The sequence below is a fragment of the Macaca fascicularis genome, chromosome X (assembly GCF_037993035.2).
Source record: "Macaca fascicularis isolate 582-1 chromosome X, T2T-MFA8v1.1".
Taxonomy (NCBI): Eukaryota; Metazoa; Chordata; class Mammalia; order Primates; family Cercopithecidae; genus Macaca; species Macaca fascicularis.
In genome coordinates this window covers 35,794,517-35,866,605 of record NC_088395.1, presented here as the reverse complement: position 1 = coordinate 35,866,605, position 72,089 = coordinate 35,794,517, and the positions used below count along the sequence as shown (strand labels likewise).

Here is a 72,089-nt window from a genome sequence, read left to right as displayed (position 1 = left end):
CATTCAAGGGAATCACATTCCAGAGGAGGAAGCAAGATTGCATAGGGCTGGCCCAGCTCACACAGAGATGGTGAATTTGAAGTAGGTGCTCCCTTCATGTGGATAAGAAAACCTTACTGAGCATATGTGACAATGGTAAAAATTATAATAATGTATTCCTTCCTTCAGTGGATGCAATCTTGTGGTGGAACAACCTTGCCCTCAATGATATGACACTTTGCAAAGCATAATCTTTCCTTATGCACACAGTGTTCTGAAATCTGTCCGCTAATTTCTGTAACACAGATAGACCGTGACAATTTCTAGAACAGAGGGAAAAAATGCATTTCTATGTGGTAGCAGAGAGAGAGAGATAATTGATTAATAGAGGAAGTTAGTCAAGAAGGATGAGTAGAAATTTGCCAATAAAAGAAAGAGGTTAGGGAAGGGAGAGGTAAGGTGGGGAAATGATTTCAAGAACATAAGGAAAGCAGCTAAGCACAAAAATTCACAGACTTTTGAATGGCTGAATCTGAGAATGGTTTGTGGAAAGTGACAGAGGGATGGATGTATAAGTCAGATTGATTTTGGGGAGGAATAAATTTCAAGTTGTATAATATAGTTTTATTATTACTATTACTATTAAACACAGAAACACAATGGAAGGTATGGATCATAGACATTCTCTGATACCATCTTTGTTTCAGAAAGTAATTCTGAAGCCAAAGTAGAGAATAGTTTAGGGGTCGGAGACAGAAATTGGAGGCAGAGAGACAGACCAGTAAGGTCTCACGTTCTATTACATAATGATACGCAACACCATTCTATTCTACCTGTGATTTTCTTTCTGTAGTTCTGGTAAGGAATGACAAGGGCCACTATTTAATTCCCAACAGTAGAAATAGCAAGAAAGATGTGAGTCAATGGCAAAAAAATGAGGTGATGATTTTGGATATGGAGGAAAGAAGATAAAGAAGAAGGAAGGTAGAAGAGAAAATTGTGAAGATGAAACTGTTTGCAAAGATCAATATTATTAATAATGACAGTTTAGGTGATATTTACACTTGAAGGGAAGCAAATTTTCATTTACTTGCAGAGTAAATTGGTAACAATTTTTTAAATAAAAGCTTTCTCTTGAGACATATGATAATGGTTATATACCCAATAATGGGATTGCCAGTCCAATGGTAGTTCTGTTTTAAATTCTTTGAGAAATCTCCAAACTACTGAAAAGACACATGCAATCATATGTTAATGGCACCACTATTCACAATAGCAGATATATAGAATCAACTTAGATGCCCATCAAAGGCAGATTGAATAAAGCAAATGTGGTACATATACATCACAGAATACTATGTAGTCATAAAAAATAGTGAAATCATGTCTTTTGCAGCAACATGGATGCTGCTAGAGTGAACTAACGCAGAAACAGAAAAACAAATGCCCACACGTTCTCACTTGTAAGTGGAAGCTAAACATTGAGTACACATGTACATAAAGATGGGTACAATAGACACTGGTGACTTCTAGAGGCAGGAGGAGGGTAAGGGTTGAAAAACTCTTATGTAGTATGCTCAATACTTGTGTAATGAGATAATTCATACACAAAAGCTCAATTAAATGCAATTTACCCACATAGCAAACCAGCATATGTACCCCTGAGCCTAAAATAAAAGTTGAAAAAAAATATAGTAACGAAGTTAACATGGCGAAGGTAATATGTTGAAGATAATGTTAATTTCATTGCCAGAATAACTTCTCAAGTTTAGGCATAGCTTCTGAGACAGAGTAGGGGTGGAACTCCTCCCTCCCCATCCCCCGACTAATACATTTTCTTTCTTTTTCTTTCTTACCCACTAACCACAAGACCTTGAAGAAACTATGAATCTTACTCAAGTTGCCATACCCACTGATTACGGGACCTTGAAAAAACTAAGATAAGCAGCATTCAACTTATAATAAACCTTACTCAAGGAAGTTAATTTTATTGCATGTATGCGCACAAGACTTAGAAGAATGATGGATCTTTACTCCTTGCTTCATTGTAATACTAAACTTCCCATCCAGGGAGGGGCTTATCTGCCATTTTCTGATCATGTGATGTGTGTGTTAGCATGATTCCTTGTTACACCTGTGCACCCTGCACGCCACCTCACACATGTAGTGACTCTCACCTACATCGTGATTTATACATGTCATTCTCAAGACACCACAATGCACTCCTGTCAGGAAGCCAGCAGAAAAACCTTCCCTCTAGTGCTGTTTCCCTTGTGTTCAAACATAAACCTCTAGCAAAGTCTTGCATGGGAAACAATAGCAAATACATGACTTGGCTTCATGTCAATTTCTATTGCATGGGAACCTAAGAACCTGTGGACAGTAACACTTCCTGATATATAACAAGAAGATGTCACACAGCATACCATATATGTTTATTAAGTAATCCATTTATATTTCATGCTGTAGTATATATTGCTCTCTCAAATTGTATCTGGAATAACCTCTCAAGCACAAGCTTAAGAATGTTAAGAATGTGTTAAGAATGTGTTAAAGATGGTTGAACTTTTCAGTGTAGCCATAAAAATCTTTTATCTTTTTATGAGCCTCCTTCTCACCCTCACTGAATCTTTGAGCTCATCTCTCTGACTTAATTATTACAAATTATTCCATGCAAAATCGTATTTAAAAAGAAAAGCGATTATTCTTATTGATTAGGTTCACATTATTATGGTAAAGTCAAATATTAATCTACAATGATTAATGATCTCTCTAGTCCATGAAATTTAACATTTTATAATTTCACTTTAGCTCAAATGTGCCTGTTTAGCCATCAGAATCATTGATAATGGTTTTTCTCTGTGTCCCCACGCAAATCTCATCTTGAATTGTACTACTATAATTTCCACGTGTTATGGGAGGGAACCGGTGGGAGTTAATTTGAATCATGGGCGTGGTTCCCCCATTGTTTTCTCGTGGCAGTGAGTAAGTCTCACGAGATCTGACAGTTTTATCAGGGTTTTCCACTTTTGCATCTCCCTCATTTTGTCTTGCTGCCACTGTGTAAGAAGTGCCTTTCACCTCCCACCTTGATTCTGAGGCCTCCCAGCCATGTGAAAGTGTAAGTACAATTAAACCTCTTTTTCTTTCCAATCTCAAGTATGTCTTTATCAGCAGCATGAAAATGAACTAATACAATCATATAATATTGTCCAGTCAATTCAAACAAATAAATTACAAAACCTGGCAAGACATAGGCTCAAGATAGGAAAATAAATAGAAATTGTGATCTATGAAGATTATCTGTATAGGTCAATGGCATGTTTTATGATTCAAGATATATGTATCTAGAAGGCATTCCTGACTTGTTCCAGGTTACCCAACAAATTACTGGCTGAGCTGAGATTTGTTTTTTTCTCCCAATATTATGTTTACTTCTCTTTTTTTCTGGGTCATTAACAGCAAATCTTCTAGTGTTAAATGCAACTCTCTAATTGGGGATTGCATTTGACTAGACATACAATGAACAAAATATTTTCTTGGAGGGTTTCTTGGAATTTACAACATCTTTGTCATTTTTCTTTTTTTTTTTTTTTTTTTTTTTTTGAGACGGAGTCTCGCTCTGTAGCCCAGGCTGGAGTGCAGTGGCCGGATCTCAGCTCACTGCAAGCTCCGCCTCCCGGGTTCACGCCGTTCTCCGGCCTCAGCCTCCCGAGTAGCTGGGACTACAGGCACCCGCCACCTCGCCCGGCTAGTTTTTTTTTTTTTTGTATTTCTTAGTAGAGACAGGGTTTCACCGTGTTATCCAGGATGGTCTCGATCTCCTGACCTCGTGATCCACCCGTCTCGGCCTCCCAAAGTGCTGGGATTACAGGCTTGAGCCACCGCGCCCGGCCTCTTTGTCATTTTTCTAAAAAATATAATTCCATTTAAGCATTCTCACTGGAAAATGTAAAACCAGAAGCAGAAAGAAACTCATTGAATTGATTATTAGAATACTTCACAATGGTAAGTGTCAGTCATGGGTCAGAAAATTTTATTTACCTGGTCACAATCTTTAGATTTGGTGTGGAAAGGGGCTTCACTACTATATAGAGGTCATTTCCTGAATTACCATTCCTTACTAGATCAGAATTTATTCCAAGAAAAAATATGATCTCCTGACTAATTTTTTTACATAAGCAAAATAGGCATAATTTTCAAATATATTAAGTATATATGTGTACATATACTGAAAATGAAAGTTGAATATATTTTTAAAAAATGAGGCTGGGCACAGCGGATCATACCTGTAATCATAGCACTTTGGGAGGCTGATTTGAGAAGACCATTTGAGCCCTGGAGTTCAAGAACAGCTTGGGCAACATAGTGAAACCCCATCTCTACAATAAGTATGAAATTAGGTGGGTGTTGTGGCAGGTGCCTGTAATCAGTTACTAGGGAGATTGAGGTGGAAAGATCACCTGAGCCCAGGAGGTCAAGGTTGTAGTGAGCCATAATCACACCACTGCACTCCAGCCTGGGACACTGCCGAGTCTATCCCACAGACTCTGGCTGAGAGATGGATGAAAGAAGTACGCTGACACAGGTATTTTGCCTGAAAGCATGGCTAGGGGACCCCATGGCTCAGCACACTGCTGAGAGTGCTGTAGCCACAGCCACCGAGAGAGTGCAGCCCCCATAAGCTGGCCCTGCTCACATTTAGTACAGATTTAATGACAAAGGCTTGGAGTATACACAATTTGTGGGTAATAAACATGTCGGACAGCAGAGTAGAGAGCAGTCCTGCATGCAAATGATCAAAGGTTGGTTTCTGAAGACAGGAGTAAACAAATTTATCTAGATAAGCTCCTTTACGTTCCCTTGTTATATACCCTTTGCTCTCTGGGGGCCTTCAGCCAAATCCTCTTTCAAAGCTTTTGCAAAACCTCCCAGCCTTCCAAGAAGGTTTGCCTCTTTTCCTATAACTTTTACCCACTACCCTGACTGACCTCCTACAGGCAACAAAGTAAGAGCCTGTCTCTTTAAAAAAAAAAAAAAAGAAAAAGAAAAGTGATAATTGCAGAAAAGTTTAAATTTTCCTCTGAAGGTTCAACAATTCAGTCTGCTGAAATAAACTGACAGATTAATGGAAGAAAAGGCATATACATTTATCAACATGCAAGTGCACAGAAGTCATACAAAATATGAAAAAGAAGGGCCATATGGTTGAACTTTAAATACCTGCGTCATAGGGAAGAGGGAAGTTGGAGATGTAGGCAATTTTAGAGAAAGAATAAATGATTTTTGGGAGAGATAAATGGGCTGGAAAAAGAAGCAATAGTCTAAGACAAAGTTCTCTGGGTTCTGGATGTGGTGTCCACTCTAAATATTCTTTCATGTGAGTTAATCATCTCTGTGTGATGAGATTATTGGGAGAGGGCCCAAGACAATTGCAATCTGTATTAGTCTGCTTTCATACTGCTATAAAGAACTGCCCAAGACTGGGTAATTTTTAAAGGAAAAAAAGTTTAACTGACTCACAGTTCCACATGGCGGTGGAGGCCTCATGAAATTTACAATCATGGAGGAAGTTGAAGGGAAAGCAAGGCACCTTCTTCACAAGCTGGCAGGAAAGAGAAGTGCCCAGCAAAGGTAGAAGAGCCCCTTATAAAACCAGAAGATCTTGTGAGAACTCATTCACTCTCACAAGAACAGCATGGGGGAAATTGCCCTCATGATTTAATTACCTCCACCTGGTCTCTCCCTTGACATGTGGGCATTATGGGGATTATGGTGATTATAATTCAAGATGAGATTTGGGTGTTGACACAAAGCCTAACTATATCACAATCCTTCTGGAGGAATTTACCTGAGTCTGATAAAGAAACTTCAGAGAAAGGCCCTGCCTGTGCTTCTGGAGAGGAAGAGAGGCAAGAGATGGGAGGGAAGGAGATCAGAAAGACTGATTCTAAGGCTGCTTCTTCAGTTCAAAGTACTCAGCCTGTTGTTTTTCTGAGTCCAAAAGAATAAGCTATCTGTGTGAAAATATGAAATGAAATGGAATTGAATGTGGTGTTACTGATATTTTAACAAAAATGCACTAATCAATGGCTGGGAGGTTGTTTACAATTTACATCAGAGGACAATATTCTACCAAACAGCAGTTTACTACTTTAAACTGACTCACATGTGGTTGTATTCATTTGCATTGAGTTGGCAAGCTGTATTTCAGGTTTCATTCAGGCACCACACAGAAGATAAAAATAATAATCTTATACTCACCACACCCAAATCCTTATAAATACTACATTTGGAGGAAGCAACTCAATTTTAAACAAATATATGGATGCCAAGAAATTTAAATGAAACAAAAAAATTGTATCTTGTTTTGTTCAGTCTCTGGTTTGTTAAACTGATGTATTTGACCTCTAATTATCTTTGAAAATAATTCATCTTTTTATTGGTTTCTACAATGTACGTCTAGTAAAATGACAAAAACCAATTAAAATTGCTTGCTTCAAATTTTTTTCAGAGTACATAGCTGTTTAGAAACAAGTACTATATGACAATCTTATGCTCTATACTATTTCTAGGAGTATATGGCTTTTAATTAAAACCAATTTAAAATATTCAAACTTTTTCATGTTTAATTTTTCCGCATGAACAGAAGATAACAGAGGATCTTAATTAATATCATAGGAAGTTTATCCTAGAAAAAAACACCAAATGAATTGTATAATAAACAGATTTTAATTTTTTGAAAGTGGTGATAAAGCTAGAAATAAATTGACCTCATAATAGGAAATAATTAATTGTCTGTTTCATTATTAAAGTTTTAATTTCTGTCATTTCAGTTATATAAGCTATTTCTAATATTTTAAAATATAAAGTAGCATATTTACTTATCTACTATGTAAATATATATCAGGTGCTCAAAGGTATCTGTGGAGTAATTTCTCAATCATGCATTTAATATTGTTTTAATATTGTGAGACTTGTCAAACTAGCTACTATTCCAAATTCAAAGCTGGATTTGATCCCCTTTGGTTTTCTGATAGTTATTTGTATTCCTATCAAAATCTAATTCAGTTGTGAGATTCTCCATTATGTCCTGCATTAGCTAGATTAAAAAAAAAAAAGGTATGTAACTAACTATGTAACTAACCCCCAAGTTTTTAGCCCTCAGTTTTGTTGGTCTTTTCAAGTCTGGGTTCCATCCTAGAACTTGTACACCAAAAAATTGCTGAGGTAGGTCTCAATCAATTAGAGATTTATTTAGCCAAGGTTGAGGATGCACCCAGGGAAAAGAAACAGAAGTCACGGAAGGATCTGTGACCTGTGGTTTTACTAAAGAGCATTTTTCAAACTCCAATATTTAAAAGGGAAAGAGCAAGCAGAAGGGGAAGAAAAAAGGGGTAGGAGGCTAGGTCGAAGCAAGTGTTTACATTTAAGCCTTGAGGCTCTGATTAGCGCTCAGTGAATCCACATTTTACATGTGAAAAGAGGGAGTAGAGAAAAAGTCAATTATTCATTTGTCTCGGGGTAGAGAGGGGGATGATTTCTGGCCTTATCCTTGTCCCATACCTGTGAAGATTAGCTGGTAATTAACATTGTCAGGATGAGATTGAACAGAACTCAGTTTTCCTGAAATATTTAGGGGTCAACAAGTAATTTTCTCTTGAGAATTTTGTGAGGGAAGCCTTCTGGGGAGATAAGTGGCCTTCTTTTTTTGAGGGCAACTGGTTTAGGTATGAGCCTATGACACAGGCTTGTGAAATTACAGCTGTTTGGGAACAAAAGGAAGGCAGTTTGTTGTGTGATTCACTTCTCAAGCTTAACTTTCCCTTAGGCATAGTGAGTTTGAGGTCCTCAGAATCTATTTCCTTTCATAAACTCTTGAGTAAAAATCTGCATTTTCACAAGATCTCCAGGTGATTTGTATGCACATGAAACTTTGGGACCAGAATCAACTGCTCTCAACGAATGTTCTCTCTCCATTAAAATGGATCTTTTAAGTGCCTGATAAGTGCTAGGCAAAGGATTAGGTTCCTAATGTATGTTATCTCATGTAGTCCTCACTACATCATTTCTAATCATCCCCATTATTAAGATATAGATTTGACCTTTAATAAATTCAGTATTACCTGATAAGAGTGTGACCAAGTGTTCACAATTGCCCATTACTTATCCTCTGCCTTCGCTTGACCAACCTTTAGTCAAATTTCTCTCCTTAACACAGGCTTCTGAACTCTGGCTTGCCTCCAAATCTGAGCAAATGTTAACATTGCAGAACACTGCCTCTTAAAACCTCATCCTGAGAAATGGCTCACCACAGTGAGAAACAGACAGCCCTGATCCTGCTGTCTGCTTACTTCTACTCATTCACTCAGTTTCCCTTCTTAAATTCCTGCTACCTCTGCTTACTCCTTCCCATAAAAGAAAAAAGCATTTTTCAGTCTGATATTTAGATGCATGCAGATTTTAACATCAGACCATTCTCCTTATTTTAATACTTTTCTTGAATAAATTTTCTCTTTACCTAAGTCTACATTTGTTTTTGCTTGACAGTTGTTAGCATCCCTGACTTGGTGGGGTAGTTTTCTTTACTTTTGAGTGATTTTAATACTTTTTTAAAATACTTTTTTGTCCCAATTTTTGTTTTTACTCACTGCTTATCAAAATAAAAGGATGATTCTTTTGTTTTAGAGACAGTAAACTATGAATAAAACCATATGATGATTGGGATTCATATCAAAATAATGCTGATATTTGATTATTTTAGCCCTGTACCATTGAAGGTAGGTGAAGGGCATGGAGAGAAAGATGCTTGAATAAATTTTCTCTTTACCTAAGTGCACATTTGTCTTTGCTTGACCGTTGTTAGCATCCCTGACTTGGTGGCATAGTTTTCTTTACTTTTGAGTGACTTAAACAACAGAAATGTATTTTCTCACAATTCTAGAGGCTAGAAATTCAAACCCACTCAAAGTGTTGGCAGGTTTGATTTTTTCTCAGGCCTCTTTCCCTGGCTTGAAGATGGCTACCTTCAGGCTGTGTCCTGGCAGTCTTCCCTTTGTGAGCTCTAATCTCCTTTTTTTTTTTTTTTTTTTTTTAATAAGGACACCATTTACATTGGTTTAGGGTTCACTCATATGACCTCATTTTACCTTAGTTACCTCCTTAAAGGCGCTATTGCCAAATTTTTTACAGTCAAAATTTACAGTCAGATTTTGAAGCAGTGGAGGTTAGAAGTTCAACATATGTATTTTCGGGGGGACATAATTCAGTCTGTAACAAGGACCATCAAGGATTAAGAAATATTTTACATGGCTATATAGATTTTTAAAAACTTTTCATTAGGAAGATATAAAAGTATATACACTCATAGAGAGAAAATTATAGTATCTTTCTCTCTATGCCCTTCACCTACCTTCAATGGTACAGGGCTAAAATAATCAAATATCAGGATTATTTCGATATGAATCCCAATCATCATATGGTTTTATTCATAGTTTACTGTCTCTAAAACAAAAGAAGCATCCTTTTATTTTGACAAGGCCATGATACCATCAAAATTAAAGATATTATATAATTATTCCTTAGTATCATCAAATATTCAGGCGGTGTTCATATTTCTCTGATTTTCTGTTAGTGTGTGTGTGTGTGTGTGTGTGTGTGTGTGTTTGCTGTGTCTAAGCATCTTTGTTTGGATAAGGATCTAAATAAGATTGATAGGTTTTGACTATTTGACATGTCTTTTAAGTCTTTCTCCTTTTCCCTTTCTCTCTCAAATTTCATTTAATCTCTAGGTCTCTCCAAATGAAGAAATTGTTAATGTCATTTTACATAGAAACTGGATCTTGGAGATTTAGTAAACTTGCTTAAGGCTAAGTAGGAAATAGTTGGCAGTGCCAGAATTGAAACCAAGTGTGTCCACTTCTGTTGATTCTTCCCAATATCTTGTGACTACCCTTGCATTGTCCCAATTTTTATTTTTTTTACTTACTGCTTAGCCCGATTGCCTTCTTATTGATTTTAAAAAGATAATCAGACCCTCACATGTCCTTTCTTGGAACCCCACATTTTAAAATACAGACTATAGATTATAAACACCCCTCTCCTCTCCAACACCCAAGTGATGTTTGTTTTAAGCTAGCAGTCTCACAGCAGTATTTGTAGCTATAAATGTCAGCTGTTCTCAGCACTATCTTGGGAACCTATTGAATCCACTCCCATGCCAAGTTGCATACAGTTTTCCCCACGTTATGATAGGGATACATTCAAACTTTACCTTTACCCATTCATAGCCTTTGTTGCTAAGAAATGCACAATGCATAGATGTCTTTGTATTATACCAAGTCATTCGTGGCAAACATTTAGTTTTGCCTTAATATTAAAGTATAGATTTATTTTACAATTATTCAATGCCTATTATGAACACAAAATGTTTGATCTTATTGTGTGATTTTACTTTAGAATGAAGAATTAATATACATTATGCAATAAGCAACCCTAAAAACCTTATTTTTGAATGGAGGAAAATACCATAGCACGATAAATTTCATAACAATAAAAATGTATTCTATAAAATGAAATCCACATATTGAAGCTGAATTTTAGTGTGGCACTGATGTTCAATGTTTCCTATATTTCTCTATTTGGACAAAATTGAATACAGGAAAATATACTGAAAATATACTCGTGAATGTTGCTTAAAGGTAAATTGTTTAATTGCAGTTATGTGCAAAAAATGGTATACCTATCTCCCAATAGGTATAACAGTTGCTTGACAAAAGTAGATAAAGTAATAATTTTAAAATTAACAGGTAATTAATCTTGACCTTATAAAAGAACAAAATAACCTATTTCAAATATAGTTGAACCTAATGTCTGAAACATAATCAGGTAGAAATATTAGTAATGCAATTGTTCTGATTTTAACTTTGGATCATATTTATAATGTAATGAGAGAGCAAACAGGAATATTAACTTCATAAAAACTAACAGCAGGAAGTTTCCTTTTGCTTCTCAGAGTGTAAACTATAGCATAAATAAGCAAAGATTCAAACCCTAGCACCAATGCTCCTCAGCCTCCTGACATAGGATGAGGTATTTAATTACTCTAGACGTCGATTTCTTTATTTTGACACAGGAATTGTTCAGTGAAGACTGTGTGATATATTTAACACCTTTAAGCCAGTTTCCAGCATATGATAAATTATTATTAAATTTGTTATTGTTGTTGCTGTTATTATTAATTCATCAGTAAAAATAAATGGCCTAAGCATACAAGAAATAATACTACGCTGTACTCGATTTAACGTGAAGATTTTAAAGCACTAACTCTGGGAAGTTAAACGATTTGAAACAATATACTTACTGTCTCTTTAGTCTTAGTTTTACAGAGTGGTTTTCCCCCAAGTATCAATGGTTGAGCTGACTCAGAGTATTCCAATAATAGCTGCAAATTTTTATCTTAAAGTTTAATAAAGAAATACAACAAATGTTTTTCAGGAATGCTCATGCTCCAGTACCTAAATGGAAATTGACAGTGGCAATATTGACTAAGTTTCTTCGTTCCAGCCATTATCTTTACAGCTGCTTTTAAGTAGATAGCTGTTTATATGGTGTTACATCGGTGGTGCAGCTACTTATATGGTGTTACATCGGTGTTGCCGAAATGTCTTTCTAGAAGCCTATCTCCATCTGGCTTCGATAGATCTTAAAATGCCTGTCTTTTATTTGGATTAACGCATTGATGGCATTCAGAAAGGTTAGTGGGTTAACTACTTTGAGTATTGAAATAAATAATTGAATATATAATCTAGAAAAAGCCTTAGGAATTGAGACCAAAGTCTGGTAACCGTTAATAGTCAAAAAAGCTCAGAGCACGAGACATTATCCATGAGCATAGGTAGAGTCATCATGAAGATAGCGAAGGTGTAAGTAGAGGTAGCTAAAGCAAGAGGTAAGGCTCCTAACGAAGATTATATAATTTTTTAAAATTCAAATACATTTAATAACTTTTTTTTTTTTTTTTGAGACGGAGTCTTGCTCTGTCACCCAGGCTGGAGTGCAGTGGCGCGATCTCAGCTCACTGCAAGCTCTGCCTCCCGGGTTCACACCATTCTCCTGCCTCAGCCTCCTGAGTAGCTGGGACTACAGGCACCCACTACCACGCCCAGCTAATTTTTTGTATTTTTAGTAGAGATGGGGTTTCACCATCAGGTCCGGATGGTCTCAATCTCCTGACCTCGTGATCTGCCCGCTTCGGCCTCCCAAAGTGCTGGCATTACAGGAGTGAGCTACCACGCCCAGCCAATATTTTTACTAATTTACTTATTTTAATTGTCAAATACAAATGTTATATATTTATCATGTACAACATGTTTTGAAGAATGTATTCACTGTGGAATGGCTAAATCACGCTAATTAATATATAACTTTATATATGAAATTATCATTTTTTGTGGTAAGAACACTTAAAATCGATACTTCTAGCAATTTTTCAGAATATAAGGAAACAGCAGAATTTAAACAAACTGTTAACAGTTTTTGAAAATCGTCTTAACATTTTGAAAATTGTTTAAAATTGTGTAATTATGTGAGACTCTATATCATGTATTAGTTTTATGACTATTATGTGTAAAAGTTATTTTTCCTCATTAATTGAATGCAGTAGTAAACTTAGGAAATCTGTTCAATTTATTGAATGCTTCCTCTGTACTAGGAAACCTGAGCTATTCTTATAAGTTACCTGATATAGGAAATTGGAGTATGAAGTCATGTATAGGACAGTATCCCAAGCAAATTAAAGTCTAACTGAAAAAAAAAAGTCAAAATGTAACACATACATTAAAATATCCAGAAACATAATGCTCAGTGTAGAAATTGTCAACTAGTCTGAAATAATAAGGAAAACTAGACTACAAAATTTTCACTCATATATAATTCCCTATTTGTTCTGGTCAAAGATGTGTATCCATATTTCCACATTTGTGTATGTTTATGTGTATGTGTCTGTGGTATTGCAGAAAAAGGTGTTAATTCTAAATTATATTCTTATATATGCAACAATTATTTACTGAAAGCCTATAATTAGGAAAACTTTGAAAAACATGGTAGTTATTAATAAGGCTGGCATTCAAACGTTTATGCTCTGCTTGTTAAAATATTGTAATAGTTGTTTTTACTATTATGTAACTTTTGGCAGTCTAACCACTACAACCCTTCCCCAAGGACTCCATGGGCCTCCAAACCAGCAGCACCTAAAGGGTTAATATATTTATCAGGAGGCCTCGGGACCTCAATCTTTCCGATTAGTGAGAGCTCTAATCTATGCTTGTTAATTATTTGTTACCTCTGGATACAAAGATGGATATGATATGGCTCCGTCCTTCTAGGAGTTTGCATCTGGTTGTGGAAATAGATATTCATAAATTATCTCAATACAGGGTACACTCTGATATAATAAAAATGTGAACACAGTGCTGGGTAGCATGAGGAGGAGATTAATGCCAACAGTGGGGGGACTGAGAGGGATTCCTAAGAGAGATTTGGTTTTATTTGGACCTTGAAGGATGAGCTGGGATTTCTAAGTTACTACAGTTGGAGAGGACATTTTGGCAGAAAACAACCTTATTGAAAACAGAGAAGACAGTTTCTGTAAATAACGAATAGATGGGTGTGTTTGGAGTTTGTGTATATGGTGGGGAATGCAGAGTGACATACAGTTAGAAATACAGGCAGAAGTTGCAGGGCAGAATTTTGTTTTACTTTTTATTGTAGTGGGAGTCATTGACTATTTCTGAGGAAGCAAGAGGCATAGATTAAAAGAGTTTTAGGGAAAAAATCTGGAGGTAATATATAAAACAGATGGGTGGGGAGAGACAAGACATCTAAATCTGGGAAATTATTTAGGGGCTTTTGGTAATAATTTAGATTAGGTAACAACAATTTTTTGGTAAAGGTCCAGATGGTAAATATTTTATGCTTGTGAGCCATACGGTCTGTTACAACTACTGAACTGTGATTTCATAGCATGAAAGCAGCCATAGACAGTACGTAAATGAACATGAGTGGCCCTGTTTCAATAAAACTTGATTCACAAAAAAAAAAAAGTGGGAGGCCAGACATGACATGCAGGCCTGTTGACCCCTGTTCTAGATCATCAGTTATCAATGTAAGCACCTTAATTTGGGTTCCCCATAAAGTACACTCTGACACAAGAATTTTAGTGCAAATAGTTTATTTGGAAAGTTATCTTAGGACACACTTTATTATATCTTCCGCATATTTCTGGTATCAACAGGCTAAGTATGCTGCCATGACAAAAAAAAAAAAAACAACAAAAAATAGCTTCAGGCAGAGAGATACAAGAAGACATTTGTAAGCACGGAAATGATCTAATCTAATCATCTATGCAGGAGATATAGGCTGTGAACAGCATATGCTTTAGTAGTTATCATGGTATTTGGGTAGGTGGGGGAAATTTTAAAAGGGTGATGTTGCTATATGTGCTTTCAGGGAGCGCCAATCAAAATTCACATGTCTGTAGGAAAAACATTTATTTTAAAGCCCACTTGGCATGGAATGAAAGTTGAGAATGACCAGTGGAAATGAAAGTTAATGGTAGCGCCTGTAATCCCAGCACTTTGGGAGGCCGAGGCAGGCAGATCACCTGAGGTCAAGAGTTTGAGACTAGCCTGGCCAACCTGGCAAAACTGTCTCTACTGAAAATGTAAAAATTAGCTGGGTGTGGTGGCATACGCTCCCAGCTACTTGGGAGGCTGAGGTACAAGAATCACTTGAGCCCAAGAGATTCTGGGAGGCGGAGCTTGCGGTGAGCCGAGATTGTGCCATTGCACTCCAGCCTGGGTGACGAGAGACCATCTCAAAAAAAAAGTTAATGGTAGACTGAACTTGATCAATAAAAAATAGGTTAGCAGTTTCAAGAGAAATAAAAAGATAGAACCATTTTATCACATTTTATGCTCCCTGGGGAGCAGTCTTAAAGATGGAGTTTAGCAAGCAAGATATTTATTAGGAACTGCTATTGGTATCAACTAGTGTGTATATGGATGGGACAAGGAAAGGGGTGAAATACAATTGGGAAAGGGAGATGTTGAGCTGTGATGCAGTCCTAACAGAGACCTCACCTGACCCTATGGGGAATGCTATAGCTAGACAACCTTTCATAATTATCCTGAGTTGGGGCAAATGAGTCAATCCTTCATACCCCTGACAGTCATTGGAAGTTGATTAGGTTTGGGAGGACTCATGACCTTGGGAGAGGCAGTTTTCTTCAGCTGAGGAAACACTGAGAGAAGGTTGACAGCTGAATGCCATGCTCCCACAGGACCCCAGCCCCTAGGGAAATAGTTCCTGGTTGGTGCCTGACAATATCCATCACAGGTACATTTACTGATGATTGGGTATGAGGAGATGAAGGAGACAAAAGAGGCACAGATGGCAATAGTACTGAGCAGTCGTAAGGAAGGCGATACCATTAACTTAAAGAGAATTAAAACAAGGATAAAAAAACCCAGTTACATTTTGAGATTAAAATTGTCTTGTTTGCCAACATATTTCACAAAATGAAAAGTATTAAATAAGATGACCTGGACATGAAATTGTGGACTCTGATTTCACAAATATAGCATTATATTACTGACAAAAGAAGCAAAACAAGACAAGGAAGCACACTATGTGTGAAGTCTATTTTTCTTAAGGCCATGGCAGAAACAATTTAATGATGTCATGCTTTAAGACATGATGAAAGTCAAGATTCTTTCCTTAATAACCATCAAATGACCTCTCTGATCTGCATAAAATTTATAACTTGAAGAGATAGTATGACTGTTCATTATTACAAAATTAGTGTGTAACAAACTGCAGAAATGTAGTACTATGGTCTTTAGTTTACATGAAGTAGTAAAATATGGAAAATAATTTTTATTTTGCTTAGGAAGAAGTTTGTTTTGCATAAGACTAATATTTATGTGAAGATGAGTAGGCCTAATTGATTAACTTGTAAATTAGTAACAACAATTCTTAAATTTATTTTGATTGCAATAACATAGTATGATTCCTAAACATAATTTAGAGAGGCTACAAAATATGCAAGTTTATAATACAGAAACTCACTCCTAATGCAGTAGTAAGAAAATTAATTTGCATGTGTAAGAATTAAAGTTTGTATAATTTGGTAAACCTGCATATCATTTTCTAATAATTTGTTCTAGTTGCTTTTTCATAATCTAGATGGAACCCATATGTCTAAATTGTATGCCTCTGGCATTAGAGTTTTAGATTCCATGTGAGGATGCCACACTAATCAGCCTGATGTTCTCCAGCTGCTACTCTAAGGGCATAATATACTTTTAAAAAGAACACTTTTGTTTGAGACAGGGTGTCACTCTTTCACCTAGACTGGAGTGCAGTGGCACAATCATGTCCCACTGCAGCCTCAATCTTGTAGGCTCCAGCAATCCTCCAGTCTAAGTCTCTAAGGAGCTGGGACTACAGGCACATGCCACCCCACTCGACTAAGGTTTTTTTTTGTTTGCTTTTTGTTTTTTTTTGATACATACAGGGTCTCACCATGTTGCCCAGGCTGGTCTCTAACTCCTGAGCTCAAGAGATCCTCCCACATCAGCCTCCTAAAGTGCTGGGATTACAGACCTGAGCCACCATGCCCAGCAAAAAAAAAAAGTTAATAACAAGCAGGTATGTGTTTAAACTTGTAGGGCTACCTCCAGAACCACTTTTCTGTGTTATCAGTTATCTACTTCCATAGCACACTAGGTACAATGTAGCAGTTTTGAGCCTATTTTCTGACTCAGAACTGTTTGGTACCCTAAATATCTATCCATCTATTTATAGACAGATATGTTTATCAGAATATTAATACACTACTTTTATATAAATAAAAATCATAAGATAGTAAAGGATACCAATAATTTTGAAATAATGTGTGACACAGGAATATATGCACACCTTAACACATTGGAAAACAATATGCAGTAAAAAGTCTTATAATTTCTACAATATTGAAACAGTAATGCATATCTCAAGACATGTGACACTACCATTACATGATAAAAATGCTTCAGATTTTTACTGGTGACATAGTCATTGATGCTTACCACTCTTGGGATTCATTGCCCACATTCAGATTTGAAGGAAATAAAGCATTTCAGTTAGAATTTAGTGAAAACACAAATTTTATTTTTTGATCCAATTCTTTAGCCTTCCCCAACCCCTTAAATTCTATACATTGGCCCTCTGGATGTTCATAGATACCAGGTTAAAAACCCACAGCTGGCCCTTCTCTATTGCCTTCTGCTGGAGCTACAACTGTGGTGAGTTTGATGTCGGCAAGTCAGGGCAGTGGCCCTGCTGCACAGTCCACTTCAATGAAATCCTTTCCCTGAGGGCACTCGCTTTAATGTAAGCGAGGCCAAATGGTAAAGGACTGTAAATGCCAGGAAAAGAAACTGAGACTTTAATTCATAGACATTTTTCAGGCCTTGATACTTTTCTGATAGCATGCCACCGTGATCCAAGCAATGGTTTAGTCTTACAACTTTGGTGGTGGTAAATAGGATGGCTTAAAGCAGAGGTGGTAATTGGGTAAAGCACAGGGAGGAAGTATGCTTGGAGTTAGGATATTACTGTCATTGTCCTGTCTCAACAATGAAAAGTAAAGTGACGAGCAGTGTCATGTATTACCAAAACTTGAGTACAGAATTTGGTTCATAGAGTCAAAGCTTTCACTGATGTTTCCAAACCAGATAAATATGAAAGCTGTTGTGATGCACACAGAAGCAGGGAAATGAGAAGGAAAAACATGACTGGGAGAGCCATATGTCTTTGATTTGAAATGTTCCCCATTTGATATTTTGGCTGAGAAGATTTCCAACCATCACTTATTAATCTTGAATTGAAATTCTGGGTGGAAGACTGAGCTAGACATCTCAGTTGGGAGCCATAGGGAACAAGCAGCTATTTGGATTTGTGAGGATGGTGAGACACCTGAGGGACAACATGCAGAAGAATGTTACATAAAAGTGGGGGCAAAGGAGGTATGAAGGAAGATCTTGAAACACAGGAAATAGAGTATCGTTATCAGGTATCTGGTAAAGAAGGAATCAATCCCCTGCCACTTTTACATGCTCTTGTTTTCCATGGTTTCACTTTCATCTTTATATATAGTACAAATTCCATATCGGTTCTGTCGTTTATATATTTCATGTTTGTTTAGACTAGATTAAGCATCATGTTCACCGATTTTTTTTCTCAACATGGTTTTTGAATTTCAGACTTTCTTTTTCTTTGTTTATTAAGGATGTTCTTTAAATGTGCTTTTAGTGAGGATATATTGGTTGCATATTGTCTTTGTTTTAGTTTGTCTGAAAATATTTTTATTTTATCCTTGTTCTTGAAATGCAGTATCACTGGATATAGAATTTGAAATTGATAATTTATCTTTGGCAGTTATTTCACTGCTCTTAGGTTTGCATTGTGGCTTTTATTGGATTTCAATCTAACAGTTCTTTCTTTCCATATTTTCTTAATAGTTTTAAAAAATATTTTCCCTTTGATTTTGGTGTTTTGCAGTTTCACTCCCACACACACACTCACAAACACAATTGGGATTAATTAGGCTATTGAATCTGAGAATTGGTGTCTTTCACTGTTTCTGGAAATTTCTCACGTTTTATCTTTTTGATATTATCACTCCTTCATTTTTCTATTTTCTCCTTTGGAATCCAGATTAAATGTATTTAGATCATTTTGGTCTATCTCCTTAAGTCTTTTATCTCTGTTTTATATTCATTAATTTCTCTGTGTTTCTGAGTTAAATTCTGTGGGTTTTTTTTGTTTTTTTTTTTTTTTGTTTGTTTTCAGACGGAGTCTGGCTCTGTCGCCCGGGCTGCAGTGCAGTGCCGCGATGTCGGCTCACTGCAAGCTCCGCCTCCCGGGTTCACGCCGTTCTCCTGCCTCAGCCTCCCGAGTAGTTGGGACTACAGGCGCCCGCCACCGCACCCGGCTAATTTTTTGTATTTTTAGTAGAGACGGGGTTTCACCATGTTAGCCAGGATGGTCTCGATCTCCTGACCTCGTGATCTGCCCACCTTGGCCTCCCAAAGTGCTGGGATTACAGGCGTGAGCCACCATGCCTGGCCTGATTTTTTTTTTTCAAATGCTCCTTTTTTCTAACTATATCTCTTTTCAATAGTCTTTAATTTGCTGACTGACTAGGCCATATATTTGTAATTTTTATAGTTAAGTTTGTCATTATTAGAAATTCTCATATGTAATTTCTTCCAGACAAGATTTACATTTGTATCTACCAGAGCTGTTAGCACCATTTTCAACTAAACAATTACTGTAGGGTTTTTGAGGCCTCAGGTATAATATGAATTGTGGGTTCAAACCTACATGGGTATGAGTGTTTTCACCTTAACCTTTGTCTCATAATTCCCACATGTAGCCCTTAAAAATCAAGACTTCATCCAGGCCACGGTAGAGTGGCAGATACACCAAAGAAAACATCAACTCCAGTACCCCCTGACTTTTGTGGATTCACCCTTTTATAGTTTCCTACATTTTAAAAAGTGTGTGTGTGTGTGTGTGTGCATGCATGTGTGTTGAATGCAAAATTTTCAGATGTATTTTACTGGGATAAGATTCTCTGAACATCCTTTTCAGCATATTGCCAGAAAAGGCTGGCACTAACTTATTTTAAACAAAATTTACTTCACTGTGAACTTCTGCCATGAATTTAACTTAAACATAAGACATCATAAATATCTCTTATGAGTGACTTCTAGGTAACATTGTGAACTTTTAATTTTTGAATTATTCTCTTGGTTCACTAGTGACATTTTATTTGTGACCCCTCAAGAAATTATATAAACCAAAGAAGGATCATCAAGTAATAGACTGTCTTTCTGTTGCCTATGATGCTGATTGAAGTGCAACAGGGAAATGCCATAGTATCATTTATTAAATTATGATTTCTTTATATATAAGAACAAAATTCAAGTTATAAGTATTTAATATACTGATCATGGCCTGATGTCCTAAAATTATCTCTGAATATCACACAACAAAAATATTTTCATGTGCATGTACTTACAATAAGTCATCAGATATGACAGAACACTGCAGGGACTCAGATTCACGCAGTTACCAAGGTGCTTTTAACTTTGTTTACTCCACATTAAAAGAAAAATGCTGAGAACCCATGTTAAAGGTGGTTTCCACTTGTATCAGTATATTTAATCTTTACCCTGCACATTCATAATAGTCTGAAATTCTCTTATTATTCATGACCCTTAAGAGTAACAAATAGTCATTTAAGCTGGTAGCTCCAGAAAATAAGTAACAGTGATCAATTTTAACATAATCAACCAATACGTTGTGTTTTTGTTCAATAGCAGCTGTAAGTGATTTACTTGCTGAAAAAGTGACTGTATTCATTTAGTTCAACACAACTGTGAATTATAGCTAAGACACATTCTAAAAATTTGCAGTTCAGAAGTTAGCACACTAAAAAAAGATCTATTATGACATTGGCACAAGAAAGCCTCATCCAAATAATTGGCAAACAAGCTTTTATTCTGCTTTCATAAATATATGATATTAGAAAACTTCTGCTTAATGTCTAAATAAAATGTTTAATGTGAGCACAATAAAGTTGTTCTTATGTTAGGCCTACATTAAAGCAAGATAAAAATAGTTTTTATAGTCATCATTCTGCCACTCCATGAAATGATATACTTTTCAGAAAGATATTTGTTGCCAATTACCATCTTCAAAATGGAAAATTTAATTCAAAATTTGATTTTTAATATGTGTGTTGAGAAGCACTGCTTGCCCCATTTATTTTAAAAAAGTGATGCCAAGCAAATGTATTGCCATTTAATTCTGCATTTTCATTTAACTTTGGTCAGGATATTTCTGCTTTCCACCACATTGTAATGACAAAATTTCATGTCTTATACCTTTCAACTTTCTATTGAACTGTTATTGGGTTGCAAAGAAACATATTCAGAAGTCAAACAATTTGATGTTCAATGCTTTCTTAAAATATCCCATGGAAATATTTCAAGGTAAAACCAATGTTACATATTTTAATTGATTTTTATCATTAATCTTTTTCTTAGGACAATATACCATAACCATAATAGTAACCTTGAGAATGAGGTTTCTTTTTTAAGTACAATTCCTTTATAATAGGCTAATTTCATTATTACTTTTACAAAATAAATGTTAAATATTATTATTATTTTTTTCTTTTTTTTCTTTTTTTTTTTTGAGACGGAGTCTCGCTCTGTCACCCAGGCTGGAGTGCGGTGGCCGGATCTCGGCTCACTGCAAGCTCCGCCTCCCGGGTTCACACCATTCTCCTGCCTCAGCCTCCCGAGTAGCTGGGACTACAGGCGCCCGCCACCTCGCCCGGCTAGTTTTTTGTATTTTTTTAGTAGAGACGGGGTTTCACCGTGTTAGCCAGGATGGTCTCGATCTCCTGACCTTGTGATCCGCCCGTCTTGGCCTCCCAAAGTGCTGGGATTACAGGCTTGAGCCACTGCGCCCGGCCAATATTATTTTTTAAAAATCAAGAAATCAAGAAATGTTATTTTCTCCAGCTTCAGTGAGGTATGATTAACCAAAATTGTATCTATTTAGTGTGTAAAATGTGATGTTTTAATATATATTTAGTGAAATAATTACCACAATCAAGCTAATCAGCATATCCATTCCCTAACATAGTTACCATTTTTGTGTAAAATACTTTTCTTTTTAATGAGAGCTTTTTGAAACTTTTCTTTGTTCTTGAATATAAGCCAAACTACTTTTTATATACTGAGCAAGCCATCCTTTGATTTTTGCCACTTAAATGATGTACAGCTATTTCAAGATTTTCAACAATATTATTGTAACAACTTAGTATCATTTTTCACAAAATCTAATTTTAGTTTATGTATAATAGAAATATGTAATATTTTATTTTTAAATGTAGCTTTTTAAAACTCAAAGGCAATTATCAACATATGATTGCTTTTATAATCCATGTTACATGCAAGACAGACTCTGAGACCCCCTCCTGCCTCTGGGACCTCAGTCTGGTTATTCAGCCCTCCAATTTTCGTATGCATGGAATGAAAATATGATTACTCCCAACATTACTAGTTGTTATGCTATCAAGGGGTGGTAGAGCTGTGAAGCCGCTAACAGAACATGTAGAGGACACTAAATACATGATAGATCTTCTTGGCTGGGTGTGGTGGCTCACAACTGTAATCCCAGTGCTTTGGGAGGCTGAGGCGGGTGGATTGCTTGAGGCCAGGAGTTCTAGACCAGCCTGGCCAACATGGCAAAACCCTGTCTCTAATAAAAATACAAAAGTTGACTAACAAAAGTTAGTCAAGCCATAAAACCTAGAAAGGGTACTCTCTCCCTTCTCCTTGAAGACCCTTGTTCCAAAGGGGTCCTGCCTCATATATGTGGGGAAGGAATGCCACACAGGATACAAGATCAATCATGTATTTACTGCCTTCTGCATGTTCTGCTAGTGGCTTCACAGCACTACCACCCCTTGATGGGATAACAGCTAGTAATGTTGGAAGTATTCATATTTTCATTGCATGCATAAGAATATTTTAGAAAGGCCTTGTTGGGTTTCCTTCCTCAGACTATTACCACTACATCACACTTTTCATACAATTACATTTCTATATATGCAGCTGTTAATTCTTCATTGACCTAAGCATAAAAACAGACTATTTTTCCTGGGCTGGGCATGGTGGCTCATGCCTGTAGTTCCAGCTTCTTGGGAGGCTGAAGCCCAAGAATTGTTTGAACCCAGGAGCCAGAGGTTGCAGTGAGCCAAGGTTGTGCCACTGCACTCCAGTCTGGGTGACAGAGCAGGACTCTGTCTCAAAGAAATAATAATGAAATGAAATCAAGTAAAATAATGATATATTTTATTTATTTTTTTAAATGATATATTTTATGCAATTGGACAACATAACTTCAACTCTTAATTATGTCATTCTCTGGTTGTGTGACCTTGTATAATTTACTTAACCTTACCAAATGTCAGGTTTCTTATTTGTAAAATATAGAAAATATTTAACCCTTCAGGGTGATTATAGGTATTAAATAAAAATATATGAAATGGGCTTGCCTAGTAAGTGCTCAATTAATGTTTATCACTCTTATTTAATACACTAACTTCAATTTTCACCTCATTTTATCTGCTGACATTAGAAAAACATTTAGAAAAATCATGTAAGAACATTCTTTGCATGCAAACAACAGCATTAATTAAAATTTATATTTTAGTATATAAATAAAGCAGGCCTTAGAAAAAAATCTATTTGAAAGTTGGTTTAGAATATACAAATATAAAATCGACCACTTGTATCTTTGAGAAAACTATGTATAGTATTTGAAGTTAATGAGAATTTTGCTTGTGATTATCAGTTTCATTTTTGTCTTCTAATAGCTACTGAGCAACACATGGCTCTTTTGTTAATCACAACTACGAACACTATATATGTATATTTTTTCTGATCCTCAAAAACATCTGATTGATATAGATGCTGTTATTTTTCCTGTTTTACAGAGAAGAAACTAAGGCATAAAGAACTTAACTAAATTGTTGACATTCATGTAACTAATCAGTGGTATACCTGGGAGTTGAACCAAAGTCTCCAGAGTCTTTGTTATGTATCTCTGTGCCATACTGTCTCTCTTTCTCTCTTTCAGCTTTATTGAGGTATAATTGAAAAATATAATCTGGATATGCTTAAGGTATACAATTTGATGTTTTTATACACACATATATTGTGAAATAATCACCACAATCAAGCTAGTTAACATATCCATCTTTTGTGTGTGAGGTGAGAACACTTAAGATCTACTCTCTTTGCAAATTTCAAGTATACAATACATTATTATTAACTGTAGTCACAGTTGGAGCTGAGAACACAATACCCCAAAGTATGGTACTTTGCCATGCTGAGTACTTTGAAGAAAAGGAGGTTGGAAGGCTTCAGATGCAGTCTCAGAAACAAGTCTGACTTCCTCCTGTTCTCTTGTCTCCTTCTCCTCTTTCTCCCCTCAAACATAATTCCTCTCCCTCGAGGCAGGTCATAGGATCTAGAACCGCTCTCTCCCAGAGCAAGCCACAAAACCTAGAAAGGTCACCCTCTCCCTTCTCCTTTCTTCTTGAAGACCCTCATTTCAGAGGGGTCCTGCCTCATACCCTCGGGGAAGGAATGCCACACAAGGTTTCCAGGAAAATTTTGGAAAGGCCTTGTTGGGTTTCCTTCTTCAGTCTATTACCACTAGATCATACTTTTTGTTCAATTACATTTCTATGCCGCTGTTAATTCTTCATTGCACCTAAGCATAAAAACAGACTGTTTTCCCTGGGTCTTTGGATGTTCATTCTGAAGCATGATTTTTCTTGGCCCCTTTACTGGACCCGCAGCAGGGGCATCCTGTCTACTTGGCCCGCCATGCTCAGCCCCTTGCAGGAGGGAGCACATGAGCAATGAGTGCAGGGATGCAGCTGGCCAGTCCAAGTGCCAACACAGAAGCAACCTCTGTGCTGGGCCCACAGCCAGACCAGGTGTGTTAGTTACATCGAGGCAAATGGCAGTGGCACCCAGGCAGGGGAGCCCATGACATGGAAGCCCCAGAGGGGGTGTTAGTGTGTTAATTAGCTCTTTTAGTTCCACCCATCCACAGCCTGATGAATGGCGGTGTGTTAGCAGCTCAGTTGGCCTCTTGTCCCATCGTACAGGGACGCTGCCATCCACCAGTGAGGGCAAAAGGCCAGTGCAACAGCCTTTCAGAGTACCCATGCTCTGTGGCTCCCAAGCTCTTGTCCAGCATCCAAGAAGGATAAGGTCACGCTGAAGATCAAAGGGTGATGAGAGCAGAGGATTTTACTGAGTGATGGAACAGCTCTCAGAGGAAAGGGGATGCGGGGGCAGGGGGGTTGTCCCCCTACCCCTGCAGTCGGGTGGTTTCTCCCTATGTGGCTGGATCCCTGGTTTTTTATAGACTCAGAATGGGGAGTGTATGCTGGCTGGTTTGTGAGTATGCAAAAAAGGTTAAAGTGAAGATACCACTCAAAGGTGGGCACAACAGTGTAGAAAACCAATTAGGAAAGGGTAGGTATATATAAAATAGGTGAAAGGTGAGGATCAATCAAAAGAAAGCATGCCAAACGGGAAGATTCTCAATCCTGTGAGGATTTAACTTGTAGCTTAGCTTTCAGGCTTTAAACTGTCTTCCTCTTGGTGGCGGGGTTTCACTGGAGACCTGCCCCTATCTGCCTAGGCGTTTGACTGCCACCTGTCACTATCAATTTCTGAGGGCTCTTATGTCATGTAAAAATTGGATTAAATAACTTTATTATAGTTTCCTATTGTTAACCTGCCTTTTGTTATATGAGCGTTGCCCCTGATCCTTATGCTCAAGAAGGAAAAGTGTTACATCTTTCTCCACCTACGGTCAACATGCTATTTATTAGGTCTCTAGAACTTACCACTTTATAACTGCAAGTTTGTACACTTTGACCAACGTCTTCCCGGTTCTCTCTCTCCCACAGCCCCTAGCCACCACCTTACTACTCACTGCTTCTATAAATATGACTACTTTAGATTCCAAGTATAAATGAAATCATACATGTTTGCCTTTCTGTGGACAGGCAGTTAGATTGTTTCCAACATACCATCTCTTATTAATGTTGAAAGAAACTTAGTGACCATACCACCACAGGAAATGATAAGGTATTATCCAATGTAGATTACTGCTTTTTCCATTTTCTTTCTTCTCACTGTTCTCTTATGTCAGCAGGCAAATGCCTAGAAGTGATGGCCAGATGATTATGCATCCCTTTAAAAACAACTCTCTAACATGATGTGGGTATACAGGGTTTTTGGACTTCATTTGTCTCCCACCCTCTCCTAGCTCATTTCATTAGAAACCTGGAAGGGTGATGCCAAAAGTTTCACTGAAATCTAATTTGTATTTTGCTAGCTTGCTCCCACCACCAGTGTTGTTTATTGCATAGTTGTAAAAGCATAAAAAACAATCAGGTACTACTTGTCTTTCAAAACAAGTTTTGGTTGCTACAAAGCATTTTATGATCTTTTAGGTGAGAGGAATGGTGTGCAAAGTGAGGGTTTTGATCTACTGTGGAGATAGTAGATTAGGTTTTCTCAGATCCCTTCATGGTCCTCAAAACTCTCCTCTTTGCTTTTTACCATCTCTGTTTTCCAAGGTGGCTCGGATGTTTCATACCGGTTTTAGCCGCCTTCATGGTGTTACCCTCAAGGACTCGTGAGCAGTAGACCTTTTCTTTCAGGCCCCTGATCCTCAAATCAAGATAGAACTAATTCTAGTCCCAATTCCAATTTAGATGAATGGCTAGAGATAAATTCTTTAGTGTGAATCATCAATGTAGTATGTATCATGATTCATCAATGAATCATGATACATACTACATTTTCTGTTATTACATGAAATGATCTGTCCTTTGATTGTCATGCCAGAATTGGCCTCCAGACTAATACTTGGCATATAGCAGCAAGTATCTAGCTATTATCAAAGAGAAGAAACAATGCATTTCAAAAATAAAATGGTTTCTAAAATATTAAAAGCATAGAAGTGCAATAACAGGAGTATAATAAAATATAAAATATATAGGAACCATCAAGGAAGATTTAGAAACCTGAACTAAAGTATTCAATGGTAGACACTCTGTCAGGCTGAAGGAAAGACACTCCTACAACTCCAGTATTTTCCATCAGGCCTATATTTAATTGGCACAACATTCACTTTTAATTCTTGATTATATATTATAGACATAGTTCTCCCTGGGAATATAAGTCAGGCTGTAGATGTTCTATTGAATATAAATTCAGGTTACTTTAGGAAGAAAGGCTCTCATGATCAATGAATCCACCTGTAAAAGTCTTTACATTTGAATTCAGGACTACCAGGATATACTTTGCGTATATATTGAGAAGATAAAACTCTTCGTGTGTGTGCTCACGTGTGTATGTGTGTGTGTGTGTCTTGCTTGGCAAATCAAAAATAATTTGCACATCTTGTGAGGGGTTATTTACAGTCAGATGAAAACATGATTTGGTAGGCTTTTCTCATGTATGGTATTTAGATAAGAATCTAAGATATAGGGGTTTGTTATTAACTATTTTATTCAAACATCATACATTTTTTAGAATTTATTTTCAAATTCAAATACTCTTCAAAAATGCTTTTCTAATATACGAGGAATAAAACACCCTTACCCTATTTAAATTTGTAAGGTTAGAAGATCTTTCAGCGATTCTAAAACTTTAAAATCAAAGCTTTTACATGGAGACTTAGGAAGCCATCTTCATGGTGCAGTGCATCCAAGCAAGTGATTGCAGTTGCATTTGATACCAGTGAAACATACCTGACTAAAACACATTGATAAAACTAAGGTTGATGAATGGAGACAGATGATAGATGATAGATAGCCATGTAAAGTTTCTCTAATTATTGAAATATAGAGGCTTCATTAATTATTCTGCATTAATTATCTTGCACTTGGCATTGCCAGTGCTCAAAAGAAATCTATCAGTGGTTGTAAGCTCCACTTACACACCCTGTTTGTGCAGTACTTCCAATGCTGGGTGATGGTACTCAATTACTGTCATTATCCTGCTGAGAAACACTTCCCTGGGAATGGCGAGTATAGTCTCTGAAGCATACAGTGATTTGTGGCAGGATTATTGAGGTATAATTGACATACGTTAAATCGCTCATATTTAAAGTATAAAATGTGAGAAGTGTTAGCGTTTGTATAGCCTCATGCAACTATCAAAACAGTCTAAATCAAAGCAACCACTCTGGACAGTTTCCTTGTGTTCATTTGTAAACCTTTCCCTTTCTGCTTCCTTCATGCCAATCCACCATTTCCTCAGGCAATGAATGACCTGTTTTCTATCACTACAGTTGAGTATACACTTTCTAGAATTTTATATAAATGAAAAAATACAGTGTATACTCTTTGGTCTAGCTTCTTTTATTTGACATAATTATTTTGAGATTTAGTCACATGTATCAATAGTTCATTTCTTTTATTGCTGAGTAGAATTCTACGGTATCAGTATACCAAAATTTGTTTAGTGATCTACATGTTGCTAGACACTGGGGTGTTTCCAACTTTTATAAATTACAAATAAAGCTGCTATGTAATTATGGTTATGAATGTACAAATCTCTGTACAGATATATGCTTTCATATCTTTTGGGTAAAATCCTGTGGATGCTATATGTATGTTTAACTTTTAAGGAAACTGCCTGGCAATTTTCCAAAGCGATTCTATTTTTTCATTCCTACCAACAGTGTGTGGGAGTCCAGCTCCTCTATATCCTTGGAAATAGTGTGGTTAGTCATTTTAATTTCAACCATTTTAATAAGCGTCTAGTACTACTGCATTGTAATCTGCATTTTCTTAATGAATAATGATTTTGAATACCTTTTAATGTGATTGTTATTCACAGATATCCTTTGGTAAAATGTCTACTCAACTATTTTTCCCATCTTTAACTGAGGTTTTGTTTTCTTATTGTTGAGTTTTGATATTTCTTTATATGTTTAAGATAAAATGTATTTATTTGATCTATGTTTTGCAAATATTTTCTCTCAGTTCATGGCTTGTTATTTCATGGTCTTAACTGTTTTTTTGAAGAGAAGTTTTACATTTTGATGAATTCCAATTTATCTTTTTCTCTTTCATGGATCAAGAAGAGCATGTAGTTTTAATAGGGACCTGAACTAACACTGCTTTGACATTTTGCTGCAGAAACAAACCAAACCAAACCAAAACAAAACCTATGCATTTGTTCCTAAAATGAAAATATTACTGTTTTCTATAATATAATTCTAAATCCTGTAGATTTTAATAATCATCTTTTGTTATATATGGTATCTCTGTTATGCTCATTTCATGTTAACAATGTGGTATATAAGGAACGAGTACAACCAATATATTTAAAAAAAAAATAAAAAAAGAAGGAAGAAGAAAATTAACTTACAAAGCTAGAATTATGGCTGCCAGTCTTAGGTACTTAGACCCTGGGATTCTAGATAGCCATGAACCTCATGTGCTTCCAAGGATGTTGACAAAGATAAATTAGATGAATTTAGTTTTGGTTTGTTAGTTGGTTTTAACTATAGGATGCTTAATAAACACGACCCCTAGGAAATAAAATATGTGGCATACAAGTTTTGTTCAGGGGTGGTAAAAACACCCCAAAGACATACTTTCAAGATTAAACTATTTTGGGGAGAAATTATAAACCTAAAACTGGTGGGGGATGATTGTCGTATTATGCACAGTAAAGGCAGATGTAACCTACCAATACACCAGATTATACTATCACTGTTCACCATCAGCCATACAATTTCCTTCTCTTCGCATTATTTTGATCCCCTATTGCAGAGTAGATAAAGTGTAAGAAAGTGATTTAGACATAAGATTAAAATATAGATAAAAGGAGATGAAGAGAGAAAAGAAGGAAGAAAGTAGGAAAATGGTAGGAATAGGAATATCAGAGGAGACTTAGGAGAATCCTTCAGGCTTTCATCTTTAGTCTCACTACTCAGTTTACAGAGTAGTATGATATTAGAGAAATAAAACTTTATTAAAATCCATTTGATCCTGTGTAATATAATGTGTATAGACCAAATACTCATCAGCAACAACAACAACAAAAACTTCTCTGCAGAATTAACCCACTGCCATGACATTGACAAGTTGATGAAATCAAAGTCATATAGAGATTTTCCTTAAAAGTACTCCTCCTTAGTGATAGGGAGAGGAGAAGCATGAAGCCAGTGGAGGAAGCAGGGTGGGTGTGAGGGGACCAAGTGCAATAACAGCAAAGACTGTCAGATTTTCCTGTTTCCAAGGAAACTGGCTTTTGAAGGTTTTCTAAAAGATAAAATAGTTTAGGTGACCAATGAGCACCCTTTGAATTATTTTGCTATTTTACCATTAAAATCCTATTTATTCTGCAGCAGATTTGGTGATATTTGCACATGACTTAATATGTCTTTTTTAATATTCTGTGCCAGGTGAAGATATATGCCTTGGCCACTTAGTAACTGCATGATTTGGACTGTTAACGAAAGCTTCTCTAAGCCTAAGATTGCTCAGCTTTAAAATGGGTCTAAAGAGTACCTGATGTGTTTATTGCAGGTGTAAACTAAGAGGGTGAATGGGAAGTATTTAGCATATGCTCAGCACAGGACAAACATTCAATAAATATTTTTAAAATAGTATTTAATAGAAAAATCACTATTGTAAAATTATGTTTCTCAGCCTTAAACTTGAGTCTTTATATGTAGATTTTAAGGAATAGTAGAAAAGAAGCGAAAAGCAATCTCTAACTTAAAAAAATGATTTGTTTACTTAGGAAATTTTTTTCCTGGTTTAAAAAATATGTATTATTTTTTTAAAAAATAAACAACTTTAAAAAGTGTTTAGCAGAAAAATACTTCATTTGTCAAAACAAAATCTTGCACTACTGAAAATCTTAATCACTACATTTACTATTCCTACTAGATTTTCCCCCAACACTCTCTTTAGATAGACTGAAAATCTCCTTTAATTAAAGAAGAGATTTACATTCTCTTATTACAATTGTTCTGTTATACATAAGCCTTTTTCAAATCATTCCAGAATTTTTCCATGACTCTGAAAAACTTAAGCACCTTAGTCAAGTTTTCATTTATATCTGTTTCCTTTTGAGTAAGATTCCCATGGTCTGAGTAGTGGAATACAGGGATTAAAGTAATCATATTTACACTACTGTGAAAAAGCATTAGTGATCATTTTTCAGGAACATTTTTTTCTTCTTATAATTATTACCACAACATTTGGTTTGAGGTTCATTGCAGACAGGTTTCTGGGTTTGTTGTTATTATTTGTAATAATTGTACAAGAAGCAGACTGTATGCCTCTTTCATAATATTTAATAACAAGTAAAGATCTAATTAAAAGAGCAATTGTTTAGAAATAAAATTAAAATGACATTGCCAAGAAAAAGGCTTTTCATTCAAAAAAAAAAATCATGTATAAATTAACGGCATAGTTTGAACATACGTTGTTTAAAAACTTTTTTTTAAAACTAAAACATAAGCTACTAAATATGTCTATAATTGCTTCCATAGTTCTCTTTATTCATTTATTTTTTAAAGATAAATGCCTAATATCTCATTTAGATTTACAATATATGGTCTTGTTATACTCATCTAGGGCTTTTTAAGTGTTTTACAAATGCTTATCCAATTGCCGTTTCTTAGGGATGATAAAAATGCAAAACCGGAGTGGCTGGCAAGATGGCTGAATAGGAACAGCTCTGGTCTGCAGCTCCCAGCGAGATCAAGGCAGAAGGTGGGTGATTTCTGCATTTCCAACTGAGGTACCTGGCTCATCTCACTGGGACTGGTTAGACAGTGGGTGCAGCCCATGGAGGGTGAGGCAAAGCAGGATGGGTTGACGCATCACCTGGGAAGCTCAAGGGATCAGGGAACTCCCTCCCCTAGCCAAGGGAAGCTGTGAGGGACTGTGCAGTGAGGAACAGTGCATTCTAGCCCAGATACTACGTTTTCCCCACAGTCTTTGCAACCCACAGACCAGGAGATTCCCTTAGGAACCTACATCACCAGGGCCTTGGCTTTCAAGCACAAAACTGGGTGGCATGGAGCTAGCTGCAGGAGTTATTTTTCATACCCCAGTGGTGCCTGGAATGCCAATGAGACAGAACCGTTCACTCCCTTGGAAAGGGGGCTGAAACCAGGGAGACAAGTGGTCTAGCTCAGTGGATCCCACCCCCACAGAGCCCAGCAAGTTAAGATCCACTGGCTTGAAATTCTTGCTGCCAGCACAGCAGTCTAAAGTCGACCTAGGATGCTCGAACTTGGTGCAGAGAGAGGTGTCTGCCATTACTGAGGCTTGAGTAGGTGGTTTTTCCCTCCAAGTGTGAATAAAGCCGCCAGGAAGTTTGAACTGGGTGGAGCCCACTGCAGCTCGGCAAAGCCAGTGTAGCCAGACTGCCTCTCTAGATTCCTCCGCTCTGAGCAGGGCATCTCTGAAAGAAAGTCAGGGACTTATAGATAAAACTCCCATCTCCCTGGGACACAGCACCTGGGGGAAGGGACAGCTGTGGGCACAGCTTCAGCAGACTTAAAGATTCCTGCCTGCCAGTTCTGAAGAGGGCAGCGGCTCTCTCAGCACAGCACTCGTGCTCTGCTAAGGGACAGACTGCCTCCTCAAGTGGGCCCCTGACCCCCATGCCTCCTGACTGGGAGACACCTCCCAGGAGGGGTCGACAGACACCTCATACAGGAGAGCTCTGGCTGGCATCTGGCAGGTGCCCCTCCGGGACGAAGCTTCCAGAGGAAGTAACAGGCAACAATCTTTGCTGTTCTGCAACCTCCACTGATGATACTCAGGCAAATAGGCTCTGGAGTGGACTTCCAGCAAACTCCAGCAGACCTGCAGCAGAAAAGGCCTGACTGTTAGAAGGAAAACTAACAAACATAAAGGAATAGCAGCAACATCAACAAAAAGGATGTCCACACAAAAACCCCATCGAGAAGTCACCAACATCAGAGACCAAAGATAGATACCTCTTCTCCTCCAAAGCATCACAACTCCTTGCCAGCAAGGAAACAAAACTGGAGAATGAGTTTGGTTAATTGACAGAAGTAGGCTTCAGAAGGTGTATAATAACAAACTCCTCTGAGCTAAAGGAGCTTGTTCCAACCCAATGCAAGGAAGCTAAGAACCTTGAAAAATGATTAGAAGAATTGCTAACTAGATTAACCAGTTTAGAGAAGAACATAAATGACCTGATGGAGCTGAAAAACACAGCACAAGAACTTCGTGAAGCATACACAACTATCAATAGCCGAATCAATCAAGCGGAAGGATATCAGAGATTGAAGATCAACTTAATGAAATAAAGTGTGAAGACAAGATTAGATAAAAAAGAATGAAAAGGAACAAACAAGCCTCCAAGAAATATGGGACAATGAGAAAAGACCAAACCTACGTTTGATTGGTGTACCTGAAAGTGACGGGGAGAATGGAACCAAGTTGGAAAACACTCTTCAGGATATTATCCAGGAGAACTTCCCCAACCTAGCAAGGCAGGCGAACATTCAAATTCAGGAAATCCAGAGAATACCACAAAGATAGTCCTTGAGAAGAGCAACCCCAAGATGCATAATTGTCAGATTCACCAAGGTTGAAATGAAGCAAAAAATGTTAAGGGCAGCCACAGAGAAAGGTCAGGTTACCCACAAAGGGGAGCCCATCAGACTAACAGCAGATCTCTGCAGAAACCACACAAGCCAGGAGAGAGCGGGGGTCAATATTCAACATTCTTAGAGAAAAGAATTTTCAACCCAGAATTTCATATCCAGCCAAACTAAGCTTCATAACTGAAGGAGAAATAAAATCCTTTACAGACAAGCAAATGTTGAGAGATTTTGCCCCTTCTAGACCTGCCTTACAAGACCTTCTGAAGGAAGCACTAAATATGGAAAGGAAAAACCAGCACAAGCCACTGTAAAAACATACCAAATAGTATGAAGAAACTGCATTAACTAATGGGCAAAATAACCAGCTAGCATCATAATGACAGGATCAAATTTATGCATAACAATATTAAATGTAAGTGGGATAACTGCCCCAATTAAAAGACATAGACTGGCAAATTGGTAAAGAGTCAAGACCCATCAGTGTGCTATATTCAGGAGAACCATCTCACATGCAAAGACACACATAGGCTCAAAATAAAGGGATGGAGAAATATTTACCAAGCAAATGGAGAACAAAAAAAGAGCAGGGGTTGCAATCCTAGTCTCTGATAAAACAGACTTTAAACCAACAAAGATCAAAAAAGACAAAGAAGGGCATTACATAATGATAAAGGGATCAATGCAACAAGAAGAGCTAACTATCCTAAATATATATGCTCCCAATACAGGAGCACCCAGATTCATAAAGCAAGTTATTAGAGACCTACAAGGAGACTTAGACTCCCACACGATAACAGTGGGAGATTTTAACACCCCACTGTCAATATTAAACAGATCAACAAGACAGAAAATTAACAAGGATATTCCCACCTTGAACTCAGCTCTGGACCTAGAGGACCTAATAGACATTTACAGAACTCTCCACCCCAAATCAATAGAATATACATTCTACTCAGCACCCGGTCCCACTTATTCTAAAATTGAACACATAATTGGAAGTGAAACACTACTCAGCAAATACAAAAGAACAGAAATCATAACAGTCTCTCAGACCACAGTGCAATCAAATTATAACTCAGGATTAAGAAACTCACTCAAAACCACACAACTACATGGGAACTGAACAACGTGCTCCTGAATGACTACGGGGTAAATAACAGAATTAAGGCAGAAATAAATAAGTTCTTTGAAACCAATGAGAAAAAACACACAACATACCAGAATCTATGGGACACAGCTAAAGCAGTGTTTAGAGGGAAATTTATAGCACTAAATGCCCAAAGAAAAAAGTGGGAAAGATCTAAAATCGACATCCTAACACCACAATTAAAAGAACTAGAGAAGCAAGAGCAAACAAATTCAAAAGCTAGAAGAAGACAAGAAATAACTAAGATCAGAGCAGAACTGAAGGAGATAGAGACACGAAAAACATTTCAAAAAAATCAATGAATCCAGGAGCTGGTTTTTTGAAAAGATTAACAAAATAGACAGACTGCTAACCAGACTAACAAAGAAGAAAAGAGAGAGTAATAAAATAAGCACAATAAAAAATGATAAAGGGGATATCACCATTGATCCCACAGAAATACAAACTGCTATCAGAGAATATTATAAACACCTCTATGCAAATAAACTAGAAAATCTAGAAGAAATGGACAAATTCCTGGACACATACACCCTCCCAAGGCTAAACTAGGAAGAAGTCATATTCCTGAATAGACCAATAACAAGTTCTGAAATTGAGGTAGTAATTAATAGCCTGTGAACCAAAGAAAGCCCAGGATCAGATGAATTCACAGCCGAATTCTACCAGAGTACAAAGAGGAGCTGATACTATTCCTTCTGAAACAATTCCAAACAATAGAAAAAGAGGGACTCCTCCCTAACTCATTTTATGAGGCCAGCATCATCCTGATGCCAAAACCTGGCAGGGATACAACGAAAAAAGAAAATTTCAGGCCAATATCCCTGATGAACATCAATGTGAAAATCCTCAATAAAATACTGGCAAACCAAATCCAGCAGCACATCAAAAAGCTTATCCACCACGATCAAGACAGCTTCATCCCTGGGATGCAAGGCTAGTTCAAAATATGCAAATCAATAAATGTAATCCATGACATAAACAGAACCAATTACAATGATTACCTCAATAGATGCAGAAAAGGCCTTTGATAAAATCCAACACCCCTTCATGCTAAAACCTCTCAATAAACTAGGTATTGATGGAATGTATCTCAAAATAATAAGAGCTGTTTTATTAATTTTTATTAATTTTATTTATTAATTTTATTAACTAATAAGAGCCCTATTCACAAGAGCAAACTGAAACTGGACCCCTTCCTTACACCTTATACAAACCCACAGCCAGTATCATACTGAATGGGCAAAAGCTGGAAGCATTCCCTTTGAAAACCAGCACAAGACAAGGATACCTTCTCTCATCACTCCTATTCAATACAGTATTGGAAGTTCTGGCCAGGGTAATCAGGCAAGAGAAATAAATAAAGGGTATTCAAATAGGAAGAAAGGAAGTCAAATCATCTCTGTTTGCAGATGACATAATTCTATATTTAGAAAACCCCATTGTCTCAGCCCAAAATCTCCTTAAGCTGATAAGCAACTTCAGCAAAGTCTCAAGATACAAAATCAATGTGCAAAAATCACAAGCATTCCCATACATGAATAATAGTCAAATCATGAGTGAACTCCCATTCACAATTGCTACAAAGAGAATAAAATACCTAGGAATACAACTTACAAGGGATGTGAAGAACCTCTTCAAGGAAAACTATAAACCACTGCTCAAGGAAATAAGAGAGGACACAAACAAATGGAAAAAATATTCCATGCTTATGGATAGGAAGGGTCAATATAATGGAAATGGCCATATTGCCCAAAGTAATTTATAGATTCAATGTTATCCCCATCAATCTACCATTGTCTTTCTTCAGAGAATTCGAATAAACTACTTTAAATTTCATATGGAACCGAAAAAGAGCCCAGATAGCCAAGGCAATACTAAGCAAAAAGAACGAAGCTGGAGGCATCACGCTACCTGACTTCAAACTAAACTACAAGGCTACAGTAACCAAAAGAGAATGGTACTGATACCAAAACAGATATATAGACCAATGGAACAGAACAGAAGCCTCAGAAATAATGCCACACATCTACAACTATCTGATCTTTGACAAACCTGACAAAAACAAGCAATGGGAAAATAACTTCCTATTTAATAAATGGTGTTGGGAAAACTGGCTAGCCATATGCAGAAAACTGAAGCTGGACCTCTTCCTTACACCTTATACAAAAATTAACTCAAGATGCATTAAAGACTTAAATGTAAGACCTAAAACCATAAAAAACTTATAAGAAACCCTGGGCAATACCATTCAGGACATAGGCATGGGCAAAGATTTCATGACTAAAACACCAAAAGCAATGGCAACAAAAGCCACAATTGACAAATGGGATCTAATTAAAGAGCTTCTGCAAAAGAAACTCATCAGAGTGAACAGGCAATGTACAGAATGGGAGAAAATTTTTGCAATCTATCCATCTGACAAAGAGCTAATATCCAGAATCTACAAGGAACTTAAACAAATTTACAAGAAAACAAAAAACAAACAACCTCACCAAAAAGTGGGCAAAGGATATGAACACAAACTTCTCAAAAGAAGACACTTATGTGACCAGTAAGCATATGAGAAAAAGCTCATCATCACTGGTCATTAGATAAATGCAAATCAAAACCACAGCAAGATAACATCTCGCACTAGTTAAAATGGTGATCATTAAAAAGTCAGGAAACAACAGATGCTGGAGAAGATGTAGAGAAATAGGAATGCATTTACATTGTTGGTGGGAGTGTAAATTAGTTCAACCATTGTGGAAGACAGTGTGGCCATTCTCAAGGATCTGGAACCAGAAATACCATTTGACCTAGCAATCCCATTAGTGGGTATATACCCAAAGGATTATAAATCATTCTACTATAAAGACACATGCACATGTATGTTTATTGCAGCCCTATTCACAAGAGCAAAGAGTAACCCAAATGCCCATCAATGACAGACTGGATAAAGAAAATGTGGCACATATACACCATGGAATACTATGCAGCCATAAAAAAGGATGAGTTCGTGTCCTTTGCAGGGACATGTATGAAGCTAGAAGCCATCATTCTCAGCAAACTAACACAGGAACAGAAAACCAAACACCGCATGTTCTCACTCATAAGTGGGAGTCGAATAATGAGAACACACGGACACAGGGAGAGGAACATCGCACACCAGGGCCTGTCGGGGGGGTTGGGGCCTAGGGGAGGGAAAGCATTAGGAGAAATACCTAATGTAGATGATGGGTTGACGGGTGCAGCAAATCATCATGGCACATACATACCTATGTAACAAAACTGCACATTCTGCACACGTATCCCAGAACTTAAAGTATAATAATAATAAAAAAAAGCAATACCAATTAAACAGGTGAGTTGGAGAAAGGAACCAATGACTAATTATATGCTAGATATAAAATTGTCTAGAGTTAAAAGAGAATGGAAGATACATACTTTTAATTCTTGTAAGCATGTCATAATATTTGAATTAGTGATTAGGCATGCTTATTATAAAGTCCACATATTTTGTGTGACATGTGTAGGTTTATCCAAATATTGATTTTCTCTAACTACTTTGTAACATTTTTAAGTTATAAAAGTAAATAATCATATATCACTTAAATTTTTTTAAAAAACAAATTATGCTGTGATACAACTTACCAACTAGGAGACTTTGGTTATGAATTTCTCACCTAAAGATGAAGGCTCCAAGTCTCAAGTTTCTTTGTTAGGATTGGCCAAATGAGGGTTTTGTTTTTTCCTCTGAGCTGCATTACTTACAAATTGTACCTCTCATTTACCACCTTTCATGCATTTCCCTGCCTTGGTGCTTTTCTTTTTAAAATGTGTACTTTATACACTGTTTTTCCATCAACTTTTATTTTAAGTTCTGGGGCACATATGCAGGATGTGCAGGTTTGTTACATAGGTAAACGTGTGCCATGGTGGTTTGCTGCACAGATCATCCCGCCTCCTGGGTATTTTTTTTTTTTGAAAGGGAGCTTCCTCTGTTGCCCTGGTTGGAGTGCAGTGGCGCCATCTAGGCTCACTGCAAGCTCCGCCTCCCGGGTTCACGCCATTCTCCTGCCTCAGCTTCCCAAGTAGCTGGAACCACAGGCACGTGCCACAATGCCTGGCTAATTTTTTTGTATTTTTAGTAGAGACGGGGTTTCACTGTGTTAGCCAGGATGGTCTCGATCTCCTGACCTCGTGATCCGCCCACCTCGGCCTCCCAAAGTGCTGGGATTACAGGTGTGAGCCACCACGCCCGGCTGCCTCCTGGGTACTAAGTCCAGTATCCATTAGCTATTCTTCCTGACGCTCTCCCTTCCCCCACCTCCCTAACAGGCCCCAGTGTGTGCTGTTGCCCCCGAGGTGTCCATGTGCTCTCATAGTTCAGCCTCTACTTATGAGACCATGCTGTGTTTGGTTTTCTTTTCCTGTGTTAGTTTGCTGAGGATAATGGCTTCCAGCTCCATTCCTGTCCCTGCAATGGATATAATCTCATTCCTTTTTATGGCTGCATATTCTCTATTCAATAAATGGTGCTGGAAGAGTTGGCTAAGTCATATGCAGAAAAGTGAAACTGGACCCCTTCCTTACACCTTATACAAAAATTAACTCAAGATGGATTAAAGACTTAAATGCAAAACCCAAAACGATAAAAACCCTAGAAGAAAATCTAGGCAATACCATTCAGGACATAGGCATGGGCAAAGATTTCATGACAAAAGCACCAAAAGCAATTAAAAACAAAAGCCAAAATTGACAAATGGGATCTAATTAATCTAAAGAGCTTCTGCACAGCAGAAGAAACTGTCATCAGAGTGAACAGACAACCTACAGAACGAGAGGAAATTTTTGCAATCTACCCATCTGACAGAGGTCTAATATCCAGCATCTATAAGAAACATAAACAAATTTACAAGAAAAAAAAAAAACATTAAAAAGTGGGCAAAGGGCATGAACAGATACTTCTCAAAAGAAGACATTCATGCAGCCAACAAGCATATGAAAAAAGCTCAACATCACTGATCATTAGAGAAATGCAAATCAAAACCACAATGAGATACCATCTCACACCAGTCAGAATGGCAATTATTGAAAAGTCAAGAAACAGATCCTGACCAGGTTGTGGAAAGAAAGGAATGCTTTTACAATGTTGGTGTGAATGTAAATTAATTCAACCATTGTGGAAGACAGTGTGGTGATTCCTCAAAGACATAGAAGCAGAAATACCATTTGACCCAGCAATCCTACTACTGGATATATACCCAAAGGAATATATATCATTCTATTATAAAGATACATGCATGCATATGTTCACTGCAGCACTATTCACAATAGCAAAGACATGGAATGAATTCAAATGCCCATCAATGACAGACTGGATAAATAAAATGTGTATTTTATACACTTCTTAAAGACGAGTCCATCATTGCTGCTAGAGTCATTTACTGAGCCAAGCTACAACATTTATTTTCTTTACTTTTTTAAAAATTTGCCATATATTCTTTTAATAAGAATTATGAAAGACCAAAACATTTTTTACAAAGTGCCTTTTTAAACAAATGATTTGCTTTTAATTAAGTTTTGTCCATGACAATGCCTTTACAATCAATAAACACAAGAACACATTTTAAACGTAATTTGTCCAATATATTTGTAAAAGGAAATAAAAGCCTATTTTCAGTATTTATAAACTTCTATTTATTCTCTAAGCTTTCAAAAATTAATCTCAAAGGTATGACTCATCTGTAGAAAAGAGAAAGCCAGAGGGAGAGAGACCATCTTATAGATGTTTTAAATAGCTTTGGATAATTTTTCCAATGTCACCTTTACTTTCTGGAACTCCTATCTTCACAAAACAGCTGATTTTAAAATATTTCTGGCTGGGTACAGTGGCTCACACCTGTAATCCCACTACTTTGGGAAGCTGAGGTGGGTGGATGACCTGAGGTTAGGAGTTCGAGACCAGCCTGACCAATATGGTGAAACCCCGTCTTTACTAAAAATGCAAAAATCAACCAGGTGTGGTGGCGGGTGCCTGTAGTCCCATCTACTTGGGAGGCTGAGACAGGAGAATTGCTTGAGCCCAGCCAGGAGGTGGAGGTTGCAGTGAGCCAAAATCATGCCACTGTACTCCAGCCTGGGCAACAGAGTGTCTGTCCAAAAAAAAAAAAAATTTCTAATGAACCAATTAATGCGGGAAAAGAGAATACATATGGAACACGTTATACATTTTACCATAAACAATTATGCATATCAAAAGACACTAACTTTAAAACGGTACAAAAAAGTGAGGTGAAACCTGAATTACAGAATAGAAAGTCAAATCTATTTAACAAAAAACTAGAATAAAAAATTAGCAAATACACACAGAAAAAAACCCACATAGCAGCACTATGTATTAACTCACAAAGGGGAAAAGCAGTAGTCCATGACCACTCAAAATGGCTTATCAGTTAAAGTAAAACAAAAACCAAAACCAAAACCAAAAAATGGCTGAGCGTGGTGGCTCACGCCTGTAATCCCAGCACTTTGGGAGGCCAAGGTGGGCCGATCACGAGGTCAGGAGATCGAGACCATCCTGGCTAACACTGTGAGGTGGCAGGCGCCTGTAGTTCCAGCTACTTGGGAGGCTGAGGCAGGAGAGTTTGCAGTGAGTGGAGATCGCGCCACTGCACTCCAGCCTGGGTGACAGAGCTAGACTCCATCTCAGGAAAAAAACCACAAAAAAACCCAAAAAACCAAAACAAAACACACACACACACACACACACACACACACACACACACACACACACATTCACAGACCCAAAAACAAAAGAAAACATTATTTTTCAATACCATCTACAACACAAAATTCAAAATTAATTTATAATGTTTTCTTTCTTAATGCAAAATATGCCCATCTTTATATATACTAATGTTACTACACACAACTGTTTCTGTATTTAACAGTCTTTCTATTTATGTGTTGAGCTTATACTTGTGAAGAGTTTCAGGTTGGCAGGCACATGGGTGGCTTATTTTCTGTGAAATTAAACAGTTTTAACACTGAATAGAAAATGTTCCACTGCCATTTCAACACTTATTAATCGTTGCATTGATGCTTAAATCGCCATTTTCTGCAAAATGCAGTGCAGTGTTGCCACCAAAGATTAAGCAGTCTCTATTCTTAATGGTTTTTGCTATGTCCTCATGAATAGGTAGAGGAGTCGCTTCCCAAGTCAGTCGTCGCCGATGACCCTTTAGCTCAAGTCGGTAAGTAAAATTTTCAGCTTCCTTGCGTGTTCCCATCAGCTGTACAGTTGCGAAGAACTGCTGGTCGCCATTGTGATCCTCCTGTTTCTGCAAAACTAACATGAAGTGAAAACCGTAACAGGACTGCATCATAACCCAATCGAAAGCGCCAGCAAGATGAATGTTGGTAGCAAGGAAAATTATATCCTCTCCCTCTATTGTTGTAATGCACTTATGCATATTCGTCAGATGAGGCATTATAGCATCCACAGTGCCTTGCCATTTACAGAGAGTACCAGGGCACGGGCAGGGATAAAGCCTAAACTTACAGACTTCTTCGTGATCTGCTTTTTCTGTGTGTGGCAGAGTTATTTCACATCCCAAACAGGCGTATCTACACGGGAAAAGTACAAAGTCAGCCACTTTCTCCATAGCCAAGTTGCGAATGAATCCCAAGGGGCCTCGGCAAATTGGACAAGATATGAGTTTTGAGTGACAGCTGCTACAAACAAGATGGCCTCTCGGACACTGAAGAATTGGCGGTAACGCGTAGTCTAAGCAAACCGGACACTGGAAGAAACTTGCCAAGTCAATGCTGGATCTAGTCGTGTCAGACTGGGCAGGCGCCTTACTGGGTGGCGACGAGGTATCCAATGAAGCAGTCTGTTCGCTCATTTCTGCAGCTGGAGAGCTCACCTCAGACCCCGGTGCCGTCACCAACGTATTCTGTCACCAATCACTCCAACAATGCCACCGCGGACAGCGCCACTACCTGCCTCTTTGCAGTGGCGAAACAAACGGGACACCCTGGGCCTCCTCAGTCGCGCGGTAGAATGCCTCTAGCAAGGGTCCCCCGCTTCCCCACCGGCCGCCATCACCTCGTGAGTGCTCAAGCCTGGCGCCTCACCGGCTGATGTCATCTCGCGAGTCCTTGAGCCTGGCTTCCCACTGGCCACTGTCATCTCGCGAGACTTCAAGCCTGGCTCCCCACTGGCCACCGTCATCTCGCGAGTCCTCGAGCCCGCCTCCCCACCGGCCACCGTCATCTCGTGAGTCCTCGAGCCCGCTGTGTAATACTTTTTTTTCTTTTTTTTTTGAGATGGTGTTTCGCTCTTGTCACCCAGGCTGGAGTGCAATGGCGCCATCTTGGCTCACTGCAGCCTCCGCCTCCTGGAGGTGATTGTTTACCTTAGCCTCCTGAGTAGCTGGGATTACAGGCACTACCACCACACCCAGCTAATTTTTGTATTTTTAGTAGAGACTGGGTTTGACTATGTTGGCCAGAATGGTCTCAGTCTCTTGACCTCATGATCCGCCCCCCTTGACCTCCCAAAGTGCTGGGATTACAGGCGTGAGGCACCCCGCTGGGCACGCATGCGCACGCGCGTGTGTGAGATGGAGTCTCCCTCTGTGGCCCAGGCTGGAGTGCAATGGTGCGATCTTGGCTCACTGCCACCTCTGTCTCCCGGGTTCGAGTGATTCTCCTGCCTCCCTGCCTCTGCCTCCTGAGTAGCTGGTATTACAGGCGTGGGCCACCGAGCCCGGCTAATTTTTATATTTTTAGTAGAGACAGGGGTTTCACCATATTGGTCAGGCTGGTCTCGAACTCCTGAGCTCGTGATCTGTGTGCTTCAGCCTCCTAAATTACCGGGATTACAGGTATGAGCCACCACACCCAGCCCGTGCATTACTTTCTAACAGAAGCTCTCACTATTTACAAATAAATAGCTTGAGAATTGCTTACTAAGTCCTAGAGATCAAACTAGAACTTACTGCTTTAGGTTTGTTTTTGATGCTATCATTACCAATTAAACTTTCATTTGTGTATTTATAAATGAGATTCAACATTCAGGGATTTTCTCTCAGTAGCAGATGGTTTTATGCCTGTAATCTCAACTATCAGGAGGCTGAGGCAGGAGAATCGCTTGAACCCGAAAGACGGAGGTTGCAGTGAGCCAAGATCACGCCATTGCACTCCAGCCTGGGCAACAAGAGTGAAACACTGTCCAAAAAAAAAAAAAAAAAAAAATTAAAAAATAATTTCTTCAAAATTTTGTTTTAAAATGAAATATATTATCTTGAACTTCATTTTATACAGTAGTCTTTGAAAGTCACTCTTTAATCTTTTGGAAGATTGCCTACAGAGTATTTAAATTATTTTTCTAGAGTTTCATGTCCTCCATCTCTTCAAAAAAGAATATACACAGATACAAATTCGTATATATGCACACATAGAATGGGCATATATCTACTATAGGCAATGTAGTATAAATATGTGCATTCAAATGAGTCTGCTTTATCCCACAAAAGCCAGATGGTAAATTAAGAAAGCAGTTCAGAGCACTGAGAAAAATAGGTAAATAATTGTCTTCAGATAAATTGAATGGGAAAGAAGGGGAGAAAAAAGACAGCTGGGCACCATGGCTCACGCCTGTAATCCCAGCACTTTGGGAGGCTGGTGGATTACAAGGTCAGGAGTTCAAGACCAGCCTGGACAACATGGTGAAACCCCATCTCTACTAAAAATACAGGCATGTGGTGGCACATGCCTGTAATCCCAGCTACTCAGGAGGCTGAGGCAAGAGAATCGCTTGAACTTGGGAAGCAGAAGTTGCAGTGAGCTGAGATCATGCCATTGCACTCTAGCCTGGGTGACAGAGAGTCTGTCTCAAAAAAAAAAATACTAAAGACTATTAATGAAAAATTGTGCTACAACGGTAATTAATGCATGTTTTACTGTTATTTATTGCATAAAAAATCTCAAAAAACTTGGATAGGAAGAAAAAGTAATTTAATCTTAAAGCAGCATATTGTTACTACTATTGTTTATAATTCTTTTTTAACATTTGTTGATTGTTTATAAATGGCCATAACATTTAAATACATTGATGAAATAATCTCACTTCTTGGAATTTATCTTAAAATATATATATATATATATAATTTTTGAGACAGAGTTTCACTCTTGTTGCCCAGGTTGGAATGCAATGGTGCAATCTTGGGTCACTGCAACCTTTGCCTCCTCAGTTCAAGCGATTATCCTGCCTCAGCCTCCTGAGTAGCTGGGATTACAGGCACCTGCAACTATGCCCAGCTAATTTTTATATATTTTTAAGTACAGATGGGGTTTCACCACATTGGCCAGGCTGGACTCAAACTCCTGACGTCAGGTAATCCACCCACCTTGGCCTCCCAAAGTGCTAGGATTATAGGCATGAGTCACTGCACCTGGCCAAGTAAATATTTCAAACATAAGCAATATAGATTAAGAAACTTTTGTTGTTAGTACTAGTATGATCCAGACCTTGCCACATCATATTTTTGGTATCTGAAAAAGCTATTTTCCAAAAATTTATATTATAATTGGAAAAGTTTTAAACTTACATATATATGATTTCTATTGACTTTCAATTTATCCTTTTAGATATCCTAAATTAACATCTGCTTGAAATGACAGATATTTCCATTTCCTTTTCTTTTTATAATTAATTAAGGTATAGATGATATACAAAATACAGCACATATTTAATTAATTCTGTGAGTTTGAACATAGGCATACACCTGTGAAACCATCATCACAATCAAGGTAATAAACATATTCATCACTCCCAAAAGTTTCTTTGTGCTCATTTGTGTTTTGTTAGTTTTTGTGGTAAGAACACATTGTAAGATCTACTCTTAATAAATGTTTTAAATGCACAATGCAATATTAACTAAAGGCACAATGTTGTACAATGCTGGGTCCGTCCCACAGACCCTGGCCAAGTGACAGATGAAAGGAGTACTTAGACACAGTTATGCAGTGTAAGAGCAACTAGGGGACTGCCCGGCACTAAGGGCCGAAGAAAGAGCAGTCTTGATAAGCTGGGGCTGCTTGCTTTTATTCAGTACAGACATAATACCAAAAGCCTGGAGCCAACACAATCTGTGGGTAATTAACATTATTATCCCCCCATTCAGGGAGCAGTCTTGTGTGCCGATGATCTAAGGTCGGTTTCCAGACAACATAAGTAAACAAGCCTATTTGGGATAAATTTCCCTACACTTCCTTGTACCTACTCTTTGCCCTCTGCCTCAGTGTCAGAGAACAGCTGCCTTCAGCTTATTCTCCCCCAAAGCTATGCAGAGCCTTCTGACTTTCAGAAGGCCTGCTCCTTTCCCTATAGCTTCTCCCACCACTCTGACCCATCTCCTACAGTATAATATTAAATAGATCCCTAGAATTTATTCATCTTGCACAATTGAAACTTTGTACCTGTTGAACAACAACTTCCCTGGTCCAAGGTGAGCAGGTATATGCAAACCTACCCCCAACAGCCGAGGGAGATGAGAGGTCCAAGAAGGAGGCTGTGACAAATCCAGTTTCTCAGAAAGAAATGTTTCATGGGGACTTATGAACAGAAGTGTTGCCTTAGATGGCTGCAACACGGTGAATCCCAGCACTACTCTCCAGAAAGTATCTTTTGTACAGCAAGCTTTTAGGGTAAAAACACGTGCAGCTGATCACATCCCAGGCTTTCTTGCAAAAACTGATGACAACTGAGGAAGGTAGATAAGCATCTTTATGAAGTGTTATCTATGCCACAGGTATTGTCTAAAGAACTTGCTGCAAAACACCTTGATATGCCAGAGTCAAACATGGGTCATCATGGTGGTTTCACTTCAATATGGCATTACACTTGCCATGCCACAGGCTGTTTCTTTTACATCCTCATTTCCCCCTCCTCAAAACCCCTGGTGGTCACTAGTCTATTCTCTGCTTCTATGAGTTTGATTTTTTAAGATTCCATTTATAAGTGAGATCATATAGTACTTACGTTTTTGTGTCTGGTTTATTTCATTTAGCATAAAGTCCTCTAGGTTTATCCATGTTATCACATATGGGAGAACTTTCTTTTTGAAGGTTAAATAATATTGCATATATATATGTATATCATGGAATATTATTTAACCTTCAAATATATATATATGCAAAAAATACGTATGTATAATACCATATATTCTTTATCCACTTATCCGTTGATAGACAATAAGTTTGTTTCCATATCTTGGCTATGGTGAATAAGCTTGCAGTGGATGTGGTAGAAAACACACATCTTTAAGATCCGAATTTCAAATTTTTGAAAATATACATAAAGGATGTAATTGATGCATCATATAGTACTTTTGTTTTTAATATTTTTTGGGAAATCTCTATACTGTTTTCTATAACAATTGCACCACTTTACATTTCCACCAACAGTGTACAATGGTTCTAATGCCTCCACATCCTTAGCAACATTTGTCATATTTTTTACAAAAATAGTTTATTTTTAATAGCCATCTTAACAGGTGTGAGGGGATATTTCATTGTGATTTGTATTTGCATTTTCCTGATGATTAGTGATGTCGAGCATCTTAACATATACCTTTTGGCTATTTGTATGTCTTCTATAGAAAAAATGTCTATTCAGGTCCTTTGCCCATTTTTTAATTGGGTTACTTTTTGTTTTTACTGTTTTCTACTCAGTTGTATAAGTTTTTCATATATCAGATATGTGGTTTACAAGTATTTTCTCCAATCTCTAGGTTGCCTTTTTATTCTCTTGATATTTTCCTTTGCTGTGCAAGTGCTTTTTAGTTTGATATAGTCCCACTTGTCTATTTATGCTTTTGCTGTCTGTACCTTTGGTGTCATACCCAGAAAACCGTTGCCAAAAATAATCTCAGAAACTTTTATATTAGATTTTCTTCTGGGAGTTTTATAGTTTTGTGTTTTATGTTTAAGTTTTTAACCTATTTCAAGTTTTTTTTTTTTTTTTTTTTTTTTTTGTGAGACGGAGTCTCACTCTGTCGCCCGGGCTGGAGTGCAGTGGCCGGATCTCGGCTCACTGCAAGCTCTGCCTCCCGGGTTTACGCCATTCTCCTGCCTCAGCCTCCCGTGTAGCTGGGACTACAGGCGCCCGCCACCTCGCCCGGCTAGTTTTTTGTATTTTTTAGTAGAGACGGGGTTTCACTGTGTTAGCCAGGATGGTCTTGATCTCCTGACCTCGTGATCCGCCCGTCTCGGCCTCCCAAAGTGCTGGGATTACAGGCTTGAGCCACCGCGCCCGGCAACCTATTTCAAGTTGATTTTATTTGTGTATTGTATAAATAAGGGTCTAGTTTCATTCTTTTGCATGTGAATTTCCAGTTTTCCCAAGATCATTTATTGAGGAGACATCTTTTTCATGTTTTATATTCTTGGCACTCCCATCAAAGATCACTTGACCACATATGTATAGGTTTATTTCTGGGTTCTCTATTCTGTTTCATTGGAATCTGTATCTGTTTTCATGCCAATAACATGCTATTTACATTACTATAGCTCTGTTACATACTTTGAAATCAGGAACAGTGATGCTTCCAGCTTTGATCTTCTTCCTCAAGATTACTTTGGCCGTTTGAGGTCTTTTTGGGTCTATATATATTTTAATTTACTGTCACTACAGGTTTTAAGATATTTTTTATTACATCTTTAAAATTTTCTCTTTGGATTTTGATAGTTTTGCATTTAGTCTGTAAATTTCCTTGGGAAGTATGGACATTTTAAAAATATTGAGTCTTCCAACTTTGACCATGGAAATCTCTTCATTATTTCATTAATTTATTTTCATAATTTTATTAATTTTTTTGTCAATGTTTTGTAGTTTTCAGCAAACAGGACCAGGTTGCCCACACCTGTGATTCTTTTCAGCATAGAACTGAAAGTCCTAGCCAGAGCAATTAGTCAATAAAAAGAAATAAAAGCCATCCAAATTCCAAAAGCAAAAAGTAGAATTATCTCTGTTTGCAGATGACATGATTCTGTGTTTAAAAAAACCATAAATATTCCACAAAATATTACAACTAATGAATTTATTAAAGCTTCAGGATAAAAAAACTAATATACAAAAATCAGTTGTGTTTCTATACAATAACAGCAAACTATCTGAAAAGGAAATTTAGAAAGCAATCTTATTTGCAATAGCATCAGAAGGAATAAAATATGTAAGATTAAATTTAACCAAGGAGATGAAATATTTGAACAATACTCCTTTTCTAAAGTGTCTTCTTGCTGTCTCTTTTCCTGGTTTTGACCATTTGAAATGAACATATAGAGCAAAGTTTATAAATGGTATTCAAAGCAAGTTCCATTGCTGTCTTTATTGGGAACCCCTTTTGTATTTACCATTACATTAGTTGTTTTCTATTGTCCTATTAAGGATAATTTCTATCTTAATAGAAGTATATTTTTATTCCTTATTTAATAAGATTATTTATAAATCAGAATTTTATTTTGCATTTTGCCAAAATGCTTTTTCACAATCTATCTACAAATTGCTTCTGTATCTCACATCTTTTAATGCTTGTGTTTCTCACATCTTGAGACCTATTAATCTTACATTAATAGGTTTTCCAAAAACTTAATCATTCTTGTATTTCAGTCCAATCTTACTCGATCACTGGGTATCATCCGCTTTTAAAAATATCTTTCAAGAATGTAAAATAGGCCGGGTGCAGTGGCTCACGCCTGTAATCCCAGTACTTTGGGAGGGTGAGGTGGGTGGATCACCTGAAATCGGGAGTTCGAGACCAGCCTGACCAATGTGGAGAAACCCCGTCTCTACTAAAAATTCAAAATTAGCCAAATGTGGTGGCACATGCCTGTAATCCTCGCTACTCAGGAGACTGAGGCAGGAGAAACGCTTGAACTCAAGAGGCGGAGGTTGCAGTGAGCCAAGATCACGCCATTGCACTCTGCCTCAACAACAACAAAAAAATGTAAAATAATTTATACTAATTATAGAAAGTAAAACAGTCGTGAAGTGAAAAGTTAAAGGTTTGCATGTTTCAACAACTAGAATTTCAGAGATAACTATTACTAAAATTTATTTTTTGTATTTAAATTGACATAGTTGTACATATTTATGGGGTAATAATTTTATTGTTTCCTACATATATATGTTGTATAATGATCAAATCAGGGTATTTGGCATATCCATCACCTCATGCACTTATTTATTTGTAATGAAAACATTCAAAAGCCTCTCTTCTAAGCATTTTGTAATATAGGATACCTTACTGTTATCCCTGTCATACTGTGCAATAGAACAAACTTATTTCTCCTCTCTAATTATAACTTTGACCCATTGATCAACCTCTCCTTCCCATCCTCCCTGCCTTTCTTCTTTTCTCCCCAGTCTCTGGTAATCACAGTTATACTCTGTATGCTTCTATGATAGTAACTTTTTCATTTAGATTCCACATATGAGAGAGATCACGTCGTATTTGTCTTTCTGGGTCTGGCTTATTTCGCTTAGCGTAATGTCCTCCAGGTTCATCCATGTTGTTGCAAGTGACAAAATTTCACTCATTTTTTATGGCTGAATGGTATTCCATTGTGAATGTATAACTTTTTTTTTTTTTTTTTTATCCATTCATATGTTGTTGGACACTTGGGTTGATTCTACATCTTGGCTAATGTAAATACTGCTGCAGTAATCGTGGGACTGCAGATGTCTCTTTAACACACTGATTTTATTTCGTTGGGGTATATACTCAGTAGTGGCATTGCTGGATCATATGGAAATTCTATTTTTAATTTTTTGAGGAAACTTCATACTGTTTTCCATAATGGCTGTAATAATTTGCAATCCCACCAACAGTGTGTAAATGTTCCCCTTTTCTCCACATTCTCACCAACACTTGTTTCTTTTGTCTTTTTGAGAATAGTCATTCACACTGAAGTGAAGTGTTCTCCATTGTGGCTTTCATTCTTATTTTCCTGACAATTAGTGATGTCCAGCATTTTTTCATGTACCTGTTGGCCATTTGTATTTCTTCTTTTGAGAAATATCTATTAAGGTATTTGCCCATTTTTTTAGTTGGGTTATTTGTGGATTTTTAAAATTTTTTTTCTTTTTGCTGTTAAATTTCTTAATTATTTTGGATATTACTTCTTGTCAAATGTATAGTTTGCAAATATTTTCTTCCATTCTATAGGTTGTCTCTTCACTGTTTTTTCCTTTCCTGTGCCAAAGCTTTTTAGTTTGACATAAAATCCCATTTCTCTATTTTTTGCTTTTGTTGCCTATACTTGTGAGGTCTTATTTTAAAAATCCTTGCTCAGCTCAATGTCATAAAGTATTTCCCTAATGTTTTATTTTAAAATAATAGTTTTAAAGTTTTGTGTCTTACATTTAAGAATTTTGTTGTTGTTGTTTGTTGTCGTTGTTGTTGTTGTTGTTTGAGACAGGGTCTCTCTCTCTCTGTCTATCACCCAGGCTAGAGTGCAGTAGCGCAATCTCAGCTCACTGCAGCCTCAGTCTGACTCAAGTGATCCTCCCACCTCAGCTTCCCAAGTAGCTAGGACTACAGGCATGTGCCACCACCCCAGGCTACTTTTAACATGTTTTTGTGGAGATGGGAGCCTCACTGTGTTGCCCAGGCTGGTCTCAAACTCTTGGGCTCAAACAATCCTCCTGCCTTGGCCTGCTAAAGTTCTGGGATTACAGGTGTGAAACACCCTGCCCAGGCAACGATTACATTTTTGATCAATTTTCACTTGACTTGTGTATATGGTTAGAGGTAGGGGATGTATTCTCATTCTTCTGCATGTGGGTATCTAATTTTCTCAGACTGTCTTTTTGCTAAATTATGTTCTTGGCACCTTTGTCAAAAATCAGTTGGCTATAGGTGCATGAATTTTTGGGGGTGCTCTCTATTTGGTTCCATTGGTCTATGTGTCTGTTTTTATGCCAGTACCATGCTGCTTTGTTTACTTTAGCTTTGGAGTACATTTTGATGTCAGGTAGTGTGATGCCTCCAGTTTTCTTTTGTTTGTTTATTACATTTTTTTTTTGCTCAAGATTGCTTTGGTATTCAGGGCTTTTTGTGGTTTTGCACAAATTTTAGGACTGTTTTTTCTATTTCTGTGAAAAATATCCTTGGTATGTGGATGAGGATTGTATTAAATTTGTACATCACTTTAGGTAATATAACCATTTTATTTATTTATTTTTTTTTTGAGACGGAGTCTTGCTCTATCACCCAGGCTGGAGTGCAGTGGCCGGATCTCAGCTCACTGCAAGCTCCGCCTCCCGGGTTCACGCCATTCTCCTGCCTCAGCCTCCCGAGTAGCTGGGACTACAGGCGCCCGCCACCTCACCCAGCTAGTTTTTTTTTTTTTTTTTTTTTTTTTTTTTTTTTTTTTTTGTATTTTTTAGTAAAGACAGGGTTTCACTGTGTTAGCCAGGATGGTTGATCTCCTGACCTCGTGATCCGCCCGTCTCGGCCTCCCAAAGTGCTGGGATTACAGGCTTGAGCCACCGTGCCCGGCAACCATTTTAACAATAATAATTCTTCTAACTCATGAACATTGGAACATTTCTTACATACTTGTTCAAACAGCAGTGCATATTCAAACATTTTCTTCAGACATAAACACACCCACATACATATAAATACATCAGATGAAAATTTTATAAAACAGTACTTGCCCTTATTACATATGAGACAGTCTGACATCTATTCTATTCTACTTTCTTTTGAAAATATTCTGGTACTGATGACGTTAAATGATCTTGTGACCCAAAAATGAGTCACAAGCTAAAATATGAAATTAATTGCTCTAGGGGCCTTATCACAAGACAAATAAGGTCTTTGGTTTAAATATATGCAAACAATGAAGTGGGATGTTTCCAGTCTCCTGGATGTACTGTGAGATGTTTTTAAAAAGTTGTAAAATGCAAATAACTGAAACTACTGTATCTATAGTATACGTTTTTCAGAACTTTTGCTTTCACATGTTGAAGAAGCTCTAAATTACCTTAAGAACACAAAACTCTTGTATTTTACACCCAAAAATATCAACTTACTCTGATATTACTACTTCCAAATGAGTGGTTTCCTTCTAGATAACTGACTTATCTGTGCATAGCAGAGCCAAGAGTGTCTCATGTTTGTGATATTCCTTAAAACATTTGTTATGAGAATAAAATGCCATATTGGGTATTTGCTTTGATCCACACATTTTGCTAAGTACTCACTTTAAAAAAATCTCGTGGTACTTTTACTAAGTCTCATCCCAGGAATACTACACTCCTAAAAATATATTTCCTAGGAGTGTACATCTACTACTGTCAAGTGACAACTGAGAACATCTTGACATTTTATTTCACTTCTAAAAGTCTTAAGAATGAATAAAATATGGAGACCCCTTTAATTTGATTACACATTTGTAATCCCTAATATAAGTCATTTGGTCATTGGTACCTGGCTAGGGACATAAGGTTCTGTGTTCAGGGCTCTGTTTATGGCAAGCTGATATTGAGAGTTCAGGGACAATGTTAACATTATTTACATGGGTATATTAGCTTCAATTTAAAAATTAGTACCTGTCCTTTATAAATCAATCTTAGTACAACAAAAATTTTAGATAGAGGGTGCTAATGATAGCTAGGTGTGCTCATTGTACATGAAAATACACAATTTTTAATGCTTCACATATTGAATGTTTTATAGGAAACTAAAATTCGTGGGTAGATACGAGGGTACTATAACATAACAATATTAATATTACTTTTTAAATGAAAAGCTGAATTGAGCACACAATTTAGGAATGCTATGAATAAGAATGATCGTCGACAGTTAATAAGTCTACTGAAAATAATTATAAATTTATTAGTTCTCTGTTAATTATTTCAAATAAGCTATTGGAAGAATTATCATTTGACTGAATATTTTAAAAATATTTTCAACTTTATGTGAATTATTTTATACTATAATTAGATCTAATGGGAAAACAACTAGATTTAGAACTGGCTTCATATTTAATTTCAAGTGGGAGTAATGTTAATTTTCAGGACTAATTGCTTATCTTAGAAAATTAGTCTTCAGTTTGTCTGTCATTGGGTACATATATGTTGTAGATGTAGTTTTATTTGTTGTTAAAAGAAGATGATCTAATGAATCCCAGAAGTCAACTAGAGAAGAGTTTCTTCAAAAGTCAATATCAGATCTGTGCTAAATGTTTGGTGAGGAAGATTTATAAGTTTATTATGGTGAATTTCATTAGCTGTATGAATTTTAATGGAAATTAACTTAAAAGTATATAATTCAGTTATTTGGTATAAGTAGAAAAATATCATAAAATATTTTTTGAGTAGTAATGTAGTGTAGGAGTTGTTGCCAACTTAAATTTTAAATATTATGTAACATGTCCACATGAAGTAATCTTAAAAACATAATGTTGGGTAATGGTGAGTAAATATCAAGCCATAGATGTGTATATATATGTGTGTGTGTGTGCGTGTGTGTGTGCGTGTATGTGTTTATAGTCCTTGGGGAAGATGTACAGTAGTTTTTTAGTTGTCTTTAAAAAAATTTTATATTAATTAACTATTTTATTTTATTTTTATTTTTTTGAGATAGAGTCTCACTCTGTCACCCAGGCTGGAGTGCAGTGGTGTAATCTCGGCTCACTGTAACTTCCACCTCCCAGGTTCAAGCAAGTCTCCTGACTGAGCCACCCGAGTAGCTGGGATTACAGTCATGTGCCACCATGCCCCACTGATTTTTGCATTTTTAGTAGAAACGAGATTTCACCATGTTGGCCAAGCTGGCCTTGAACTACCGACCTCAGGTGATCCACCTGCCTCAGCCTCTCAAAGTACTAAGATTACATGAACTTTATTTTTCGTACAGTTTTAGATTGAAAGAAACATTGCACAGGTATTACAGAGAGTTCTTTTTTCCCAGCCTTAGTTTCCGTCTGTATTAACATTTGACATTAGTATGGTGTATTTGTTACAAATACTGAACAAATATTGCTATACTGTTATTAACTAAAATACATAGTTTATTTTGATTTCCTTGGTTTGTACCTACTTTCCATTTTCTGTTCCAAGACCTCATTCTGGGTAGATGTGTTATTTACATTTCCTGTCTCCTGTCTCCTTTTGTCTGAAAATTTTTCAGATTATTTTTGACAACTTTGATAGTTTCGAGGAGTAATATTCAAGTATTTTGTAGAATGTCCCATTTTAGGAATTTGTTTGATGTGATTGTCATTATTACACTGGGGTTGCAATTTTTTGGAAGGAAGACCAGAGATGTAAAAACCATTTTTTTCACATAGTGTCAAGTGTACATACTGTCAACATGATTTATGATTGTTGATGTTGACCTTGATTACTTGTCTGAAGTGGTGTTGCTCTGGCTTCTTCACCATAAAGGTGTTCCCCCCTCCCCCATCTATACTACACTCCTTGGGAGGAAGTCACCATACACAGTCCGTGCCTAAGGAGTAGTTCCACCTCTTTTAAGGTGTGGTTGATACTCAAATTATTTGGACTTGTTCTACCAAGGAGATTTGTTTACATTTTCTTATTTATACATTTATTCAAGGTGTATTTATATCAGTAAGGATTCATGGATATTTCTTTTATATTTTGGACTATAATCCAATAGTACTTCACTTATTTTGTTGCTCAAAATTTCCAGCTTTGGCATTGAAAGCTCTTTCAGCCGGCTCCTGTGCCATTTCGATGTACCCCCATCAATGTTTGTGGATTTTGTTTTTTTGTTGGTGGTAGTTTTTTTGTGTGTGTGTGAACACTTTTTCCTCCTTTTCTGGCACTAGAGTATGTTCCAGGTTAATCTTGTATACTTCCTGTCCCAGTTCTAGGTCAGCAATTTCTTCAAGAAGCCATGGTTCTTTGTATCATAGAATGGTATTAGAAACCAAGATCTGGAGTGAGGCATGCTCATTAATACTGAAATGCTGTTTCTTTGAGGTCCTATTAGAAGACAGAGCAAAGAAATATATGCGTGTATATTAATCTGTGTATGTATACATATCTATAAATATTTCTACATGTAAACATGTGTATCTAAATTAAGTTAAACATGGATTCTTACTAATGTTCCCAATGCTAATTCATTACAAAATGAATCATTCTAGCCTCCTTCCCTTTGTGATCTGTTATATTCCATTCCAACACAGATACCTGGCTCCTACCATCTGCCACTCATTTACTTAATTGTCCAATTTTAATATACATGCATGACAGTATCAGAATTGTCTATCTGTACTCCCATGGGAAACAACTTTATTGACTAGAGTGTAATACTTATGTAAAATCCCCTTGCCTTTATTATTACATACTGTATTTCCAAGTTAACTTAAATCTGCACTATCTCTTCAACTCCCTTCCATGTGGTTGTTTCACACACTTGTAATATAGTTTGATTATCTTTACACAGTTTGCATGTTTTTCTAAGATCTCCCAAGCTCCTACACAGTTTTTTTAAAAAACTTAAAAACGTTAAGTTTCACTACCTGTGTAAAAAGTTATATAGGTTTTTCAAATGCATAATATCGTGTACCTACTATTACATTATTTGTGGAATAGTTTCATCACCCTCAAATTCCTTGTGTTTCACAGGACCTTGTAGTTCAAGTCTACCAGTGATAAATTCCCTCAGTATTTCTTTGTCTAACAAGTCTTCATTTCCCCTTTCTTTTGAAAAACACATTTTGCTGGATGTAGAATTCTACCTTAGTGTTCTTTTTTTCCCTTCAACATTTTAAATATTTTGTTCCATTCTCCTCTTGCTTTTATGGTTTCTGATGAGAAGAATTCCAATGTAAATATTATCCTTGTTCTTCTATAAGAAAGGTAGGTTTTTTTTCCTATGACTTCTTTCAAGATTTTATCTCAATTTTTGATATCATAGCCTAGTGAAATTTTTTTTTTTTTTTTTTGCTGTTCTTCTTGGTGTTCTTCTGGGTGTTCTGTGAGATTTCTGAATTTGATTTGGTATCTGCTGTTAATTTGGAAAATTCTCAACCATTATTAGTTCAAGTGGTTCTTCTATTCCTTTCCCTCTTGTTTCTTCTCTAGGATTCTCATTATACATATTTTGTATCTTTTGCGACTGTCCCTCAATTCTTGCATATTCCGTTCCTTTTTCACATTTCTTTTACTCTTGACATTTCAGTTTGGGAAGTTTCTATTGATATGTCTTTAATTTCACAATTTTTTACTCTTGACATTTCAGTTTGGGAAGTTTCCATTAATATGTCTTTAATTTCACAGTTTCTGTCCTCAGATATGTCTAGTATACTAATGAGCCCATCAAAGACATTCTTTATTTCTGTCACACTGTTTCAGTTTTCTAGCATTTTCTTGTGATTGTTTCATATAATTTTACTGTATTTGCTTATATTACCCATCTGTTTTTTCACATTGTCTATTTCAACATCAGAGCCTATAATGTGAATTAGACTTATTTTAAACTCACAATATGATCATTCCAAAATCTACAGCATATCTGCGTCTGGTTCTGATGCTTGATTTGTCTTTTCAGATTGTGTTTTTCTTCCTTTTAGCGTGCGTTATAATTCTTTTCCCTAAAGTTGGATATGATGTAGTGGGTAATAAGGGCTAAGTTTCAAAAGTGGTTCTTATCCTTTTATTTTCTCTCCTTAGAGGAGACAGAAAAGCTTTTGGGTGCTGGAGTTGGCTAATAGATGCCTTTACCCAGTTATAAGGCTCTAATGAAGTAGCTTTCTTTGGCTAGTAGGCTTTTATTATGGAGAATGCCCTGGGAGTATTTCAATGTTATTACTTTCCCTCTCCCTGTCCGAAAGTATCAGAGGATTTTTACTGTGCCTTAATCTGCAGAAAGTGGTGAGGTTATTGGAAGTAAAGCCCATGAAAGTGCTGCAGCAACCCTAAAACTGTAGTTTCTTACTTTCAAGCTAATCCACATTTAGCCTCTAGCAATTGTTGAAATTTCCATTTAAGTTTTGACTAGTTTATGACTCCAGAGGCTTCTTCTCCAAGTTAGTTTATCTAAGTTGTGCTCCTTTGTGTTTGTCTTTTTTTCCAGATTCCAGAGTAGCAATTTGCCCTGTGACCTGCGTCTCTAAAAATACCTTCGATTTTCAGTTTGTCAAGCTTTTTTCTTGTTTTAAGGATGGAAGTGATGACTACCTAGTTTTTTCTCATATGTCCAAGCTGAAACCAGAAGTTCATTATTCACTTCTAAATGAAACATACACTTTATAGAGCAATCCACATACCTGTGAATAATGCATATGCAAATCTGTGTTCCATATATGTGTAAAAATTGTATTTTATTACCTCATGGTTAATTTAATGTAATGTACTTTCTAGATCTCTTTTAGTAAAATCTAACAGTTTATAATACTTCAAACTAAAAGCTGCCTAGAGTCCCATAAGAAAAGTGAAAAGCTTTACATATTTTTTATCAGTTACTCTATAAAAATTTCTGGCTAATAGGCAATTAAATACTAGTGAGTGTCATTACAATTTTAACATTTTAGTATGCTTTTCTTACTTCAATATGGGAGTTATTAAAAAATCTAACCCACAGGCCAAAACAACTGTTACTATTTTCCTTTTTATATTATAAAACTTTTTATGAATGTTGTTAAACATCATATATTTTTATTAGAATGTCAAAGAACTGAGATGGTGGAGAATGGGAAAAGCTATCACAACTTTCTTCAAGAATGAGTGAATGAGTTTGTCTTTTATGGGTGGGTAGTAGGGACATAAGAAGGCATTAAAGAAGGATGATACAATGGGAGCAGATTCTCATTCCCCTTACCTCCACTTCAAGTTATCTAGACTTCAGAAACAAAGTCACATACCCTAGAGAAATTTTGGCCTTTCCTTTCTGAGTTTGATATGGCAATAATATATTTACATGTTAATGTCCAGTTGTCAGTTGAATCTCTGAAGCTGAGACTAGATAGGGAAAAAATGTTTTAAGTTGTACAGCTAAGTTTTCCAGCTAAGTCTGAACTGATGCAGGTCAGGCCAAGGGCTAGGTAACTTTTGTAGATTGATTATAGTGATCGTTTAAGCTTCATCATTGCCTTTATTTTCCTTTGTTATTACAGGAATAAAGAAGAAAAATAAAGTAAACATATTTAGAAGGGTTTTAAAAGATCAAATTACTGTGTCATGTGAATGAATAAACACAGACTAATAAAAAATACTAAACTGCACAAATTGAACGATAGATTTGAGTTTAAACAATGCATCTAGTATCATTGCAGACATTTTCAATTTCTCAGACAGCCCTCCCCAAATCCCTACATTCAAACACCATTAACCATTCCATCACATATAATCTGTACATCCTTTGCCTCAGTAATACGTTTTCTTTTTCTTTTTCTTTTCTTTTGAGTTGGAGTCTCTCTCTGTCACCAGGCTGGAATGCAGTGACACGATCTTGGCTCACTGCAACCTCTGCCTCCCGGGTTCAAGCAATTCTCCTGCCTCAGCCTCCCGAGTAACTGGGACTACAGGTGCACACCACCACACCTAGCTAATTTTTGTATTTTTAGTAGAGACAGGGTTTCACCATGTTAGCCAGGATGGTCTCCATCTCTTGACTCATCATCTGCCTGCCTCAGCCTCCCAAAGTGCTGGGATTACAGGCATGAGCTACCATGCCTGGCCAGCAACACATTTTCTTAAAAATTGCTCCACTGTGTATTGCTTTTTCTATTGAAATAAGAAGTTTAGAGTTGAAGCAAAATATTAGGACAATTTGACGAGATGTTATTGAGTTCTTGCAAAAAGTGTGTTGAACAGTAGTCATCTTCCTGGCCCTGTTGTATCTCTAGACATAGTGACAGATTCTCATTCCCCTTACCTCCACTGCAAGTTATCTAGACTTCGTGATGATTTTCTTTGTTATATATGTTTGTGCTGGTATAATATTTTTTTCTCAACATGTCAGTGTACTTTCATAAGTTGTTATATTTAATTTGTCTTTTACCAGTGACCAGAAGAGAGCAACCTAATGTCAATGTGATCTCAAATCGCATGTCTATAATGTGTTTCTGCGTATGTCCTTGTTGTTAATCACAGAAAAAAAAATGTATTGGAAGGAAAACTGCGAGGCAGAAATAAGAGCTTCCAGTTAATGAGGAAGAGTGACTAGACTTCAAATAGTTGACTTTAACCAGAAGAAGTAAGCTTGTGAAAGGGAAATGAGATATATTCTTTAACATTTTAAAAATATTTTATTAAAAAGCAACGTGTTCTCAGTATGATCAATTAAACAATGTAAAGATGCATAAATACAATAGTAACTATCTTTTCCCTGTTTTTTACCGATTAACACAACAAAAACTAATGTGAACATTCTGACATCCAGTCTTCTTTATTTATATTTGTGAACATCTAGGCAAACATAAATACATCTCCATATTGCTTTTTTCAGTTCAGATAACTTTTTCGACGTATCTACGGGTGGTTTACACAAAGAAACATATTTAAAAATAAGTAAATGTCATACCTATACACAAAAGGTAACTATGAGAGGTGATGGATACATTAATTACCTTGATTGTGGTAATCATTTTGCAATGTACACATATGTCAAAACCACATTGTACACCTAAAATACGTATAATTTTTATTTGTCAATAATTCTTTAACAAAGCTGGAAAAGTAATTACATAAGTAGATGCCTATATGGGTACATAGGATACTTTTTATAATAGCTGCATAATATTCCATAGCATTAATGTACTATATATACTTCATTCATTCAGCCCTTGTCCCTGCCAGTTCCTTTTTGGTTTTGTTTCTTCCAACTAATTGCAAAAAAGCACTATTATATAATGATGCTTTTATTTATAATAAAAATATATTGCCAAATGTATTATTTCCGGGCACAAAAAGTACCTATGTCTTTAGTTTTTCTTTATTATTTTTAAATCAATATTAACAGATTACTTTCCAAAAAGATTGTAGCACTCCTGCTCTAAAATATATGAGATTGCCTGATTACCCATATCGTTGGAGCTGGAGTTTTTGAAGGAAAAAAGCAGCAAAAATTATTTGGAAGCCTCAATACTAAATATGTACCTTCATCATTTCACGACCCTGAGGTACATGCAATGGTAAAAGTGAGAGAGAGAAAGAGAGAAAGAAAAAGTTTTCAATTGAGGAGGCTGAAAGAGAAGTAGTAAACTCATTTGACAGTCAGTTTCTGTTAAAGCCAAGATACTACTAAAACCAGACACTTCTAATCATACATGAAAGACAATTTGATAACTTGTGCTGCACTTCTAGGCATTTCTGAGACAATACATTTTGTTGAGGAATAAAAATTAATAGTAAATGTGATAATAACCACATGCTTACTATTTGTCAAGCACTATGCTATATTATTGCCAATCTTTTCAACACCGTTGAAAGTCAAGCATTGTGTTTTTCGTTTTCATTTATCTGTGTATTTATATTTAAACTACATTTTCCTTGCATAAAACAAAGTTAAGTTTTTTTTGAAGCCTCTATGAAAACATCTGTTTTTTATTTGTTGTATTTGGACAATTTATACTTGAAGTAATTTTATATATATATATATATTTCTCTACTTATGTTACCCTTATGCTTTCGAATGTTACCTAGTTTTTTCCTATTAGAGCCCTTAGGATATTAATCTACTTACTTAAAATTCCTAGTCTGATCATTCCAATATTGATACCATTTCTGAGGCATGTTAGGATGCTTGGCTTGTCTCTTCAGACTATGATTCTTGCCTTTTAGCATGCTTTTTATTTTTTGTTGTTGTTATTGAAAGCCAGACACGATGTATCCTATGAAAGGAAATGAGACAATAGAACTTTAATTTGAGGTTTTATGTTTATCTTGTTCGGATTTTAATTATATTTACTGTTTGCCATAATTGTGGTCTCAGAGGCTAAAATGCCTTCTAGTGTCCTTGTTTTTACCTCCCTGTTGCCGTTGGGTCTCCCTAGAAACTCCTTATTAAATAAAACTTGAGGCCTGCAGTTCTTTCAACTGCAATGTACTGTTATTATTTAGGAAACCTATTAATGGAGTAGCAAATCGTGGAAGAGAGTGAGAATTAATTCTATAATCTTATGATTAGGTCTCAGTCTTTTAGTGAGCCTCCGTCCCTGGGCTATAACCTTTATAAGTGCTTCCTTCTCCCCTACTCCCAACCTTTGTATGATACAGGAAGGCTAAAGGGAATTAGAGTTGGGAACTTCTGTTGCCCTAGTTTAGATAGCTTCTGACAAAATAGTTTCCCTTTATGTTAGGTTGCTGTTAAGGATAACAGAGCATTCTGGTTATAGAACAAAATGAGTACTTCGTCTTCCTGTTGCCTGAAGCAAGAGGGAATTTTTCTTTGATCCTCACTCTGAGAACCCGATGGTGCTTCTGGAGACAAAACTCATAAATGTGTAAGAACCCTCATAAGGCTGGACCCTCGGAAGTTTTAATTTTTCAAGTTAGTTCAAGCTCATTCTCTATCAATGAGGCAATTGCCCTTCAAGTTTTCCTACAAGGCTCCAACATTGGTTTCTGTTCTCAGTAAACTGATCCTCTGTATTCATCACTCTCTCCAATTCCAGTGTGGCAGTTTGCCCAGTAACCTGAATTCATTAATATGTCTAAGAAGAGTTGTTGATTTTCAGTTTGTTTACCTTTTTTTTTTTTTTTTTTGCTGTGGGTATGGAAGTCATGACTTCTAAGCGCTTTACACGTCAGACTAGAAAACAGAGGTCTCTATTTACCATTCTTCATTTGAAAGTCTCAGAAAAATCCCTGTACTTTTTCCATTAGGTCACCATCTCTTTGTATAAATAGGATTATTTTACTTGGTTCTTTACACACAATAGGTTCACAATATTTTCTGATTGTTTTAAACAATAACGAGTGGGGAAATAAAAACATTCAGTAAGCCGTGTGAGTTTCAAACTAAGGGTTTTTGACATAATGTTGGCAACGCAGGGTTTACAAATTCAAAGGAAATGCTATGTGTTTGTTGTAATCTCTCTCCTCTTTCTCCTGAAAATTTTGTACTATTTTAAATATTAATAGTGAAAAACATTTCCTCAAAAGTGTTAATATAACATTACTATTAGTACTTTTGAAAAAATATATCTCAAATGATAGTTTATGTACTTACTTATGGGGATACTGTTGAGTCTTAAGAGTTTTTATTTCCCTTAATAATTTAATTATGAAAATATAATAAAGTCAAATAAAAATGAGATTTTACATATAAAAATTAACCTGTAAAATCCATTCCAAGGAAGCACAGACAACAGATAAATGTATTTATATTAAAGTATTACATTAATTATGGATATTGGATATTTTCAACTCACATTCTATAGCTGAAGCAATGAGAAAATGCCTAAGGTAGAGATAGCTATAAGGACAAAATTATTCTTAATGTTTCAATCAATAAAGCTCAAATACGTTTATAGTATTAAAATTTAAAATGAGTATACTATTTTTTTTTTTTTTTGAGTCAAAGTCTCCCTCTCTTGCCCAGGCTGGAGTGCAGTGGTGCAATCTGGGCTCACTGCAACCTCTGCCTGCCACATTCAAGTGATTCTCCTGCCTCAGCCTCCCCAATAGCTGGGATTACAGGCGTGCGCCACCACACCTGGCTAATTTTTGTATTTTTAGCAGGGATGGCGTTTCACCATGTTGGCCAGGGTGGTCTCAAATTCCTGACCTCAGGTGATCCTCCCGCCTCGGCCTCCCAAAGTGCTGGGATTACAGGTGTGAGCCACCGTGCTCGGCCTGAGTATACTGTTTTTAAAAATACAACAAATGGATTTTAATTTATTTAATCTTCAGAATTATTTAAGAATGAAAGGATTTGGCTGGGCGCAGTGGCTCACACCTGTAATCCCTGCACTTTGGGAGGCTGAGGCAGGCGAGTCACAAGATCAGGAGTCTGAGTCCAGCCTAGCCACCATGGTGAAACCCTGTCTCTACTAAAAATACAAAAATTAGCCAGGCGTGATGGCATGTACCTGTAGCCCCAGCTACTCTGGGGGCTGAGGCAGGAGAATCACTGGAACCCGGGAGGCAGAGGTTGGAGCCCGCCACTGCACTCCAGCCTGGCGACAGAGCGAGACTCCATCTTAAAAAAAAAAAAAAAAAGGATTCAACACATGTGAAAGAACATGGATGAGCCAGTGCACTAATAGTAGGTGTTGAATAAATATTCCTTCCCTCTCTCCATTTCTGTTAGCTTAAGAGGTTATATACTTATCCTGATGATGCTAACATGTCTATAATGTTGGAACACCGTTTTCTGACCTGTTAAGAACCAACTTGTCACATGAGAAATGTGGTCCCTTGTATTTTCATTTATTTATTTATTTATTTTTTTTTTTTTGAGATGGAGTCTCGCTCTGTCACCCAGGCTGGAGTGCAGTGGCCGGATCTCAGCTCACTGCAAGCTCCGCCTCCCGGGTTTATGCCATTCTCCTGCCTCAGCCTCCTGAGTAGCTGGGACTACAGGCGCCTGCCACCTCGCCCAGCTAGTTTTTTGTATTTTTTAGTAGAGACGGGTTTTCACTGGGTTAGCCAGGATGGTCTCGATCTCCTGACCTCGTGATCCACCCATCTCGGCCTCCCAAAGTGCTGGGATTACAGGCTTGAGCCACCGCACCCGGCCATGGTCCCTTGTATTTTAGACAGTCAATTTATGCCTTCAGAAAGATCAAGTACTATCTCTGTCAGAAACTATAACTTAAGGGGCATAATTATGTGGTCAAAGACGAATATATCTCTGTCTTTAAAATAGTCCTTGGTCAATCCAGTTCCATTTGCTTTTATTCAGTTTAAAAATTGTGTTTTCTTCTTTTTGTGTGAACCTCTATTTCTTGTCCTCAATTCCTTTCATCTCCTTTGTCTCTGCAGTTTTTTTGTTTTGTTTTGTTTTCCCCTGAGGAAAATGTGAAAGAATGTATTTAGAGTAATACATTACCATCTGACAAAACTTTCTGGCATTTGAGGTCCTGTCAAATGACAAATCTCTGACTAAGCCATATATTACCTTCATCAGTTTAGAGTGCTGCCGTGTTCCCACTTCTCACTCAGTATTTAATTGAAATGTACAATGAACTCTCTGCAACCAATTTGAAGAGGAGAGGGCCAATGACCACATAATAACTTGATCCTGGTGTATATGCTGGAGGAGAAATTCACTTAACAGTAGATTGAGGCTCTTTATAATCAAGGAACAATTACTAAGCCCAGAAAGCCTCCATCTAAGATCAAGTTTATACGAATGAAATGGTCAAGATACTACCCTTACACTGGCCCAACATTCCCCCAGATATAGTCTCAGGTCTGCTTTTAATGAGAATAATTACTTCAAAAGGAGCTGTCTAACTAGGTGACCTGTACCTCTTGTTAAAAGATACTTCATTGTGACCTAGTAAAACTATAGGATTCTTAGACTTTTCCGTTCCTTAGGTGCCCTCCATACACTAGTTTACAAACTTTTAGGACCTTAAATGACGATCATTTTTTAAAATAGGTTTTATTTTTAGAGCAGTTTTAGGTTCACAGCAAACTTGAGCAGAAGGTACAGAGATTTCATATATAACCCCTTTCCCCCTATGCACAGTCTCTACCACTATCAAAATCCTTCACCAGAGCGGTACATATTTTACAGTAAAAAAAACTTACAATGACACATCATTATCACCCTAAGTTCATAGTTTATATTAGGGTGCACTCTTAGTATTGTATATTCTGTGAGTTTGACAAATATATAATGACATATGTTTACCATTGTAGTATCATACAGAATTGTTTCTATGCTCTAAAAATCCCCTGTAATCCAAATATCCATTCATCCCTCACCTAAACCCCTGAAATTCATTGAAACCTTTCCTGTTTCCATATTTTAAATGTTTACAGAATGTCATATAGTTGGAAAAATAAAATATGCAACCTTTTCATATTGGAGCTTCTTTCATGTAGTAATATGCATTTAAGGTCTCTTCGTGTCATTGTATGGCTTGATAGATTATTTCTTTTTAGTGCTGAATAATATTCCATTGTCTAAATGGACCACAGTTTATTTGTTAATTCACCCACTGAAGGGCATATTGGTTGCTTCCAAGTTTTGGGAATTGTGAATAAAGATTTTATAAACATTTGTTTGCAGTTTTTCTTTTTGGACATAAGTTTTCAACTCATTTGGGTAATAACCAGGTGTGTCATTGCTGGATCATATATTAAGACTATGTTTAATTTTGTTAAAAATTGCTGATCTATTTTGCATAGTGACTATACTATATTGCATTCTTACCAGTAATAACTGAGAGTTCCTATTGCATGATATCCTCACCAATATTTGGTACTGTTAGTGCTTTGGGTTTGGGCCGTTCTAATAGGTGCATAGTAGTATCTCATAATTGTTTTGATTTGCAATTCTCTAATGGCATATGATGTTTAACAACTTATATGCTTATTTTCCACCTGTATATATCTTTTGGTTAGGTGTCATTTCAGGTATTTTGCCCATTTGTTTTCATTAGGTTGTTAGTTATCCGAGAGATAGTAATGGATAGTTTTCTTCTTCTTTTTTTTTTTTTTTTTGAGATGGAGTCTCGCTCTGTCACCCAGGCTGGAGTGCAGTGGCCGGATCTCAGCTCACTGCAAGCTCTGCCTCCTGGGTTTACGCCATCCTCCTGCCTCAGCCTCCCGAGTAGCTGGGACTACAGGCGCCCGCCACCTCGCCCGGCTAGTTTTTTGTATTTTTTAGTAGAGACGGGGTTTCACCGTGTTAGCCAGGATGGTCTTGATCTCCTGACCTCGTGATCCGCCCGTCTTGGCCTCCCAAAGTGCTGGGATTACAGGCTTGAGCCACCGCTCCCGGCCAGTTTTCTTTTAGTGTAATGTTTTAGTCTGGTTTTGGTGTTAGGGTAATGCTGGCCTTATAGAAATAATTAATATGCATTCCCTCTGCTTCTGTCTTCTGAAAGAGATTGTAGAGAACTGGTATAATTTTGTCGTTAAATGTTTGGTAGAATTAAGCAGTGAACCCGTCTGGGCCTGGTGCTTTTTGTTTTGCAAGTTTTTAAATTACTGTTTCAACTTCTTTAATAAATATATTTCTACTCCGATTGTCTATTTCTCCTTGTGTGAGTTTTGGCAGATTGTGTCTTTCAAAGAATTGGTTCATATAATCTGGGTTATCAAATTTGTGGGCATAAAATTGTTTTTTATTATCCTTTTAATGTCTATGAAATCTGTAGTAATAGCTCCTTTTCATTTTCTTATATTAGTAATTTGTGTCTTCTCCTCTTTTCTCTAAATTAGACCAGATAAAGGCTTATAGATTTTATTGTTCTTTTCCAAGATCAATTTTTGTTGATATTCTTTTGGTTTTATTGATTTTCTCTATTAATTTCCTCATTTTAATTTTGTTGATTTCTGCTCTATTTTTGTTATTTCTTTTGTTGTGCTTACTTTATAATTAATTTGCTCTTCTTTTTCTAGTTCCCAAAGAGGGAAGCTTGAATTATTGATTTTAGATATTTTTTTCTGATATATGCATTCAATGCTGTATATTTCACTGTAAGCACTGCCTTAACTCCATCCCACAAGTTTTGATGCGTTGCATTTTAATTTTCATTTAGTTCAAAGAATTTTTACTTTTTTTTAGAGTTTCATTTTTGACCTATGTATTATTAGGAAGTTTATTGTTTCATCTCCAAATATTTTGAGATTTACCAGCTATCTTTCCATTATTTGTTTTTAGTTTAATTCCCTGTAGTCTGAGAAGAGATATTGTATGATTTCTATTCTTTTAAATACTTAAGGTGTCTTTTGTGACCCAGAATGTAGTCTACCTTGATGAGTGTTACATATAAGAAGAATGTGGATTCTGCTGTTGTTGAATAAAGTAGTTAATAGTTGTCTATTATATCCAGTTGATTGATGACTATATCCTTTCTAATTTTCTGCCTGTTGTTTATGTATACTTCTGATAGAAAGGTGTTGAAGCCTCCAACGTGATAGTGGACTCATTTATTTCACCTTGTAGTTCCATCCTGCATTGTGGCCGTGCCCTAGGGATCTGTGGAAGTTTGAACTTAAAACATATCCTAGGGTGTCTAGCAGAAGAAATTTCTCAGCAGGTTAGCATTCAAGAAGTCGTGTGGCTGCTTCTAAAAGCCTAGATCAGATTGGGGAGCAGAAAAATAAAGACACATATTTAAAAGGGAAGCAGAGTGTAAAAGTTTGGAAATTTTGCTGCATGGCTATGTGGCAGAGAAAAAGCATTTTCAGGAAAGGAATACAAGCAGGCTGTGGAGCAACCACTTGCTAAACAAACTAGCATGACTAAAAGGGAAGCAGGTACTAGTATCCAAGACAATGGAAAAAAGGCCTCAAAGGCATTTCAGAGATCTTCCAGGCCCGCCCTCTCATCACAGGGCCAGGATCCTAGAAAGAAAGAATGATTTCAGAGACCAGGCCCAGGGCCCCATTGCTCTGCTCAGCCTGAGGACACTGCTTTCTGGATCCCAGCAGCTCCAGCTCCAGCCTTAGCTCAAAGCAACCCAGGTACAGCTCAGGCCATGCCAGAGGGTGCATGCCATAAGCATTGGTGGCTTCCATATGGTGTTAAGCTTGCAGGCACTAGAGTGCAAGAGTGAAGAAGGCATGGCAGGTTCCACCTAGATTTCAGAGCATATATGGGAAAGCTTGTGTGACCAGGCAGAAGCTTGCTGAAAGGGCAGAGCCGCCACTGAGAAATTCCACTAGGGCAATGCTGAGAGGAAATATGGGGTTGGAGCCCCTACAGAGAGTCCCCACTGGGGCACTGGCTAGTGGAGCTCTGAGAAGGGGGCCACTGCCCTCCAGATGCCAGAATGGTAGACCACCAGCAGCTTGCACCTTGAGCCTGAAAAGGCCACAGGCATTGAATTTCAACCTGTGAAAGCAGTCACAAGGGATGCACCCTATAAAAACACAGGGGCAGAGCTGCCCAAAGCCTTGGGATCTCACTCCTCACACCACTGTGTCCAGTATGTGAACCTGGAGTCAAAGGAGATTATTTTGGAGCTCTAAGGTTTAATATCTGCCCTGCTGGGTTTCATATTTTTGTGGCGCCTCTTACCCCTTTATTTTGACCAACTTCTCTCATTTGAAATTGAAATGTTTACCCAATGCCTGTATCACCATTTTACCTCCAACATGAATAACTTGTCTGATTTCACAGGTTCACAGATCAAAGGTCTCATCTCCAGATGAGACTTTGGACTTGGAACTTGAGACTTGGGACATTTGATTGAGTTGATGCTGGAACAAGCTAAGACTGCAGAACTATTGTGAGGGGATGACTGTGTTTTGAAATCTGAGAAGGACATGAGATTTGGGAGGGCCAGGGGCAGTAATAATACAATTTAAAAATTATTATATTTAATTGTTGTGGTTTATAGTAGGTGTATATATTTATGGAGTACATGAGATATTTTGATACAGGCATATAGTGCATAATAATCACATCAGAGTAAATGGGGTATCCATTACCTGAAATATTTATCCTTTCTTTGTATTACAAACAAGCCAATTATACCCTTTTAGTTATTTTAAAATGTACGATAAATTATTGTTTAATGTAGTCACCGAGTCATGTTATCAAGTACAAGATCTTATTCATTCTATCTAACCATATTTTTGTACCCATTAACCATCTATACTCCCCCACCCACTCTCCCATTACCTTTCCAAGCCTCTGGTAACCATCCTTCTACTTTATCTCTTCATGACTTCAATTGTTACAATTCTTAGCTCCCACAAATGAGTGAGAGCATGTGAAGTTTGTCTTTCTTTGCCTAGCTTATTTTACTTAATATAATGTCCTCCATTTCCATCCATGTTATTACAAATGACAGAGTCTCATTCTTTTTTATGGCTGCATAGTACTCCATTGTGTATACGTATAACATTTTCTTTCTCCACTCATCAGTTGATGGACACTTAGATTCTTTCCAAATCTTGGCTATTGTGAATAGTGCTATAATAAACATGGGAGTGCAGCTCTCTTCCATATACTGATTTCTTTTCTTTGGGATACATATTAATACCTAGCAATGGGACTGCTGGATCATATAATGCCTTCATTTTTAGTTCTTTTTTTTTTCCTTTGAGGAACCTCAAAAAAAAAATTCTCCATGATGGCTGTACTAATTTACATTCCCCCCAACAGTGTATGAGGGTTCCCTTTTCTCCACATTCTCACCAGAATGTTTTATTGCCTGATTTCTACGTAAAAGCCAGTTTAACTGACATGAGAATATAACTCATTCTACTTTGCATTTATCTGATGATTCGGGATTTTGAGTATTTTTAAATGTACCTGTTTTCCATCTGTATGTCATTTTTTGAGAAATGTCTGTTCAGATATTTATTCCATTTTAATCAAAGTATTGGATTTTTTTTTGCTATTGAGTTGTTTGAGCTCCTTATATATTTTGGTTGTTAATCCCTTGTCAGATAGACAATTTGCAAACATGTTCTCCTATTCTGTCTGTTTTCTCTTCATTTGTTGATTGTTTCCTTTGTTGTACAAAAGCTTTTTAACTTGGTGTCATCCCATTTGTCCATTTTTGCTTTGGTTGCCTATACCTGTTGGGTATTACTCAAGAAATCATTACCCAGTTCAATGACCCGGAGAGTTTCCCAGTGTTTTCTTTTAGTAATTTCATAGTTTAAGGTCTTAGATTTAAGTCTTTGATCCATTTTGATTTGATTTTTGTATGTGATGAAGGATAGGGATCTAGTTTCATTTTCTGCATATGTTTGCTATTTCTCTAGCACCATTAATTGAAAAGACTGTTCCTTCCCCATTGTATTTTCTTGGCATGTTTGTTGAAAATGAGTTCACTGCAGATGTATGGATTTGTTTCTGGGTCCTCTATTCTGTTCTATTGTCAATGTGTCTGTTTTTATACCCACACCATGCTTTCTGTTACCATAGCTCTGTAGTACAGTCTGAAGTCAGATAATGAGATTCCTCCAGTTTTGCTCTTTTTGCTCAGGATAGCTATGGCTATTCTGGGTCTTTTGTGGTTCCATATAAACTTTAGGATTTTGTTTTATTCCTATGAAGTATGCCATTGATATTTTGATAGGAGTACATCAAATCTGTATATTGCTTTCAATAGAATAGACATTTTAACAATATTGATTCTTTCAATCCATGAACATGTTAGTATCTTTCCTTTCTTTGTGTCCTCTTCAATATCTTGCATCAATATTGCATAATTTTCATTGTGGAGATCTTTTACTTCTTTTGCTTAGTTATTTTCCTGGTATTTAATTTTATGTGTGGGTATTGTAAATGAGATTACTCTTATAAATTTTTTCAGATTTTTAACTGTTGGCATATGAAAATGCTACTGATTTTTGTATGTTTATTTTTTTATCCCACAACTTTACTGAATTGGTTTATCCGTTCTGAAAGTTTTTTAGTGGAGTCTTTAGATTTTTCCAAATATAACATCATATCGTCTGCAAACAAGGATAATTTCACTTCTTTCTTTCCAATTTATATACCTTTTATTTCTTTCTCTTGTCTGATTTCTCTAGCTAAAATTTCCATTATTATGTTGAATAACAGTGGTCAAAGTGGGCATTCTGGTCAAGTTTTAGACATTAGAAGACAGATTTTCAGTTTTTCCCCATTTAATAAGATACAAGCTGTGGGCCTGTTACATGTGGCTCTTATTTTGTTGAGGTATGTTCCTTCTATCCCTAGTTTTTTCAGGGTTTTTATTATGAAGGAAGTTTAATTTTATCAAATGCTTTTTTAGCATCAATTGAAATGATTACATGGTTTTTCTCCTCTTTTTAATGTGTTGTTTAATTCAGTTTGCTAATATTTTGTTGAGGATTTTTGCATCAGCATTCATCAGTGATACTGTCATGTAGTTTTGTGTTTCTGTTGTGTCTTTGTTTTGTTTTTGGTATCAGGGTAATACTTACCTCATACAATAAATTTAGAAATATTCCTTCCTCCTTCAGTTTTTCAGAATAGTTTGAGTAGAATTGGTATTAGTTCTTTCTTAAATGTTTGGTAAAAGTTGACAATTAAGCAATTGGGTCTCTAGCTTTTCATTGCTGGAACTTTTTATTATGGCTTTGGTCTCATTACCTGTTATTGTCTATTCTGTTTTTTTATTTCCTCATAGTTCAATATTGGCATGTTGTTTGTTTCTAGAAATTTATGCATTTCTTCTAGGTTTTCCAATTTATTGGCACAGAGTTGCTCATAGTAGCTTCTAATGGACCAATGAGTTTCTTCAGTATCAGTTATAATGGCTCATTTTTCATATCTGATTTTATTTGGATATTCTCTTTTGTTTTCATAATTACCGTGGCTAAAGATTTGTCTAATTTGTTTATCTTTTCAGAAAACCAACTCTTTGTTTCATTGATCTTTTCTAATGTTCTCTTTGTTTCAATTTTATTTATTTCTGCTCTGATCTATTTTACATATTTTCTTCTACTAATGTGAGGTTTGGTTTGCCCCTGCTTTTTTAGTGCTTTAAA

General features: G+C 36.8%; 1 protein-coding gene across 1 annotated transcript; it reads right to left on the bottom strand.

The window, feature by feature from the left end:
* Positions 1–40,074: 40,074 nt before the first annotated feature.
* Positions 40,075–42,758, bottom strand: LOC102147140 (E3 ubiquitin-protein ligase SIAH1-like). Its single transcript, XM_005593261.5, has one exon. The coding sequence runs from the start codon at positions 42,355–42,357 to the stop codon at positions 41,524–41,526; it is 834 nt and encodes a 277-aa protein (XP_005593318.1). The 5' UTR covers positions 42,358–42,758; the 3' UTR covers positions 40,075–41,523.
* Positions 42,759–72,089: the final 29,331 nt, after the last annotated feature.

Excerpts from the sequence above, each read along its gene's own strand:
- LOC102147140 (XM_005593261.5), bottom strand. The coding sequence starts at position 42,357 with ATGAGCGAACAGACTGCTTCATTGGATACCTCGTCGCCACCCAGTAAG.